The 66,555-nt window shown below is 51.7% G+C and overlaps 6 protein-coding genes, 1 long non-coding RNA gene and 1 pseudogene across 24 annotated transcripts; 3 read left to right on the top strand and 5 right to left on the bottom strand.

Moving 5' to 3' along the window:
• Positions 1-13,751: 13,751 nt before the first annotated feature.
• Rbbp7-ps1 (RB binding protein 7, chromatin remodeling factor, pseudogene 1) lies at positions 13,752-15,131 on the bottom strand (annotated as a pseudogene).
• A 24-nt stretch (positions 15,132-15,155) lies between these two features.
• Ankle1 (ankyrin repeat and LEM domain containing 1) lies at positions 15,156-22,290 on the bottom strand. Of its 10 annotated transcripts, none has more exons than XR_360389.5 (11): positions 21,596-21,737; positions 21,354-21,506; positions 20,870-20,975; positions 20,678-20,792; positions 19,921-20,397; positions 19,663-19,825; positions 18,912-19,071; positions 18,682-18,811; positions 18,289-18,496; positions 16,591-16,694; positions 15,156-16,470 (listed from the first exon to the last, which is right to left on the bottom strand). XR_360389.5 is itself a non-coding variant. In XM_063275923.1 (9 exons), exons 1-9 carry the CDS (start codon positions 21,655-21,657, stop codon positions 18,324-18,326), a joined length of 1,539 nt encoding a protein of 512 aa, XP_063131993.1. In that variant the 5' UTR covers positions 21,658-21,737; the 3' UTR covers positions 17,865-18,323. The 10 variants fall into 10 exon arrangements, 4 of the variants coding, with proteins under 4 accessions (XP_063131993.1, XP_063131994.1, XP_038950947.1 ...); XR_360388.5 differs by having other exon boundaries at positions 15,156-16,430; XR_360390.5 differs by having other exon boundaries at positions 15,156-16,329.
• Positions 22,291-23,238: 948 nt separating this feature from the next.
• Babam1 (BRISC and BRCA1 A complex member 1) lies at positions 23,239-29,270 on the bottom strand. Of its 2 annotated transcripts, NM_001006964.1 has the most exons (9): positions 29,139-29,270; positions 28,399-28,748; positions 27,982-28,040; positions 27,212-27,332; positions 27,056-27,134; positions 25,694-25,718; positions 25,061-25,190; positions 24,860-24,946; positions 23,239-23,576 (listed from the first exon to the last, which is right to left on the bottom strand). In NM_001006964.1, the coding sequence occupies exons 2-9, from the start codon at positions 28,696-28,698 to the stop codon at positions 23,373-23,375; spliced, it is 1,005 nt and encodes a 334-aa protein (NP_001006965.1). In that variant the 5' UTR covers positions 28,699-28,748; positions 29,139-29,270; the 3' UTR covers positions 23,239-23,372. The 2 variants fall into 2 exon arrangements, with proteins under 2 accessions (NP_001006965.1, XP_038950224.1); XM_039094296.2 differs by lacking the exons at positions 23,239-23,576; positions 24,860-24,946; positions 29,139-29,270 and having other exon boundaries at positions 25,154-25,278; positions 28,399-28,698.
• On the top strand, positions 28,738-30,024 carry LOC134482465 (uncharacterized). Its single transcript, XR_010058639.1, has 2 exons — positions 28,738-28,874; positions 29,622-30,024. It is a non-coding gene; the product is annotated as an uncharacterized LOC134482465 (long non-coding RNA).
• Positions 30,025-30,227: 203 nt separating this feature from the next.
• On the top strand, positions 30,228-40,844 carry Ushbp1 (USH1 protein network component harmonin binding protein 1). Of its 3 annotated transcripts, NM_001033687.1 has the most exons (13): positions 30,288-30,378; positions 30,624-30,749; positions 30,962-31,083; positions 31,279-31,714; positions 33,611-33,736; positions 35,108-35,241; positions 35,381-35,521; positions 35,838-36,002; positions 37,084-37,333; positions 38,532-38,759; positions 39,892-39,977; positions 40,136-40,258; positions 40,402-40,844. In NM_001033687.1, the coding sequence occupies exons 2-13, from the start codon at positions 30,696-30,698 to the stop codon at positions 40,577-40,579; spliced, it is 2,043 nt and encodes a 680-aa protein (NP_001028859.1). In that variant the 5' UTR covers positions 30,288-30,378; positions 30,624-30,695; the 3' UTR covers positions 40,580-40,844. The 3 variants fall into 3 exon arrangements, with proteins under 3 accessions (XP_038950222.1, XP_038950223.1, NP_001028859.1); XM_039094294.2 differs by lacking the exon at positions 35,381-35,521 and having other exon boundaries at positions 30,228-30,378; XM_039094295.2 differs by lacking the exons at positions 37,084-37,333; positions 39,892-39,977; positions 40,136-40,258; positions 40,402-40,844 and having other exon boundaries at positions 30,228-30,378; positions 38,532-38,708.
• Positions 40,845-44,705: 3,861 nt separating this feature from the next.
• Nr2f6 (nuclear receptor subfamily 2, group F, member 6) lies at positions 44,706-52,152 on the top strand. Its single transcript, NM_139113.2, has 4 exons — positions 44,706-45,198; positions 47,696-47,790; positions 49,902-50,426; positions 51,514-52,152. The coding sequence occupies exons 1-4, from the start codon at positions 44,918-44,920 to the stop codon at positions 51,783-51,785; spliced, it is 1,173 nt and encodes a 390-aa protein (NP_620813.2). The 5' UTR covers positions 44,706-44,917; the 3' UTR covers positions 51,786-52,152.
• Positions 52,153-53,086: 934 nt separating this feature from the next.
• Ocel1 (occludin/ELL domain containing 1) lies at positions 53,087-55,727 on the bottom strand. 5 transcript variants are annotated; one of them, NM_001106065.1, is made up of 4 exons: positions 54,164-54,856; positions 53,666-53,831; positions 53,495-53,548; positions 53,087-53,327 (listed from the first exon to the last, which is right to left on the bottom strand). In NM_001106065.1, exons 1-4 carry the CDS (start codon positions 54,493-54,495, stop codon positions 53,199-53,201), a joined length of 681 nt encoding a protein of 226 aa, NP_001099535.1. In that variant the 5' UTR covers positions 54,496-54,856; the 3' UTR covers positions 53,087-53,198. The 5 variants fall into 5 exon arrangements, with proteins under 5 accessions (NP_001099535.1, XP_038950220.1, XP_008769301.1 ...); XM_039094292.2 differs by having other exon boundaries at positions 53,091-53,327; positions 53,463-53,548; positions 54,164-55,727; XM_008771079.4 differs by having other exon boundaries at positions 53,091-53,327; positions 53,463-53,831; positions 54,164-55,727.
• Positions 55,728-56,338: 611 nt separating this feature from the next.
• Positions 56,339-63,037, bottom strand: Use1 (unconventional SNARE in the ER 1). Of its 2 annotated transcripts, none has more exons than XM_006252855.5 (8): positions 58,849-63,037; positions 58,505-58,554; positions 58,351-58,429; positions 58,078-58,230; positions 57,547-57,559; positions 57,191-57,218; positions 56,763-56,937; positions 56,339-56,540 (listed from the first exon to the last, which is right to left on the bottom strand). In XM_006252855.5, the coding sequence occupies exons 1-8, from the start codon at positions 58,981-58,983 to the stop codon at positions 56,358-56,360; spliced, it is 816 nt and encodes a 271-aa protein (XP_006252917.1). In that variant the 5' UTR covers positions 58,984-63,037; the 3' UTR covers positions 56,339-56,357. The 2 variants fall into 2 exon arrangements, with proteins under 2 accessions (XP_006252917.1, NP_001162571.1); NM_001169100.1 differs by having other exon boundaries at positions 56,763-56,934; positions 58,849-58,991.
• Between the last annotated feature and the right edge of the window lie 3,518 nt (positions 63,038-66,555).

Below are 66,555 nucleotides of genomic sequence, written 5' to 3'. Positions count from 1 at the left end.
TGCAACAGGCCTGCCAGTCACTGACACAGAGAAGTGACTTGGCTCAAGGACATGCTGGCCACACGCCCGCTTTTGTTGTGCATGTTCTGCACGAGGTTTGATAGTCTTAAGAAATTCCACAAAGCTTTACATAGGACCCATCACATCAAAGGTTGATGTGAACGGTTATATCCGAAACCCCTTGAGTCAGAGCTGACCACTGGGCAGCCCTTCCCTCACCTCTGAATGAGCTCATTGGTTTTTGTGGCTGACACCGAAGCATGCTCCTAATAAGCAAAACCGTCATGATTATAACACTCATCTCTGCTATCTCAATGTTCTGAAATCCCCTGTTCCTCCCTTCCCCCCTTACCTTACTTCAGGACCAATCAGCTGAAAGATTGGCTGATAATACTTTGCCTCGTAAGACAAAGTATTACCCTTTGAACTTTGGAGCCTGGTTTCATATAGAAAAAGCCTGCCCCGAGTGCTAGCCACAATTTGATTTTTTTTTTTTTTTTGGTTCTTTTTTTCAGAGCTGGGGACCGAACTCAGGGCCTTGCGCTTCCTAGGCAAGCGCTCTACCACTGATCTAAATCCCCAACCCCTTGATTTTTCTTTCTTATAGTCCTGGACATCCAGTACTACGGTGTGCATTCAATAAACTATTCTTGCTTAACTGAAATTGTGGACATATAGTTTATGCGGCGATTCCCAGACCCCAATTACTGGGTATGTAATATTGAGTGCAGTCCCCAAAAGGAGAGTCTGCATGTAGACTCAAGTGACCTTGCCCTAAGTTATTTCCTTTTTAAAAAGATTTATTTGTTTATTATCTATAAGTACACTGTACTGTCTTCAGACACACCAGAAGAGGGCATCAGATCCTACTACAGATGGTTGTGAGCCACCATGTGGTTGCTGGGGACTGAACTCAGGACCTCTGGAAGAGCAGTCAGTGTTTTGTTTTGGTTTGGTTTGTTTTTTTTGGAGCTGGGGACCGAACCCAGGGCCTTGTGCTTGCTAGGCAAGAGCTCTACCACTGAGCTAAATCCCCAACCCCGCAGTCAGTGCTCTTAACCACTGAGTTATCTCTCCAGGGCCCCCCCCCCCCCGCCCCAGCCCCAAGTTATTTCTGATTGGTGAGTAAAGATGCTGACAGCCGATAGCTGGGAAGAAAAGACATAGGTGGGGGTTAGGGCTCTGGGCTTGCAGTTGGGAGGAAACTCCCATAAGGAGAAGATGGAAGAGGAAAGAGAATCTGCCGTGGGTTAGGTGAATCATAAAAATGTGACCCTGAGGGCTGGCCAACTGGAGTTAAGATCAGCCCAGATGAAACATAGTGTCTTAGGGTTCCTATTCCTGCACAAACATCGTGACCGAGAAGCAAGGTGGGGAGGGAAGGGTTTACACTTCCACACTGCTGTTCATCACCAAAGGAAGTCAGGACTGGAACTCAAGCAGGTCAGGAAGCAGGAGCTGATGCAGAGGCCATGGAGGGATGTTACTTACTGCCTTGCTTCCCCTGGCTTGCTCAGCTTGCTCTCTTGTAGAACCCAAGACCACCAGCCCAGGGACGGCTCCACCCACAATGGGCTGGGCCCTCCCCCCCTTGACCACTAATTGAGAAAATGCCTTACAGCTGGGTCTCATGGAGGCATTTCCACATCTGAGGCTCCTTTCTCTGTGCTAATTCCGCTTGTGTCAAGTTGACACACAACACCAGCCAGCACAGTAAGTAATAACTCGAGATTATTGATGGGAAACTAGATTCTAACAGGAGAGAAGTAGATATCTGCTCAGCTCTTGTGCCTTTTAATTAGGGTGACTGTAGATATAAAGGGCATGTGTGTGTTTTATCCAGGAACTAAGTGGTCAAAGGCAGGGTAGACATCCCAGGTCAGGATTAGAATTTTCTACAACACAAACATTTGTTGCATTGGCCCGGAATGCCCTTACCTTCTAACACCCCTCAGTTACTGCTAATGAATGCCACTAAGCTATCTCTGCCCTTGAGGAATTAAGTTTCTTTTACCTGCACAGCTCTTTACCTAGTGTTTGGATTTGTTTCTGGATTGGTCTGGACTTTTGGAGACCCAAAGGAAGAGAGCTAGATACAGGAAATTTTCATAGAGTCAGGAAGTCAGGAGCCGTCCCACTTCCTCTCTGGTTCCCACTAGGGGAATGCCTGATTCTGGTTCTGGTTCTGGATCCCTTTGCTGAGGCCTCTGGCGCTATTCCTTTCTGGGATTCCCCCAACTCTATTGGTTGTCGTTGGCATGGCAGTCTGTCCACGTCTGTCAGTGTATGTCTAGTTTCTTTGCTTCCTTGTTGCTGTGTTTCATTGTCGAAGAAAAATGGTTAAAGCGCCATCTGCTGGCTGTTCTCTCCTTGATTTAGTTTTAACTCAATTCAAGGGTGATTTTTAGAAGGAAAAACAGTAGCCTGAATTGGCACGACGAAAACTCATAAACTGTGCTTGGAGCCCTGCCCGCAGCTAGAAGACCTGCACTGCTGGAGAAGCCCTGCCCGGGACGGCTTGTCTGTACAAGCCGCTCTTGACAGGGAGCTTCTTAGCTTCTGGCTAAGGGCTAATTCTCCTACGAAAATCTGTGACCGCGAGAATCGGATTCAGCGGTAAGGTGTCCTCCCTTGAAATTACAAAAAAAAGTCTGTCTAGTCTAAGTATATAAATGTGTGTGGCTATTCCATGTTTGTTCCTGACTGATCTTAAATGTACAAATGTGTTCTGTATGTCTTGGTTATAGATTATCGGCTTATAAATTATTGGGTATGGTTAAACAGCTGTAACATCGGTAACAGAAAGGGATTGGAGTCATTCCGGACAACAACACATGGCCTGGGCCAGCCTACGGAATCAGGTCTCTGCAGATACCTCTAAATTGGGATAATATTTTATGTAATTCCTGTCCTAGAAATCAGACTTACAAAAGATAGGACTTAAAAAATGTTTCTTTAATGGGGTATTAAAACCTCACCTTCATGCGTTCATATACAAGAACTTTTCTGGCAGCCAAACTCTGTAACATGAAAAGGAGGTGTTGTGGTTTGCCCTGAAGTTATCTGTATTTTGATGCTAATTCCACTGCCCCAAGGACAGCTGCCTAGTCAAGGACTCAGAACTCAGGTAACTTCACCAGAATAACCTCCCCATTGAATTTGTAAAGTACAGGTGAGGGTCAGATACAGGATAGAAGGAGACCTGTCATTGGAGGAGAAGGAAGGATGGGTGGGAGAGAAGTTTAAAGGAAGAGGAGGAGACGAGAGAGAAAGGAGGAGACAGAAGGGAGAGAGAGGGGAGAAGCCATAGCAGGTGATGTTAAGATTCTGCTCTGTGTATTTACAGATTGTTATCAATGTTCCTAAGGGATGGATGGTACCTGGCTTTGTATGTTTAAGTGGGCAATTATATCTTATCAATTGGATCTAAGATTATTGTGTTGTGTGTTCTTTTTCGTGAGGGTTTGAGTGAAGGAAAGTGTGTGGCTGGGATGTGTTTCCGCCAAGATATCTAGCAGATATCTTGGGGCACTGAGGTGCAGGACCCAGTGGGGTAAAAAGACAACTATACTTTTTTATTTTTATATATTTTTACAACAACAGGAGGAATATGATATTGATTTTAGAAACACTGGATTGTTTAAACTGTTTACAAAAATTGAAAATTGGTTTGTCTTCTAAAAATTATGGCTACACTGTTAGAAATAGGTTTTGCCTTCCAAAATTACGGTTAAGCACTAAGAGTTTACTCTCAAAGACAGACACTTTGTTTTGATATTGCAAAAGCAGCTTTTTTTTTTTTTTTGGTTCTTTTTTTCGGAGCTGGGGACTGAACCCAGAGCCTTGCGCTTCCTAGGCAAGCAAAAGCAGCTTTTTAAAATTATAGTTAAATATATACAAAGCTATAGGACATTTTAAATTGTATTAAATATTTTATTGGAATTTCTTTGTGGATATATGATGGTTACAATAAAGACCACAATTTTAATGAAAATTACTATAATGACTTTAAATATTATAATGGACAGCAGCAATCAAATTATAGACTCACAACGGGGGCAGGTTTGGTGGTGGAAGCTCAGACAGTCCCTGTGGTGGTGGCTGTGGATCTGGAGGTGAAAATGGTGGATAAGGTAGCAGAAAGTTTTAAAATAGAACAGGAATGGCTACAGTTCTTAGCAGGAGAGAAGCTGCAGGTTACTTTGAGACACTTGTCCTGAATGAATCAGAGGAACTGGAAGAATCTGCCAGAGAAGGAGCGATGACTGTAGTCAGAAAAGTCACTGACGCTTAAACAAGAAGCCATCCTTGTTCCGCACCATCATAGCCACTGTTTGGGAGGAAAAACGCAGCTGTTGATCAATGCAATAAGATGTCAATTAGATACACGTCCCTGAAGTCTTTTTATCTACTGTAGTTTTATCTTTTTCTTCTACCAGGTACACATTACTCTCTAAATTATGGTAATAATACCAGGAATGAAAATTTGTTAATTTAAAAAAATCGGGGTGAGGGGCCTGGAGAGATGGCTCAGTGGCACTGACTGTTCTTCCAGAGGTCATGAGTTCAATTCCCAGCAACCACATGGTGGCTCACAACCATCTGTAATGAGATCTGGTGCCCTCTTCTGGCCTGCAGTCACATATGCAGGCAGAATGCTGTAGATAAAATAAATAAATAAATCTTAAAAAAAAAAAAAAAAAAAAAAAAAAAGCACTGACTGCTCTTCCAGAGGTCCTGAGTTCAAATCCTAGCAACTTAATTCCCACACGGCGGCCCATCTGTGATGGTATCTGATTGTTATAAGAAATAATAATAAGTCCCAGTGTGGGGTTCCTTCCCACCTTTGACCATTTATGTTCCCAGATAAAAAACAACACACACAGCCTCTATATTTAAATATGTTTTATACAGCACAATAGTGGGGCGACTGCCTACCCACAATGCTGTTAGAATCCTCCTCCATCGATAACCTGAGTTATTACTTACTAGGTTTCACCTGGACCAAGCAGCCCTCCGGGCCGCGTTCTCTTGGCCCAGAGGCCATAGCGACTCTTCTTACCTCTCTGTCCCATGGCCGCTCCTGTCTCTCCTTTTATCCTCTTCCTCATGATTCAGTGCTGGGAAACCTAAACTCTGCCTCTGTTTCTTCTTCCCAGCCATTTCCTGTGTATTTTTGTTTACCAGTCGGAATTAACTGGGGCAGGGCCCCTCAGTGACTTACACGTGGACTCTCTCATCCAAACGGTTTTGGGGACCCAAATTAACATTAGAACACAAGCCCATTACATTACATTAGGCCAAACCCCACTACATTTCCCCCTTCTTGTCCAATTAAAAAGTCTCTTTTTTTCTTAGATATAATTGAACACAATTATAACATTATGTAAATGATAAGGTATGATATCCAGTCTATCGTTCTTGTCACTTTAACGTATTCTGTCATCTACCCTAATGCAATGAGTTCATAATCCTACACTTCAAGCATCTTTGATTTTAAGTTGTATTAGCATCTGAAAACCGTCCTCCCAAATCTACAATATCTTTCCTGTTAAACAGCTTAGGTTTAATTGCGAGACTATAACTAGTCTTCAACCACATCAGAGATTTGAGAAGGAGTCAAGCATCATGCGAATGTGTAGGCAGCACAAAGACTTGGCTTCCAAAACTGAAGAACTGGCGGAGACAGCTGACTGCCTGGACAGTCGCCAAGAGCATCTGCCTTCAGCCTTCCGATCCAGAGCATCTGACAGACCTTAAGAGAAGCAGGAATTATGAAGAACTAGCTTGCCCTGTCTTGGCAGAGCTCAACAGTTGACTATCTTGTGTCTGTTTGTCCTCTTAGACAGTATTCTGTCTGTAGATGAAATCAGGGCATTTCTTGCCCGGTGGCTACCTGGCCACAAATGAAGTGACTCGACATGGATGCATGGGTGCTCATCTCCTCTGCAGTGGAACTGCAGCACTGTCCAGAGCAGTCTCACAGTCGAAAGATCTTCTAATAATGAAATAGCATTAAATGCTGTACTCTGGGCACCTCTAATACTTTTGAGAACCATCTATCTCTGTATAGCATAACCGAATTTTTTTTCTTTTTTTTTTTTTCTTTTTTCTTTTTTTCGGAGCTGGGGACCGAACCCAGGGCCTTGCGCTTCCTAGGCAAGCGCTCTACCACTGAGCCAAATCCCCAACCCCCATCCCCATTTTTCTAATTTCTATAATATTACTCTATTCCCCTTTTCCCTTCAATCCCCCTTCCTTTTACCTAAGAAAGATAAAGAAGAGAAAAGAAAAGATAGAAATTCCTGAGTCAGGGTTGGGGATTTAGCAAATGGATGTGTTTAATTTTGTAGAATTTGGAAAGTTAAAGTAAAAGCAGCATACCATAGACACATATTCAAGATTTCACCGGGCAACTGCCTTATGTTCTGAAAAGGCTGGTTCTGTAATTACACATTTTTTTAGAAGTCATGGCATTTATGGGAATACCTGCACAAACTAAGATGGACGGTGTGCCAGCACACATGTGTCTCTAGTAAAATGAAAATAAAGACTGTTTCAGTAACCCACACGAGCCTACAGGACAAGCGGTCGTAGAGAGATCTAATCGCAGTTTAAACAGATGCTTAGCAAACAGAGGGCGTAACAAAGGCCCCCGAGATCCATTAACCACTGCTCTGTTGACTTCACATCTCCTGAATCTAATGAACAAGACACAAAGGCTGCTGAGAGACATCAGACCACAGAGAACACTGCTGAGCTAAATCATCCTGAGTGTATTAAACATATCCTAACGTCAGAATTAAAGGAAGGAAGTGTATTGTGTTGGGGAAGAGGTTTGTCTTCATTTCAATGGGAGAAGAACAGTTATGGATTCCAACCAAATTAAGAAAAATCAGATTTGACCGGGGAAGGAACCCTGGAAAATCTTGCCTGAGATGGGAAGAAATCAAGAAAGTCAACAAAACAGGCAACCCATTGCTGATCCCTCTACATGGGAGCAGCTCTGAGGGGGCTGAGACAGGGAGATGTCTCCACCCAGGACTTCAACCAAACACAGACAATAAACCTTGCTGGCTACAAAATCACGCTGTCCTTTCAAATGGCATGCATGAACAGTTTGATTATGCAGTTCCAACTAACTTATAAAGAAAGGCCTTACCTGCTCGAACAGAGAGCAGAGAGTCATCTTTAACTCAATTGTGCACACTGCACGTTTTCATACAGTGCTATTGCAGAAATGTATATTATGAGAGTTCGTATGTTCACAGAGATGTTGCAGGATATATGATTACATCGTGAACCCCCGGGCTGTGTTATTTACACACACCTTCAATCCCTCTGGCTGGAATGCTGACACACCCTTTCTACACACCTTTAATCCCAAGCAGTGACGGCCAGCTTTGAGTCAGAACAGCTGGGTTGAATCAGCAAGTGAGAGATCAGAAAGGACAAGAAAGGGCGAGCAGAGCAAGTGTCAGAGCCTGAGAGTGTTCTAGATTAGATTAGATTGTGTGGAGGCCAGAAGCTTCCAGGACTAGGCCTAGATTAGCAGACAGAGGCAGTGAGTCTGGGAAATGAAATCACAACAGGCAAATAAAAGTTACTTTTGGGGTTGGGGATTTAGCTCAGTGGTAGAGCGCTTGCCTAGGAAGCGCAAGGCCCTGGGTTCGGTCCCCAGCTCCGGAAAAAAAAAGAACCAAAAAAAAAAAAAAAAAAAAAAAAAGAACGATCAAGTAGAAATGGTTCTTAGAGCAACTCCCATCTGTGTTGTCTGGAAACCAGCAGTTCAGTTCACAGGTCCCCAGTGGCAGTTCCATCCACTCACAAACACGTCAAGCATGCACCAGCACTGTGCTCAGTAGGTCGGGATAGCAAACAGGAATCAGCAGTGGTGGCTCTACCTACCAAAGACAGCCATGCCTCAGCCTCAGAACGAGTCAGCAGAAATGCCAGAAGAAGTTCTCAACCTTGCCTCTCTCAGCAAAGTGAAGATCAGTGAAGACAAGAGACCAACAAGCATTGCACAGCTAGCTCGGTAAGCAAACCTAGCTCAGCCTCTCCTTCCCTGTCTGTTGCGTCCTTTTATACCCTCTCCAAACATCACGTGTCCTCCACTTTTCTTGCCTCACCATTGTGTCTTGCCTCAGTACATGTGTTTGTCTCAGCTGACATCAGTCCACCAATCAGCCAGAGTCCTTAGAAATGGCAAGAAACTGCAGCACACCGCAAAAAGTTTTGTGGGACATTTCTCTCTATGGAGTCCCAACAAGTGCAGCTCAGCTATGCAGTGTAAGGCAGACAGTATATGTGTGTTGTTAGTGAAAGGGCCAGAGTTGGGGCCAATCTGGGGCAAGCCGGAAAATTCTCACCACAAACCTCCAAGGACCCCTCCCTTCCAGGAAGAAAAAAGCTGTTTAATTCCTGGGACAGCTACAAGCCAAACTGTCACACAAAGCTACCTGTGGCTTCCAACTGCCCCCCCCCCATTAAGAAAATCTTAAACAGTACACTGAGTCCAATCTGAAAGTTGTTTCGCTCCACCACATGCACATAGTACCCTGCCTAGTTACTGTTGCACAAATTCTGCCCCAATTGTTTGAATTCTGTCCCAATTGTTTGCAAGGTATAAACTCTCTGTTAGAGTCTGCTCAGGGTCGTCTCCCCTTGAAGTGGGACGACCCTGACATGTTGGAATTAAATTCCTCTTGCTATTGCATTGATCACTGCCTCTGTGGGTTTCATTCAAGATGTCCTGGAAAAGGTCCAACTCGGACCTCACATTAGCAAAGAATCCTTCATCACATGTCCTTTCACGTGCTTGCTTTAGCAGAATATCCTTTCTTTGTTTGCTTCAGCAAAACATCCCTTCACAAGTCTGCTTTAGTCTTTTACCTGTGTCCACTTCAGGAAAACACTTCTTCATGTGTTTGCCCCACAAAACACCATCCAACACAACTCACTTTCCAAAGAACCCTCAAGTTTCCACTTCAGGTATAGACTTTGTATATTCATACTAATTTAAGATTATATTTTGTTACAACATTATATATATATATATATAAAATGTTTCAACTCTTGTTTAAGGTATGGTACCTATGTAATTCCTAGAAATGCAATGTTAAGTTCTAATCCTTATGAAAGCTGCTATTACAAACTCTTTAGGATAATGCAAGATAGTAGTTAGTTAATAAAATTCATGCTTGTGTTCGATACTAGTTAGTCGATTATATAAATGTGTTTCCTAGGTTGAACAGATAGTAAATAGTCAGAAACAAGCACTATTTGCCTATTCAAATACACTATAGATAGGTGGCCTTCAAAAACCTCAGAGATCTACAGAATATGGCATTTAAAGATGCTTTATTGATAAAAGGCCTTTTGACAGAGAAGGTGTCAGTTCCCACTGTACTTAAAACTGATGAACATTGAAGAACCTCTGTATGGAGTTTGCTTCTCTGTGCCCAGCTGCCCTTGCTTCAACTGCAGACAAAAATTATGTCTACACTCGACAAATAAGACTCAGAGAAGTTGACTACCAAGCTTTGACAAAGCGAGGTAAACAGTCCTTCATAATTCCTGCTTCACAAAAAAATGTCTGTCAGCTATTCTGGGCCAGAAAGCCAAAGCCAATGCTGTAATGACTCAGAGAGATTCTGGGGAACTGTCGGGGCAGCCAGCTTTCTCTGTCATTTTTATAATTTTAGAAGCTGCTTCTTCCGTGCTTCCTGCATATTCATGGAATATTTATTCTCTCTCAGATCTTTGATGGGGTTGAAGACTGGATAGTTACAGTGTTACAATTAAGCTTAGGTCGTTTAGGATTTAAGAAAATGTCTATCCTACACCTCTTCTGTTGTTTTGACCTGTGCTACATTTCTGACTCACTCCAAGCTCTTGGCTGTGAGTCTAAACTTTGTTCTTACTGCTGATCCTTAGAACTTGAGGGTAACACTTGTTTCCCCCTGAATACCTCATCTCAGCCTTTCCTGATAGACTTTTTCTGCTCTACCTTGGAAATATGAGCCAACCCTGGCTGGCTCAGGCTGCCATCCAAACAGTCCCATCACACCCACCTTGACGGACCATTCCATCACATAACCTTTGAAGCGACACAGAGAAGACAGATTCTTCCCATGCTCCCCAAGAATTGCCAGTGGACAGCAAAGGTTGACCACCAATTAACAAGCAGAAAACTATGGCTCCCTACAGCCACCCTCCTCTACCTCATCGCAGCCTGGGTTATACTTCTGTCATGTTTCCACGACGTGGAGGAGCTCTTTTCATGTCTGTCCCAAACCAGTTGTTACTACTCTTCCCTCCAGGAGTCGAGTCTGAAATATGCCACCAGTCACGAGAATGCAGGCCGAGGGAAAGGCAGCTGGCCAAAGAAAACAGAACTATCACAGGAGAGACTTACAGGCAGAGAGCTGGCGGGCCATGCAAAGCAGAGAAAAGAAGCCATTCGCCATAATGAGTAACCCGCGGCACAGCAATACAGTTGATAAATACTCGGTGCTTAAAGTGAACTTCAAACAAATGCAGAAGCAGAGATTGAGTGCTGTGTGAAAAGAGTAGCACATTAAGGCCTTGTTACAAAAAAACTTTGTCCCTGCCTAGACTGAAGTGGGATACAAACAGAACTGGCTACTCTGAGAGATGACTCAATGGTTAAGAACACATACTCCTCTTGCAGAGGAACCAGAATTCAGTTCTTAGCATCCACAGAAGGCAGCGTACAGCCGCCTGTAACTCCAGCTTTGGGGTGGGGGGTCTAACACCCTCTTCTGGCCTTCATGTATACCTGAACTCATATGTGTCTATGTGTGCACACATACAAACATAACTAAAAATGATACAAAATGTAAAAATATAATTGGAGACTCAGTGGAAGTTCCTTAGCAGAACCCAGGCAGCAAAGCACTTTTCCTAAGATGCCATGATTGAGGTGGAGGGAAACCTTCCAGTGGTACTCATTCAGCTGGGGGTTGCGGCAGTTTTAGGGTGAGGTGGAATTGGAAGCTCCTATTGAGATCTCGCTGTGGGTTGTTTGTAGTTGGTGGAACCCGCCAAGCTTAAACTGTCTGCCTAATACGTTCTTTATCATCTTAATTCCAGAGGGCAGCTCACCGTTTTTAATTAATTCTTTGGTTGTTGCTGTGAATCACCGAGCTAAGGAATCACGTTAAGCTCTTTTATAGAAACATATATGGGCAGAGAGTTTGGGTGTCCAGCTCGGTGGCAGACAGGGGAGTGACTCTTACTATGATATCGGTGCCTCAGCAGCATTCAAATTCCTCTCTGGGATGCTACACCAAGTGCTAACACTGCCCAGTCTTAGGTAGAGAACATAAATGGTGAGGCCCAAGGAACTGAAAGGCTGTGGGAATCGTGCATTTGGGAGGTCCTGTAATGAGACAGGGCCCAGAAAGATGTGGAGAGCTCTCTAGCTGTCAAGCTGCAAAGGTTGGAGGATTAAGTGGGGCGTTTCAAAACAGTCATCCCCGCTTTTCATTAAGATGAGAACCCAGATACACTCATTCCTCACACAGTCAAACGGATCTCAACAAGACAGCCAAGGGCTGAGAACTTGACCTGCACTCAAACCCAAGCTGCCCCTAAGTTCCAGGATCCAGTAAAGAACCTTGCAACTCTCTGCCCATACTCCAGAGTTACTTCCTAGCTACGCCCTAGCAACAGCCAATCAGGATTGGCTGGTAGTTTCAGACCATTTGTGATTGGTCACGGTCTTGCTTCACATCCACCTGTGGGCTTAACAATAGTCGTTCAGTTAGATCCTGCCAGACTGGAAACCCTGTCGCTTGCTCACCATTTCCTATAAAACCTTGTCTGCCGAGGGCTCTGGGCTTTGCCCTGCCATCCTGCAACATCAGGGTCAGTGGTGAGTCTGAACTCAAGCTTGAGATAAAGACCTTAGTGCACAATACTGCAGGCCAGAAGAGGGCATCGGATCCTATTACAGATGGCTGTGAGCCACCATGTGTTTGCTGGGAATTGAACTCAGGACCTCTGGTAGAGCAGTCAGTGCTCTTAATCACTGAGCCATCTCTCCAGCCATTTTGTTTTGTTTTCTAATACAGGCTTTCTCTGTTTAGCTTTGGCTGTCCTGAATCTCACTCTGTAGACCACGCTGGCCTCAAACTCAGAGAGATCCACCTGCCTCTGCTTCCCCAAATGCTGGGATCAAAGGCATACACCACCATGACTGGCCAGAACTGACTTAATGAGAAATTATCTAGATCAGGGTGAAGATGGGCATGCCCATGGGGCATTGTTTTGATTGTTGGTTGCCCCAGCCCACTGTGGGTAGCACATTCCCTAGGCAGGACTTGGAATTGTGTAAGCACAGAGAAAGCTAGCCTAGGCTGAGCTCCATGGGCCCTGCCTTCTCTATTTTTGAGTATGATGTGGCAGCAGAGGTTCCTGCTTTGATTTTCCTGAAACCATAGACTGTAGCCTATCATTGTGAGCCAACATAACCCTTCCTTCCCCCTCACATCTGCCTTAGCTAGGGGATCTCTTCACAGCAACGGGCAAGACTAGAATACTTCCTACATGACCAGGGTGTGGTGCCTTCTGCTCTCCACCACCACTCCCACAGGAAGCTCACTACCTGTCCAGCAAACGTATCCACAAGTTCACCCACACCAGGAGAGGGAGACACAGGATCATGGGCATGTGTGTGCACCATACACACATGACAACACAGCCAGCCCCCCTCCCAAGTGAGAGCTGAGGCTGCCAAACACCCTGCTGCAGGTCACGTCCTCAGTCCTGAACCCCTGGCCAGGACTTACAGGAGGCTCCACTGACCCCAAATGCAGGTAAAGCAGAAGGGAAGCCTGACACCGAAGGCTTCATGGGATGTGAATGTGACTGGCTGGTACTTAGCACGGAGTTAGTCCAACAGCCTTCTGGCTTTATTTACTGAATCATACATATCTGAAGGTGACACACCACATCCTCCTGAACATGGCCTTGAACTCCTGACTCACCTGCAGGACCACAGGCCTGCTCCTCCAGCAACAGCTACCCAAAATATTTTCCAAAAAAAACCCTAATAACTGGAGGGCAGCCCCTAAGGACACTCACCACACACCCAATGTTTTTGTAGCTCAGGCTGGCCTGGAAGCTCAGGCTAGCCCGGCATTCTCAGCGATCACAACTTTCCTCCTCTCCTTTCCCCTTTTATATCCCCATTCTCCCAAAGCCTCCTGCATGCTAGGCCAGCAATGAGAGACACCCTGGGTCCCTGTGGCTACTGTGGACTCTTGCTAGTTCCTGTGACATTAAGAATTTGGAGTTGGAAGGAATAGAGAGCTGGCTCAGTGGTTAAGAGGACCCAGTTCAATTCCCAGCACCCACATGGTGTGTCACAACCATCTGTAACTGTAGTCCCATAGGATACAATGCCCTCCTCTGTGTGCAGATACACATGAAGACAATATATATATATATATATATATATATATATATAAACTTTATTTCTGCAAAGCCAACCAAGAAGTGTTGGAAGGAAAAGGTGTAAAAGTCATCCTCACATATTTGGGAGCTTGAGCAAGCACTTAAAAGTTTGAGAAAGGGGTTGGGGATTTAGCTCAGTGGTAGAGCGCTTGCCTAGCAAGCGCAAGGCCCTGGGTTCAGTCCCCAGCTCTGAAAAAAAGAAAGAAAAAAAAAGTTTGAGAAAATGACAGTTGAATCCAAGGCAATTCCCAGCTCGTGCACTCATATAAATAAAATAAAAAAAATCTTTAATAGAAACAACTCATACTTTGGGTTTAAGATCCTTGCCCCTCCAGTTCCGCTGTCATGACATCTGACTCTTCATCATTGTAAATATTTTCAGCCATTCGCCATGTCTGCACGGTGTTATCTTCAGACACAGGGAAAATGACCCAAGGTTCACTGGGGTTCCAACTGAAGTCAGAAATCTCGGCAGTGTGTCCTCCGTGAATAGACAGGAGCTCTGGAGACCCATCTTTTGCTGATTGTTCTTCTCCAATTTTACTTAAATTCCACACATCCAGGCGGCGATCAGCACCACTTGAAGCCAGAATAGTTTGATTATGTGGAGACCAATGGACCTGAAAAGTCTCATCCTTGTGGGATTCCAAGGTATGGAGCTTTAGTTTCAGATCGCGCAGGTCCCATGAAGCTACAGTCTTCTCTGCAGAGCCATTTGCTAGAATGCACTCCCTATCGGGCTTGGATGAGAGGCAGTTGACCTCTGCAGTGTGCTCGTTCACCAAATGGCTCCACTTAGAAGTAGTATTGGATCTGGTGTCCCGTGTCATAAGTTTCTGATCATCAGCAACAGATCCAGACGAGGACTCATGCAGCAGATGCCAGGCCACATCCTCTACAACAGCTGATCGGCCAGCAAAGATTGCTTCAGCATCCACAATCTGGCCTTCCTTTGATCCTGCATTTATATCCCAGGGGCAGACAGTATGGTCATCAGATGCACTCAGGAGATGTCCACTCAAAATAGAATTCCAGGAAAGACCATAGCCTTCCTTTTGGTGACCCACCAATCTAACATCAGGATTACCTTCTCCACTTGGATCTGGTTTTGCAGGGTGTTTTGTATAGTCAAAAACCAAAAGCGTCAGAAGATGGAGTTTTTGTGGCAATGATGTGAGGATTCTGTGGCATATAACGAGCTCAATTTACTTCTCCTTTGTGATTAATTTTAATTTCACATTCAATTTTTCCTGTTACAGAACCAAAGCCACCAAATTCTCCCTTGTCACTGTCACAATGGGAAGCATCAAACTGCGCATCATCATTGGGAATATGAACTTGATATCATACACCAGATAATTCTGTTCATCAGATGTATGAGTGCCCAGCACTGGCCAATGAAGAGCATGGGTCATAACCAGGTCTTACAGAAACGGTGTATTCTTTTTTTTTTTTTTTTTTTTTTTTCGGGGCTGGGGATCGAACCCAGGACCTTGCGCTTCCTCAGCAAGTGCTCTACCACTGAGCCAAATCCCCAACCCCAGAAACGGTGTATTCTTCTTCCAGATTTTATATTCTTCGTTGATGACACGCTCCTCCACAGTATCTTCAAACATCTCTTTACTCGCCGTCTTACAGGTCGTCCCCCACCCCCACCCCGCCCTTTGCCGCCTCCGACTTCCCTCGCTAGTCAAGAGCAGCCCGGTCGCAGTCGCTCCTACCTTTCCCAGGCACATCATACAATCCTAGTTCAGAAAGCCTGAGCTCTGTCTGGCTGTCTGGGTTCTCCCCTGACGCTGCGATCTCTTCTCCCTCCTCCCGGCTAGCGGCTTGAGGGTAGCAAGGTCTGAGACCTCTCCTCTCTCCAAACTTGGAACGAGACTACTCAACCCACGCCTCTCAGCCCGCCCAGGCCGCTAAGCGCAGGGGCATCCGCCCTGGGAAACTCATAAATACATCTTTTTAAAAAAATTTGAGGAGTTGGGGATTTAGCTCAGTGGGGTTGGGGATTTAGCTCAGTGGTAGAGCGCTTGCCTAGCAAGCGCAAGGCCCTGGGTTCAGTCCCCAGCTCTGAGAAAAAAAAAAAAAAAATTGAGCTGGCGCTGCAGAGATGGCTCAATGGGCTGGAGAGATGGCTCAGTGGTTAAGAGCACTGACTGCTTTTCCAGAGGACCCAGTTCAATTCCCAGCACCCACATTGTGGGTCGCAACCATCTGTAATGGGATCTGATGCCCTCTTCTGGATTTGTCTGTAGACAGCTACAGTGTATTCATTCATAGAAAATAAATAAATAAATCTTTAAAACCACAATTGAGCTGGAGCCAGGAGTGCATGCCTTTAATCCCAGCACTCAGGAGGCAGACTGAGTTCCAGGACAGCCAGGGTTACACAGAGAAAGCTTGGGTTTTTTAGAGGGTGTGTGTGTGGTGGGGGTTAGGGGGAGAGATGGCCTAGGATCACAATTAGCCTTCACTAGCACTTGCGACGGTTTTGCTGGTTTTTTGAAGCCACCCCTGATGAAGCAGCAGCCAGGAGAGCCCGAGACATAGCAGCCAGAAGTCATGGCCTGAAGTGTGTGAAGAATCCAGGGGACAAGGTCTCCTCCACTCTTCATTTATGGATGAGCATGGTTTCTGGGCAGCGAGCTTCATTGGGCTCAATTTATGCAGGTACAGTTTATGAATGGGCATAGTCAATGGGTGAATGGCCTTTGCCAGGACAGGGCAGTCACCTGGGCACTCTGAAGAGGGACTGACTGTTCTCAGTGGGACTTCCAGCTGGATAGTGTGGCCTTGGATGGTTGTGCTTCCTGTGGGCATGTTATCTGGCCTTTGTCTGAGCACCTGGAGAGGGACTGTTCTTTCTCAGTGGGGCTTCCAGGGAGATGTGGCCCAAGACAGGTGGGCAGCCTTCTGGGCGAGGAGGGCAGAGTTTCCCTGGCATCCTGCGGAGGATGTGGGGACCCAAGGATGGTGTCCAGCACCCTACAACACAGATGATGCCCCCATACCAATGACCCAACCCCAAATGACATAAGAGCCAAGGTCAAGAAGTTCTGAGCATATTGTAGGTTCTTAATAGGTGTTGAGTGAGTGAGTGAATACCTTGGGACGTGACAGGCCATCTTGGGCATCCTCCTGGGTGGGACTGAAGAGTAGATAGCAAATAGGACTTCCTGGTGTGCTCACAGATCCTGCTGAGCGCTTTCCTAAAAGTCACGGGAGAGGATAGGGCTCTATATAGGGACTGTGTACTTATTCAAATGACCTATCGTTTCTCAATCCTGATACATTGCTGTAATGCTTAGGTCATGAATCTCCTGTGTTGGGGCTGGAGATGTCTCTGGATGCACTTCCAGAGGTCCTGAGTTCAATTCCCAGCAACCACATGGTGGCTCACAACCATCTATAATGGGATCCGATGCCCTCTTCTGGTGTGCAGGTGTACATGCAGACAGAACATTATATATACATAATAAATCTTTTATGAAACAAAACAAGGGGTTGGGGATTTAGCTCAGTGGTAGAGCACTTGCCTAGGAAGCGCAAGGCCCTGGGTTTGGTCCCCAGCTCCGAAAAAAAGAACCAAGAAAAAGAAAAACAAAACAAAACAAAACAAAACAAAAAAACACCGGAAGCTCAAAGAGCCAGATCAATAATAATACACAAGTATCACGAGATCCATGATTGGGTGATAATCAATTAGTATAGGGATATTAGAGATCACTTATCCGCCCCGTAGTGAAATATGGCTTGAAATAACTCTTGGCTTCTTCATGTGGTTTTTGGGGACTACCAAAGGTGAAGAAATACAGCTGCCAGATGAATGTGCTAATCACCCTTATATTAAATGATTCATTTTACAAGAGATAGTGCAGGGACACTCCTGACATGTGAGTGTGCATGCCCCCAGTGTGCAGGGGCACTCCTGACATGTGAGTGTGCACACTCCCCCAGTGTGCAGGAGCACTGGTGACATGTGAGTGCACACTCCCCGAGTGTGCAGGGGTTGTGAGTGTACACACTCCCCCAGTGTGCAGGAGCACTAGTGACATGTGAGTGTGTACACACCCCCAGTGTGCAGGGGCACTCCTGACATGTGAGTGCACACTCCCCCAGTCAGTTTGGAACTGTTTCATCTAAGATGTGCTCCTGAGAACATAGCGGGGACCCCGGTCTCCACCTGGTGTGTGGACAGCCACGGGAAAAGGACTGTACCACCAAAGAGAAATGTCAATTCCCATTCTCAGATGCCCAGGCTGCCCTCCAACTAGCAATCCTCCTGCCTCATCTTCCCAAAGGCAAGGGTGATGGACCACCACTACCAGTCTCTCTCTAGCTCTTCCTTGCATCAGAAGATGAGACATGGACACAACATAGTAATTCAGAGTACTGTCTTGCTTTTGGGTTTTGTTTTTGTTTTTTGGTTTGGTTTTGGAGACAGAGTTTCTCTGTGTGCTCCCTGGCTGCATTGGAACTCAACTCTGTAGACCAGGCTGGCCTTGAACTCAGAGCTCCACCTGTCTCTGCCTCCTTAGTGCTGGGATTAAAGGTGTGTGCGTCTGGTGCTCCAGAATACCTTCTGCTCCTCTGCTTGTTTGCCTCTCGTGATGAGGAGCTCAGTACTCTTCCAGAAACAACATGAATCCCACTGTCACCATGGATCCCAAATAAGACACACTGTCACATATTTAAACACACACACACACACACACACACACACACACACACACGAAAACACAGTCCTCTGAAGCTAAAACTAGGCACGGCAGTCAGGGATCCGTCACTGGGACGCTCAGACACCTTGATGGCTCAGGATTCAGTCACATCCTCAGCACTCAGCCTCGAGCCTGAATGTCCTGTGGCCTCAGCTCTCTCTCCCCCTCAGCCAGGAAGACCAGCAGAGCACGCTGTAGCAGGTATACGCCCAATCGCCGACGCCGAGGAAGTGGCCAATGGGCAACTACTCCATAGTAGTGCCCCTGTTTCTGATTGGTCAGTGTCTGGAGACCTGGTCAAATAAGCAGTAACAGGAGTGATCTCTGCCCCAGCCCCTCCACCATCCTTGGTGCTCAGTAACTGCATGAGTGAATGAATACATGAATGGACAGTGAGGAAGAGGAAGAGGAAGAGGAAGAGGAATTCATAGCGCAGACACCTTTCGTATTATCTCAGCTCTGCAAGCCAGACCCCTACCTAGGGCATCCAACAGGCAAGCCTCCCGCGTGTATGCCTCCACGGCCACCACATGCTGGAAGCAGTGTAGAGAGATGATGCCCCGGCCACTATCCCAGATGTCTAAGATCCGGCGGATCTTGGGACAGACCTGCGGGGTATGGGCGGATTACAGCTGGGATCCTAAGCCATCTTCCCTCCCAGGCCTGAAGGCTGGCCGACATGCCCCGACCCTGTCTCTCATGCCCCACCTGTTTCCTTGGCTGGTCATGGTAGCCACGGGCTTCCCAGAGGTGGGCATCTGGCCGGGCACGGGTCCCCTTGCCCACATAGAAGATGGCTCGCACAAAACATTGCAGACACTGGGCCAGTGTGAGGGAAGAGGCTCGGGCAGGCAGGTCCTTCGTCAGCCTGGGGTACAGAGGGGCTCAGAGGATGTAGGCATTTGCTGCCACCCTGATCACCTGAGTTCTGTCTCTGGGACCCACATGACAGAAGAGAACCGACTTCCACAAGTGGTCCTCTAACCTCCACATGAACCCCGCAGTGTGTGTGTCCATGCACACAGTCCCATGCACAAAGAATACAATGTGAAAAGGAGGCGGGTGGTGATGGCAGGGGGTGCAAACAGCCAGTGTGCCCACATCCAGGACACCCTATTTTATAAGCCATAAAATGAGTACTCACAGCTAGAACTGATCCTCAACACCATTTCTAAAGGAGGCGGTAAACAGAGAGGGCTAACCCCTTCCCTAGGCACACACAGTGAATGGAAAACGAATTCCCACTGTCGGTTGGGGTTTGCTTTGTTGTTTTGAGTTGGATGCTACAACTCTGCCCTAAGATCAGTCTGATCTTTAAACCATGAGACGGAGGCAGAAACCATTAGCAAAGGGTAGCCCTTCCCCCACCCATCCTGGATGGAACTTGCAGAGCTAGGCTTTGCTCTGCAGTCATCCTCTAACCTCAGGCCCGCCGCCCGCGGCTTTTCTCTCACCACACCTGGGGTCGAGAAGTAGATATGTAAAACTAGACTTTGTAATGCCTTCCCGCCACTTCCTCGATGGATCCGGCCGCTGAAAGTGCTGAGCCAGGGCTGCCTCATCCACCTGGCAGTCAGGGACCGTACCAGTCCTTAGTGCCTCTGCCAGTTCTGGGCTATGCCCTGCATCAGTTGGGAAGGGGAAACTGAGTCAGAACCGAGGACAAAGGATTCCAGGAGCGTAGCCAGACTCTGAACGCCACCACCTAAGGACTCACCAGGGCTAGCCTGGGCTTCCTGCAGCCGCCGCAGGTAGTGTCCTCGGGTGAAAGGTGTGACAGGTCCAGGGCTATAGCCCAGAGCCCGAAGGGCCTGAAGGAGCTGCAGGTCGGACATTGGGGGAACGGAGCCATGGGGGTGCAAGGCTCCCAGATCCCCATCACCAAGCAGTAAGGGTTTGTCCGTGGACTTTTCGGTCAACGTCAGGGCCTGTGACTGGCAGTTGGGTGCCCCCTCCCCAGCTGATGCGGCCCCACGGGTTACCCACAGGCTGGCCATGAGCTCGCATATCCCCCCAGGGCGCCTGGGCTGCAGAGAGTCCTCCACTGCGGTGACAAATGAGGCATCGCTGCTGTAGTCCGAGCTCTCAGTAGCCTCAGGGCTCTGGGGCTGCACAGCCACCTCCACGGCCTCCACTTCCAGCTCAGCTCTATGCATGTGCAACTCCGAGTCCTGCGAGGCTCCAGGAGACCCTGCTAAATCAGGTCCTTGGCATGTGTTGGTTTCAAGGCTACCCTGGGCTACATGAAACCTCTCTAATGTATAAATGTATGAATAAGTAATCAGATAAAGCACAGATATAAACAGATAAGATATGGACATGATAAATGATATAGGTGACAGATGATTGACAGGTGATTGACATGATAGCCATGTGACTGATAAGACCACAGGTAGTGATTGACATGATAGATTTACATACAAAACTGGACCCCGCAGTGTGGTAGCCCGGTGCATCCCCTCAGCTCCTCTCACCTGTGGGCTTTGGGGTCTCATTCGGCTTTCGGGTGGGCGTGTCCAGCTCCCGCAGCACGCGTGCGCAGTTGTGATGTTGCTGCTGTAGTGCCCAGTCCAAGGGCCTGAGCCCGTCCTGTGCAGTCACAGTCAGCAGGGGGCGCACATGCCCACCCTCCAACCACCTATGTGTTCCTGCGCGGGGGTACTGACCTGGTCCCGCAGTGTGGGGTCACCCCCTCTGCTCAGCAGCAACTCCAAGGCACTGCAACAGCCCCACGCAGCAGCCACATGCACGGGCGTCAGCGCCTCCGCAGACCTGGGACCCCCACCCCCAAAGAGAAAGGAGAGGTGTGAGGCGTTGATTCCTTTCCCAGGTAGTCTCGTATAGCCCAGGCTAGCCTTGAACTCCGGCTCCTCCTGCCTCAGTCCCTCGTGCTAGGATGACCGGTGCCCACTACCATGTTCAGATTCTTGGGGTAAGGAGAAAGATGAGACTGTAACTCACGGTCATTCTCCTGCCTCAGTCTCAGGAGTGCCGGAATGACAGGTATGCGACACCTTTTCCCCACCGACCTTGGAAGCAGACATCTCCATCTCCTAGATCCGAAAGCCTCGGACCCGGGAGCCTGACGCCGAGCACTGCTGGTTCCCTGAGTCACACCCACCTTACCCAGTGACACGGGCCGCGCCTCACCGAGCATTGGGGTCCGCGCCCCAGCGCAGAAGCATTCTAAGGCAATGCAGGGCGCGTGGGTGGCTCGCTCTGGCCGCCAGGTGCACCGCCGCCGCGCCATCGTCCAGCACTAAGTTGGGGTCCGCCCCGAGGCGCAGCAACTTCTCCACAGCCCTGAAGGAGGACAAGCATGGTAGACCCCAGTCCTCCTGGCCAACCAGGGAGCAGAAGGTCGGGGAAGACCCAGCCCGGGCTGCCCTCACCGCGCCTCCTCCTCGCGTAGTGCTGCTAGCAGTTGCAGGGACAGGGAGGAAGCATCGGCCATGTCCCGCAGGAGTCACCGCCCTCCGCAGTTCAAATTCGCGCGGCAACCGTCTACGCACGCGCAGCCCCGCCTGTCTCTGCTTCTGGCCCCGCCCACGCGGGCTAGGACTGTGAAGTTGCGCCCTGACCCGGGTTCGGGAGAGAGCCGAGGTCGTCCGGAGCAAACCAGAGGGTCTCCAAGATTTGGTGCGCACATCTGGGATGCCAGGAGGATTACATCAGATTCCATGCGAGCTGGGGATAAAGAGCGGAACCTCTCTTTGTCTTTAACAAAACAAAATACACTCCTGGGTATCCCTGACGGAGCTCAAGCTGTTCAAGAACTTAGTGTCGTACTCCTGTCTCAGCCAACCGACCGAGTACTGGGATCTGACTCCCGAAGAACAGCATGGCACATTTTCAGTCCTGCAGAGTTAGCTGTAGCTGTATGGGGAAGAGCTTTGAGAGGGCCAGCGAGATAGCACAGCAGGTCAAGATGCTTGCTGCCAAGTCTAGTGACCTGGGTTCAATACCCAGAACCCACAAGTTGAAAAGAGGAAATAGAATGACATCCACATGTGTGCCTGGACCGCGAACCTGCACGTGCACGAGCACGCGCACACACTCATACACACACTAATTAATTAAATAAAAATTATAAAGAGCTTCACTTTCCTTATTTGCAAATGGGAGGACAGGGCTCAACACTAAGTGTCCAATAAATGCAGAGGCCCGAAAGCACCTAGTCAAGCTGACCTCCTTTTCAAATTAATTAACTAAAGTGTGTGGTTTTGACTGCATGTTTGTGTGCCACGCTTGCCTGCTGCCCATGGAGACCAGAAAGAGGGCACTGGATACCTGGAAAGTGGAATTGTGAGACCAGCTGTGGGAGCTGAATCAGGGTGTTCTGCAAGTACAGCTTATGCTTTTGATGGCTGAGTCGTCATAGGCCCCTGCCCTATTTTTTATGCTCTGTTCGATGCAGTGCTTCTCTATGCAGCCCCTGCTGACCTAGAACTGGCCTCCCCCTGTCCTCACCTCCTATATCAATGTGAGCCCAACTCCCACCCACTGCTGTTTTGTTTCCTATGAATGGAGAAGGTGGAGAGGATGAGCCTCCGGCCTGACCTGAGGTTGAGGGGCTCCGGGGTTTCCCTTCCTTTTCTAGGGTGTAAACCCTATGGCCCTATCCTGGCCTAGGACATCAGGGTTCCAAAACCCCAGGCAGTGACTGCTTATGGTGAGGCCACATGGCTACACACGTTCAATCAGATCAGGGTACTGAGACTGGGGGTGACAGGTGTTACCCAAACACATTTTCCACTTGGAGCTGGGACTGTTGTGTATCCAGGAGGTCCCAAATATGGCAGCCATGCCAATCCACCTACAACAGCTCTTTCCCCTCCCTGGAGGACTTCTGGAGAAAAGGACATCTGGAGTGGGTTCTGTAGGGTGAAGAGGAGTTTGGACAGTGCAGTGAACACCAGCCTGAGGGTCACTCAGATACAGCTGAGCCTGAAGTCACCACTGCCTTGTTCAGTGCCTGTTTTCTGTGACTCGTGAGCAACAAGTCTCAGTGACCCCAGTGACACCAAGGGCAGGCTCTGGGGCCTCAGACTTTTATTCCGATGACAAAAATGGTCCCAGGAAGAATGACTTTACAGTGGACAGTGTGAGATTGAGCATGTGCCAGTGACGAGGGTGTGGGTTCTCTCCTCATGGGACGGTGTGGAGTTGTCACACAGTGGCCTCCCCCTCACCGGCCTCTTCGTCCTCTTCCAGCAGGCTATAGCTCGCGTGGCTCTGGCAGGGCCTCTGCAGCGGGTGGGCCAGCAACTTGGCCACGCAGTTGTGCAGCTCCAGGGCGGGGCCAGCAAGTGCTACTGCATACTTGTAGCTGGTGCCCTTGGTGTCCAGACTGCCCATGAAGGCGAACATGTCCTGCGGAAGGCAGTGCAGGCTGTTTAGAGTGAGCATGGGACCTTACAGGCCCTCCCTGTCTCTGGAGGCCTTCCGAGAGGAAGGGACATCCAGAGTAGGTTCTTCGGGATAAAGAGGAGTTGGCCAGGCCACGAACTGTTGCAGTCAACAACCGTCCTAACCCAACCAAGCAGCAGGACCCAAGAGCTCCTTCCCAGCATTCTACAAGCACAGTGTGAGGCTCAGGAACAGCTCAGACACAAAACTACTGCGGAAAGCTCAATGCAGCAGGGCACATTGAAACCAGAGGAACTCCCAATGCAGTGTGGGAGGATGCTGGCACTCTCCATGCAGGGTCGGGGGTGGGTGGGGGTGGGGGGATCCTGAAGCTAGAGGCCAGCCAGGACAACTGCAGTACAAGAGACCCTGCTTTAAGCCAGAGGGGAAGCCAAGGGCAGCTCCCCACAGGAGGACTCTTCTCTGGTTTGGTGTTTTTGCTTTCCTCAAAAAAGGTTCACTGTGTAGTACAGGCTAGCCTTTTGTTGTATGTAAGTTTCCGCTGAGATTGAAACATTCTATTCTGGAGAAAAGCTCCTGAAGCAGGAAGGTTAACAACTTCAAATAGCTTCAGGAAGTCCCTAAAACTGAGCAGATGCACCAGGTCCCTCCCTGGCAGAGTAAAGAAAATCCCTGAGACTAGTGAACAGCTGCAAAGAAGACTGTGAGACCAGACCTGAAGCCTGGCAGGTTTAGAGCAGAGAGAGTCACTTGGAAGGGACACCCTCACATCACAATCCCTTCCTCAGCCCTTCAGGGACTTCACTCCAGGTAAGGGGCTGGAGTCACAGGTGTGTGGGGCTGCCTGGGCTGAGTAGGTGTGGAGGTCAGAGTACAATCTTGGGGCATCAGTTCGCTCCTCTCATCATGCTGGTCCTGGTTTTAACCAGGTCCTCAGGGTTGTCTGCAAGTGCCTTTATCTGACCTACAAGTTCACAGACTTTAGATCCCACTCAAGGTCACACAGCAAGTTCATAGGTGAAGGAACAACTTGGGAGAGGTTTGGAGGGGAGGATACAGCTGGGTAATGTCAGGGATAGGGCAGGGTGCTAGGGTTGGTGTGGGAGGGCTGACTCTGCTCCCTGGGCTGCCAGAGCAGTGGCTTCCCCAGTCCTCAACAACAGCTCAGAGTGGAAATGTACAGAATGGTTGTTAAATGACTAAATGACTGGCTTCAGTGGCAAGGAGAGGCAGACCCAAGTAAGATGTCTCAAGATGTCTCCTCCATTCTCCATGTGACATCTCACCTTCCAGCTCATATCGTCTTCCTTTTCCTCAGGGCCACTGTGGATGTAAATGATGTCGAAGAAGAAGTAGGGACATTGGAACATCTTCTGCAGTGGATGAGAGGTAGGTGGGTGAGCGCTTACCCCACTCTGTGATCCTGACAGGTCCCCTTTGGTGTCTAACCACTGCCCTCTCTTCCCTCCCTTTCCCTCCAGTCTCACCTTCATGGGCTCAGTCAAGGAGAACTGGGGCTGGCAGGGTGGGCGGCTGTAGACCAGGATGGTGCGCACGACGTAGGGGGGTGGGATGGTTTGCACATTCTCTGTGACTGGCAGCTCAGTCTTCTGCTGGCTACAGAATGGGGAGGGCTCGATACCCAGCTGTCATCCACCCTGGCCCAAACCCCTCTCCCAGCAGCTGGAGCTGCCACCATGGGGCCCTGTATGTGACATTAGCACCCCCATCTCAGCCAAGTTCCTCAGGCCAAGATCCTAGGGGCAGTGCATGTTAAGCGAAAGCCAAGACAGGGAAGTGGGGCTGAAGGCATCTGAGGCCATGCCTGGGGACTGAGCTCAATGCACGAGCCCCACGAGGCAGAAGCAGAGGACTCTCACAAATTGCCCTCCGCCCCTCCACACGTGTACCATGTCATGTATGCCCACACACAAAGTAAAGACATAATGAAAAAACTTAGAAGACGTCTTCAAAAGTATTCTCAAAGGAAAAACCAATGCATGCTTCCCAGCTAGGCACAGGTGTTATCCTGAAGCCCCGCCCACTGGACGGCCTTAAGTGGTCAGCACCTTGGTGGGGAAGAAACCCAAGGCCATGCCCCACTCTGGATGAGCACTTACATGAGGCTGAAGAGGCCTTCCAAATCTGGGAGGATGTTAAGGACAAGGTGCCAGCTTGGAGGCAGGGGATTCCCTGACCTATTACACCTTAGAAGATGATAAGCACCTCTGGGTGCAGGCTGTGTGACCCCTGGGGACAGGCTGTGTGACACCCCCCAGTGCAGGCTGTGTGACACCCGGGTACAGGCTGTGTGACCCCACCTCACTTTGCACCTCTAAGCCTGCTTCCCCTCACACACCACAAAGGGGGACGCTGGTCTCAACCCACTGGAGGCCCTCTAGGGCTCCACTGTCCTGCCACAGCTCTGCTTCCTTGACTCAGGTGGTTGGGGGACAGGGGAAGGCATCCTGCATGTTAGGGCCAACAGAATGAACAACATGGTTGTGATTTCTCAGGCAAATATCAGCATTAAGAGAGCAGCAAGTGTACACTGGTCCCTGAGTGCATCTGCTACATGCTCAGTCCTGTTGCTGACACCTATCCCACCAGCGATGCCAGCGATGGAGCCTGGTCTGCCTGGAGCTGGGGTTCGGCATCCTTGTGTGTAACAGGCAGCTACCTGCTGTTTCCCTTTTCTTGTTGGTGGTGCTGACTTTGTGTTTTTGAAAGTCTAGACACTCCTGTACCCCCAGCACCTCCCTGTGGTGGGTTTTGAATGTGACTCCGCCTAGAATGTCATACATGGAATACTCCATTTGTGATCTCACTGGACAAAAATCCCCCGTTTGCTGGGACGTGGGCTCAGTTGCTAGGGTACTTGTAGCTCAGTCAGTGTGGTGCTAGTAGCTCAGTTACTACAGTGGCTGTTCAGCAAGCACACAGCTATGTTACACTCTCCAGCACACGTCAGTCCAGCATTTTAGGAGGTGGAGGCAGACAAATCAGCTCAGGGCCATCCTTAGCTACACTGTGAACCCAAGACCAGCCTTGGCTACATGAGAAATAGTCTCAAAAATATATTAATTGCATATTTGATGTGGAGTGGTGGCACATGACTTTAACCCCAACACTTGGGAGGCAGAGACAGGTGGATCTCTGTGAGTATGAAGCTAGCCTGGTCCACAGTGAGTTCTAGGACAGCTGCATAATGAAAGACCCTATCTCGATAAATAAATATTGAAAAATAAAGAATTATAGGGCAGGGTGGAGACATGGCTCAGCAGTTAAGAGCACTAGCTAGTCTTCCACAGGTCCTGAGTTCAACCCAGCAACCACATGAAGGTTCACAACCATCTGTACTTGGATCTGATGGCTTCGGATTTTGGATGCACGACTTGGGCTATGTTGTAGGGACCCCATAGGACTACTGAGCCCCCGCCACAGTGCCACTGAAGTAAGGCTAGGGACAGCGACAAGGATACTGAATGTGGAGCAGGATGCCGTCTCTAGGTCGTACAGGCAGCTGCAGAGTTCACGTGGGTCAGAGGTCAGGCCAGACAACTGTGGGGAAGCCAGGACTTCAGTGCCGGGCTCCCGGTCCTGAGGTCCCCTAGGGTCCCTGCCCTTCCTCAGCTCACCCAGGCAGAGTCGTCGTTCACTACGACCAAGGCAAACTCGTGGCTCTTGTCAATCTTGTGCTTCGTGCGCACAAACATCTCAACCATCTTCTGAGACACATTCAGGGCGTTTGTTCTGGACCTGGGAGGGAGGGCAGGGTGACAGAGGTCAGTTCCTAGCGGCAGGGTACAGATAGCCAAGTGTGACAGTTAGTGTTGATTGTTAATGCTAGACAACATCTGGCATTAACTAAAACCCCAGTGGCTGGGCATGCCTATGAGGGGTTTTTCTTCTTTAATTAAATCATTTGAAGTGGGAAGATCTGCTTCTAGTCACAGCTCTAATATGGGAAAACCAACTTTTGATCTGGGCCCTAATACACACCAGGTTAGCCTCAAACTCACTGTGTAGTGTATAGCCTCAAACATGCCATACAGCCCAAGCTGCATTGCCAAGGTCGACCTTGAACTCCCAACTTCTCCATCCCTACCTCCCAGTGCTATGATGCAGGTGTGTGCTACTGGCTCCCGAGCCAAGGCCAGTCCAGATGTAACACCTGATACCCCAGGTGTGCCAGGGGCACACACAAAGCTTCACGAGCTAGACAGTGGCCTACCCCATCACCTTGAGGCCAGCTAGGTTCAGTTTGCTCCTAAGAGTGTCACACATATGGACAGAAGACTAGGACACAACCCTGGAAGTGTCAATGTGATGGACACCTGGATCCTGGTGTGAGGGGATCACCCTATGCATTCTGAGTTGCCTATGTCCAAACTCAATGCCACAGTACCCATTAAAGGACTCCAGCTTTGGCACAGACATCTCCTCTGAAAGATCCAGACAGATGATCTGAAACACAAAGAGAAGACAGAGAATACAGGACCAAACCAGACAGCCATTACAGCTTGAGCGGGACCCAGTAAGCAAAGCTCAAGAGGAGCTGGCAGTGTGGCTCAGGGGTGGAGCCTCGGCCTAGAATGGAGGTGGGGGGGTGGTTAGTAGCGCATGGAAATCCAGATGCCACAAAATAAAAAAATAAATAAAAATAAAAACAAGAATCTAAATTTGGTGACGTTTAAGCTACCAAGTGTGTGATGTTCATGGAACCTGTAGAAAATTGAGGCAGCAACTTAAAGACTCACAAGGCAGGAGTGGCCTGTCTGAGGGCCTCCATCCCCTCCATCTCCAGCCAAGATTCCCCACATACCACTTTCTCTGGACAGTTGACCCTTGGTGTTCGAATCTGGACCTCAGATGCTGGTGCTGGTACCTGCCAGGGCTTGGGCACAGCTCCCGGGACACTGGCCGCCCCATCATCTGCAGTGGCTGCCTCACCTTCGCCCTCGCTGCGGCTACCCACATTGGCCTGAGCCCCGATGGCCCGGTCCTCAGCCCCCTCAGGATTGGAGCGAGTGTGAGGCCTGGGCTCTGAAATCGGCTCCTCTCCTTCTTCCTCCTCTTCCTCTTCCTCCTCCTCAGTGGGGCTGTTGGCCTCGGCTACCTCCATAGTTCCCGAGTGGTTGGATGGAGGGGGGATAGTGGAAGCCAGGATCCTGCCTTAAGTGTTTGTAAAGACACTGGTTACAAGGAAGCCAGAAGTTGGGCATGAGCCCCTTACAGCACAGGAGTTCTGAAGGCTGCAGAATGCTCCCATAAGACACTGTGTCCAGGAACCACCCTCAGGTGAAGTAACAGCTTGTTCGTTTTCCTTTTTGTTTGTGACAGCTTCATGTGGCCCAGGCTGGACTCTAACTCTAGAGCTATATGGTTTATCCACTGTAGAAGCTTCCCAAAGCTCCTTTTCCCCTGAAGCGGCGCCGGTCAGGTTCCCGGGGAAACACAGGAAACCCAAATAGCCGACCAACCTTGCAAAGGATGCGCCTTTCTCGGGGTAGCGTCTCGGGACTTCAAGCTTCCCCCCCCCCCAAGTTCTCAAGCAGAACGAACCTGAAGCTGCAGCAAGCCGAGTCGAAGTTAGACCGCGGCGACACAAAGTTCGCGCGCGTTCACACCGCCGCAGGTTCCACTGCCTGGGTACCGGGGCCAGTCAATCAGGTCTCTAGGAAGCCGCCATCTTCCTTACCGGAAGTGCTACCTTCTGGGAAATGTAGTTCAGTGGCCTTCAGGACGTGGAAGCTGATAGGCTGAGGCGTTCTAGGGGTGTAGCTTGGAGTGTAACGGGCTGGAATGGGGCTGAAGAGGGAGGGGTAGTATTGAGAGTGGGTGTGACCCGTGGTGAACTGAAGCAAAACTGAGAGGAATTTGTAGTTCGGGCTTAATCACACTAAGGTTCTCAAGGCCTCTGCTGTGATAGGACAAGAGATTGAGCTGGGCGGGGCCGTTTGATGATTGACGGGGTAGGAATTGGCTTGGACTTGCCTAGGGCCCTCTCAGTTACTTATGTGACTTGGGCTGGTATTCATTCACTAGTTCCGCGATGCGAGCTGGTGGTGCACACCTGTCATCCCAACACTCCAGAGGCCCGAAGACGAAGATCGGGTGTTTAGACAGCCTGGACTATATGAGACGCTGTGTGAAAACCAAATGGAAAGAAAAAGTAAAGAAGCCACTGTGGACAAGCTCACTGTCGCCGGTGACTCCAACGGCCTGATGCAGTAGTTCAGTCTCGTTGAAGAGAAACCTTGTGGGCTACTGAACAGGTGCAGGCTCTTGCCGCCAATCCTGACGACCTGAGTTCGATCTCGGAGACAAGCAGTACCATCACAGACAAAGATAAATAATGAAAAATAAAAGCTATGCAAGTGCTGGAGCCAACTCTCTTAGTTTTGTTTTTAGAGACACAAAATAAAATTTTAAAAAGACCTTCACATTAGAGCGAGCCCTGATGAACAGGGGGACACAGAAAATCCAAAATAAAAATGGAGGCACTACATGTTTGGGCTGGGATAAGGGGATACTGATATCTTGGAGTGGGACAAAGGTCCTGGTCCTCCATCCTCTTCCTGTTCTGGAGGAAGCTGGCATCCTGGAGAAGGAAACAAAACAATAACTGTCCATGTGATCAGGGTAGGGAGCTTCCTGTTTCTCAGCCTCTCCCAGGCCACCTTTGGCCATTGCAGCCTCAGTAGCCAGTGGCCAGAATGGCCTGAGATATTCTTAGGAGTTCAGACCTTTCCCAAGGTGCCCTGGAGAAGAAGAGAAGAGGGCCGCAGGGCCAATCCCCAGGGTGAGGGAGTTTGGTACTAAGAGAGTCGTGGGAAGAAGGAGAAATCTTAGGATACCACTCAATGCCTCCATAGGGAAGAGAGGGGGCACAGATAAGAGAAATGAATTCAGACAGCGGAGGGAAAAGGAATGCCCGGTAGAGATGGGTGACGGGGAGGAGGAGACAAGTAAACAGTGGGCACTATTGGAGAGGTATTTAAATATTTAAATGTGTCAATCAGTTCAAACGAACCAAAACTCCTACAGGAAAAAACAAAAAACAAGGATACCAAGGTAACAAAAGGCAAGAACTGAGAGCAGGCTGTAGTGACAAGAGTAATGAGTGCCCGGGCCACACGACCCCGAAGCCGGCGAGGGAGGCATCCTCTGCCTGTAAGTGTGCCCCTCTTCCTGCCACACCCAGCCCATGGATCCTGGGAACCCAGGTCTGCTTGGCTCAGAACCTGTTGTGGTACAGGGGAGACCTCCACAGGGAGAGCTGGATGTGATGACCAAGAGCCCGTGTGTGTGTGTGTGTGTGTGTGTGTGTGTGTGTGTGTGTGTGTGTGTACGCACCCGCACATGCACGGGAGTGTCATTCACAGGGGGAGCTGGACCCAGTAGCTGAGAGCTCAGAGGAGGTAGATACCACCAATGGGAGCTTCGAGACTAAACCTGAGCTGCTTCAGGAACATCTTGGTCCTAGCCTGCAGGGCCCTGGGAACCGGTAGGATGCCGGGGCCCATACTCAACTGCCTCCAGCTGCTCACCTGCCATAGCTTCCCCTGCCCGCTTCTCTCCTCTTCCTTTTTACCCTCCAGCCATGAAGCTCAGTCCCTGCTCAGCCTTCCTAGGGACCCTGGGGTCAGCCCTCCGCCTCTGCTGAGTCTCAGGTGGCTAGGGTTCCTGATTATCCTCACAGGATCAAGGAGGATTGTGATGTGGGATCCCATGGGGTCCTACCCTTGAGCCCGGAAGAACGGCGCGAGCCTGAGGTGGAAGCCCACCAGGCCCTGCAAGAAGCCCCTCTGGATACTGGCCCTGCTGAGATAACAGCACCCAATGTGTATGAGACCTTGAAGTGCAGGCTGAGCTCCCTGGAGGCAGTTGTAGCTGCCTGGCGCCGCCACTCGCTAAGCTTTTCAAAGCCAGTGGAGGCAGAAGACAGAGACCCGGGAGCTCCGGGGTCTTTTGGTAATGAGGAAGAAGCCTCTGGACCTGGACAGCAGGAGGCAGCGCACTTCATAGAGAGGAACGCCTGGCTCCGGCTGGCCCTGGGCACCCGGGAGGAGGAACTGGCGCGGACTCAGGCTTCACTGCAGGACGCCCAGGCAGAGAATGAGACTCTGCAGAGACAGGTGAGCTGGTGACTGGGAAAGAGGCAGATCCTGCTTTGAGAGTAGACACTGACGTGGGTGGAGCAGTGGCAGATGTGCCAAGGAAGTGACCAATAAAGACAGCGCGGTGAGAGGGGGAGCAAGGGAGACCGGCAGTCTGCACCCCACGATCTTAACACGCAGGAAGCTCAAGAGGGACAATCTCTACTCTGGCGAGCCCTGGCTAAGACCAACGTTCTTCTCAGCTGTAGACTGAGTCCAAGGTTAGCCTGGGTTACAGACCCTGTCTGTGTCAGTTGCACCGCAGACAGACAGACAGACAGACAGACAGACAGACACAAATCTTATCTTGGGGGTGGTGTTTTTTTCCAATTCAAGGTTTCTCTGTGTAACAGAGCCCTGGCTGTCCTGAACTTACTTTGTAGACCAGAATGGCCTCGAAATCACAGAGATCCCCCTGCCTCTGCTTCCCTAGTGCTGGGATTAAAGGTGTGAGCTATGCCAGATTTGTTTTAAGGTTTCTATTGCTGTAATAAAACACCACAATCAAAAGCAATTGGGGAGGAAGAGATTTATTTCATCTTAAAATTCTCAGGCCTCACTCTGTCACTGAGGGAAGCTCAGGCAGGAACTTGAAGGCAGAGGTTATGGAGGTGTGCTGCTTACTGGCTTGCTCTCCATGCCTTGCTCAACCTGCTTTCTTATCTCAGCCTGCCCAGGGATGGCACTACACACAATGGGCTGGCCCCTCCCTCCCCATCAATCGTCAGTCAGGAAAATGTCCACAGGTCCAATTGGGGGAGCATTTTCTCAATTGTGGTCCCTCTTCCAGAATGACTCTAGCTGAAGTCAAGTTCACACGAACCAGCACAACTCCTGAGATCACTGTAGCTGGAACTGAGTGGGAGAGGTGAAGGCACGTGGGGGAAGGTCACAGTACGCAGGGTGCTGAAGGCTGGGCAGGATTTACAACTGTGTTCTTGTGTGTGGTGGGTTCTGAGGGGAACCCTGCTGCAGGTGTTCACTTGCGCCATCTGATGCCTGTGAGAGGAACAGTCTGGCGGTGGACCATAATCCTGAAGGTGGAGGAGGGGCGACAGCAGTGGCTCGGGGCGTTTAGTAGAGGTGACCAAAAAACCTACAGATTATGGGTGACGTTAAACCCAGATGTGATAGGACAAGCCTGTAATGATAAGGACTTCAAAGGCTGAGATGAGAAGATCATAATTTAGTACTAGCTTTGAAAAGATAGGCAATCGTCTCAAAACAGAACAGAGCCCTAGCTGGTTCTGCTAAGAATCCTCGTCAGCCTGTGGGCGTGGCTCAGGGTAGAGTGACAGCGTAGAATACTCCAATGAGGGGCTAGGGGCGTGGCTCAGCGCTTAGCTTTCAGAGGCTTCTCACAATAACAAAAATGAGTTCTCCTGAGTGTGGTGGTGCACACTTGAAATCCCAGCTGCTTGCGAGGCTGAGGTGGGAGACGGCTTGAGTTGGGGCAGTATAAATGACTCCGGGAAACAGTCTCCTAAAAAGTTAGAAAGGAATAAAGTGGAGGGCTAGAGAGTTGGCTCTTCGGTCTAGAGCACTGGCTGCTCTTCCAGAAGATCCAGGTTTGATTCCAAGCATCCATGTGGCAACTCTCTGTAACTCCAGTTCCCAAGGGACCTGACACCTCATACAGACATACAGGGAAAACGCCGATGCAAGTAAAATAATAAAAATAAATCCTAAAAAAATAAAATAAACTCTGCCTCCCCCATCACCCTGCCAGTAGGTGCACTCCCCTGGTTAGGCCTTGAGTGTTGAGAGCTCTGTGGCAGCTGGGAACCGTCCCAGGCCACATTGACGGGGGTTCCGGTTGCTGTAGAGAATTGGTTGAATATGTGAAGTCAAGGCCTGATCCCCTGTCACCGACAGGTACAGGAGCTGGAGGATTCCCTGATGCAGCTGGAGGCCTCCCCGCCTCCCTCCATGCTCAGAGCAGGCCGTAGAAACAGCAACTCCAGCAGTTCTGGGGCAGAAAGGAGACCCTGGGCACCTCAGGTAAGAATAAAGCCTTCTGAGTGAATGTCATGATGATCCCTGCTTTCCCAGTGTGAGGGGCAAATATCAATTTGTGCTTTATGGGATCCCATAATAAAAGACAAAACTTTTCCTGGGGAGACACTACACACATCAACTGACCACAGATAGGGAGCCCATGACACATCAAATACGGACACCACTAAAGTTCAACTTAGTGAACCAATGAGTTTTATTGGAGTTACAAATAGGATTATGGGTACACATTATGGGTATGAATATGGGTACATATAGGATTGTAGTTATGTACATGTTGATGGACAGAAATGATTCAAAGACAGCTGCATCACCAGAGTCTGAGTGACAGCATGAGTGACAACTCACTAAAACTGGGAACCTGGAGCTCACTGCAGGTTGGAAGTTGTCCCTTCTTAGTGACTCTGGTCTAAACCTCCTTCACACAGCTGGTCTTATCTCAGGGTCTTCTTTGCTTGCTTCTTTGTTCACTAATCTCAAAGGGACTTTCCTTATTTTGGCAGGGAGGGGCCTAGTCCAGTTTCTGCTCAGTTTCAGGGACTTCCTGAAACTATTTGGAGTTGTTTACCGTCCTGCTTCAGGAGCTTCTCTGTCAATACAACCTATAATATATGAAAAGAACTAAATAGGACTTGGAGCCATGGCTCAATGGTTAGGGTCCTAGCTGCTTTTATCGAATACGCAGGTTCAATTCTCTGTAGCCACATGGCAGCTCACAATCATCTGTAACTCTTGTTCTAGGAGATCTGATGCCTTCTTCAGGGCTCCACAGGCACTAGGCATGCATGTGCACAGACAGACGTGAAGGCAAACACCCATATACATAAAATTAAAAGAAAAAATAAAAAGCTTAAATTACCAGCTTGGTAGCTCAAAGCAGTCACCCCACAGTCACCCCAATTGCTTAAGAGCCTGACCAGAAGGATCATGACCAGTAAATGTGGTGACACCCTGTCTCCATATTAAAGAAAAAATAAAATCATTGATGAGATGCCTCAGCTTCTTGGGGCAACTGTTGCCAAGTCTGCTGATACAGGTTCAACCCCTGGGTCCCACAAAGTGAAAGGAGAGAACTGACTCCCATATGTTGTCCTCTGACATCCATTCACATGCCATGGTACACACACACACACACACACACACACACACAGGCATGCACGCATGCATAATACATTCCACATGTGTATGCAAATACCCTCCCCAAAACAAACCAAAGATGTTGTTGTACCTCAGTGGTGAAACAGATTGGTAATATGATCCAAGGCCCTGATTCCACCCCCAGCCCTGCAAAAAAGGGGAGAAAAACACTTCTGGGGCTTTTGATGTTAGATAAATCAAGTCATGTCTTCCTGGCAGGACTCCCCCATGGCTCACCCCTTTCTCCAACGCCTTCGGAGTGACTCCAGCACCCAGAGCTTTGGGTGCCTTTCCACACAGCGTCCATCCCCAGAGATGTACCTCATGGAAGACCAGATGGGACAGCTCCAGGGGTGAGCAGCTGAATTATAGCTGCTGAGCTTTTAAGGACACAATTTCTCCTGCCACTGGGTTGTGATTGGGAAGGGGAGAAAACAGCTCTGGGTGATTGGAGTGTCACTCACCTTCCCTGTTGCCCACCTTTGGAGGCAGGAACATTGAGAAGTTGAAGTGCTTCAACCGCCTCCTGCTGGCTGTGCTCCAGGGCTACAAGGGCCGCTGTGAGAGCCTCAGCATTAAGCTGGGCAAGAGAGAGGCTGAGGCCACAGCCCTGCACCTGGCTCTACAATATAGGTCTGTGCCTGTTTCCAGTGATGGTGGTTGCTGGGGCTGGGGTGGTGCTGCATGCCAGGATGCCTTATGTACAGAGGGACACAGGACCTTCAGACATTGCCTCACAATGACATGTTACTCTGACCCATAAAGAATGAGGGGTGGGAGGTGTCTTTTGTAGTTTGTTATATATTTATTTGAGACAGGGTTTCACTGTGTAGCCCAGGCTGGCCTGGAACTCTCTATGTACAGCAGGCTGGCCTGGAACTCACAGAGATCTGCCTATCTCTGCCTGGGTTGGGGTTGAATGTTGAAACATTTAGATCCTATCCCACAGCAAGGACTGTGAGGAGGTGTATGAGGTGCTGCTTGCTCTGAAGACAGCTGGTCTAGGAGCTGGAGTTGGAGCTACCAATGGCGACCTGCAGGCTGCTGAGAAGGAGGCCTCTAGGCTGCTGGTGAAGAAGGAAGTAGCCATGGATGTAAAGACACCCCAGCCCAGGTACCCACAGGAAGCACAAGAGTTGCTGGTCCATGAGAGTGATGGGGGGCATGTCCCAAAGCCTGCTGTACATGGGGCATTGGGGTTAGGATCATCATTCACTGCTCAGGGTTGGCTCTGCACTCATCATGTTTGGCTGATACAACGCCTGACTGGAGTCGGTTACTCAGTGGCACCAGGTGTGGTGACAGTCTTTGATCTCAGCACTCAGGAGACAGAGTTAGAGTAGTTCCAGGCTAGCCCACACAGAGTGATCCTGTCTGAAATGAATACAAAAGCAAACACACACATACACAAAGCATCAAGTAATGTAGACCCTAGCTTCAGCCTCTAAAACTGGGTAAAAAAAAATACAGGGGTTGGGGATTTAGCTCAGTGGTAGAGAGCTCGCCTAGCAAGTGCAAGGCCCTGGGTTCGGTCCCCAGCTCCGAAAAAAAGAAGAGAAAAAAATACAGTGAAGAGAAATTTATTAGGTTTATTAGCTCATGATTTCAGAGGTGTCAATCCATCATTGCAGCCAGGAAGTAAAGAGGAGGGGTACAGGAAGTAGACAGGATTTCACATAGCCCCAGAGAAAGATGGCACTCTTGACAAGTTGTGTGAACCTGGGAAGGTTATCAGTATACTTGTAAGGAACGTCTATACTAATGGCTGTGAGCTCCTGACTTAGTCTCTGTGCAGAGAGTCCTCAGTGCCAGTGCAGCCTTGGTGCCCAGTTTGAGCTGCGCACACCTCACAAGTAAATTCAAATTCCTCTAGTGGCATTATTACCATCAAGGCTCACCACCTTGCTACGTATCTGAATGTGGCCTTGAACTCCTCCTGCCTCCATCTCCTAAGAGCTGGGCTATTAATATGGTGCCAGGCATGGACCTTCACGCATGCTAGGCAAGTTCTGAGGACTGAGCTGCAAGCACTCTACTGGCTGAGCCCCAGCATCTACCATACTAGAATGCTGGAAGATTATCGGCTGGGTGTAGGTCGTGCTGTGGATGCTGTTGGTAGGCCTCAGGTAGCATAAAAGTGTGGTTCCTTAGGGCTGTGTGTTGGGAACAGCTGGCCTGCCCCCTGTCTCTTATAGTCCAGAGGGCAGTAGTGTGGACAAGCCTACACCAGAGGAACTGGCTGCTCAGCTCCACGGCTATGTCCAGCATCTCCGAGAACGCTGGGCTCTGCTGAAGATCCCCCCAGTACTTGATCCTGCCACTGCACCCAAGCCCACTATGCCCCATGCAGAAGCAACAGTGCAGACCATTCTGGAGATACAGCCCGGGCCCACCTTGCCTCAGCTGGAGAAGTCTCAGATCCAGCAGGACCTAGCGGCTACTCGGGTAGGAATGTGCTGAGATAGTCACAACACATCCTCGATGATGTCATTGGAGCCCAGGGGCAAGCAGGGTCTCCCTTAGGTGGGGAGCTGATCTCTTGTATGAAGGGGAGTTGAAGGTGAGGTTTTAAGGAGTGCATAGGAGTCTGTCCCCCTGGTTAGGTTTTCCATAAGACTCTGTAAGTTCCCTTGGCTTGCTATGATGAAATCCCTGACAGGAACAATTTCAGGAAGGAAGGTTTGTTCCTGCTTGGCTGACCGTTCCAGGGTGTGGTCTGCCATGAGTGCCAGAGCCTGAGGCAACTGTCACATTGCCTCTGCGGTTAGAAAGCACAGAGAGACATATGCTGCAGCTCACCTCTTACTCAGTCCAGGCTCCCAACCCAGGCCCCCAGCCCAGGGAATATGGGTGTCTTCACCTCTGTTACCCTAATTTAGATACCCCCTCATAGACATATCCACAGGGTTGGAGATTTTAGATCCTGTCAGGTTGAAAGTCGAGATTAACTGCTTTCCCAACATTCTCTTCCTGTGGGAGGTGTTGGGCTGCGGCCAGGGCGAGTTCCTGGGGCTAGTGGCAAGGTGGCTCAGTAGTGCAGCTCTTGCCTACCACATATGTGCACTCCCTTCCTCTCCCATACCCCAGCACAAGAGGATCATGACTCCTAGACTGAGCTCCACAGTGAGACCAGGTCCCAAAAATGTATAATAATCAATGTTGAAAAAAAATACAAGAATTGGGCTGGAGAGTAGGCTCGGTGCTTAGGAGGGCAGGCTGCTCTTGCAGAGGATCGGGTTCAGATGCAGCACCCACATGGTGGCAGGTCCAGAGGTTCTGTCGCCCTCTTTTGGCCTCTTCCAGAACTGCACTCATGTTTCAAACTCACATATATGGGATTTCTGTAACCCTGGCTGGCTAAACAGCTCTATGTAGATCAAAGCTGGTCTTGAATTCACAGAGATTCACCTGTCTTTGCATCCAGTGCTGGGAGTATGATCTGCACTATTATCCGTATCGTAAATTAAATTAAAAAAAAAGTGAGGTCTGAGAAATTCTAGAAGCTTCCGCAAATGTTTTTCTCCTCTGTAGCTTTTACAAGAGGAAGGCCATGACGTTGGTAAGAGATTTTGCCAGACTTCTGGGGTACTCGCGAAGGCCTCAGTTTCCCCAGCAGCTAACTCTAGACCCCTCTGCTCTGTAGGACGGTCTGGCTGACCTGGTGCTGCGGCTGCAGCTAGCACAGCGAGAGAAGCGCGGGCTGGAGCTTCGGGAGGCGGCTCTGCGGGCCCAGGGCCCTGCTCTCCGACTGCTCCTGCAGCAGCTTCGCTGGGAGCAGGCTCATCTCATGGGCGATGGCAGCAGCGGAGGCAGCAGCGAGGACCCGAGCAGCGAGGAGGAGGCTGGGGAGGACAGACAGCAGCACTACCAGGTACAGCTCCTGCCATCACGGTACCTGCGAATATCTGCTATCCAGCCCAAAGAACGCATTGTCAAGGCGCTTCTGGCCGAACCTGCCTGGTTCAATCCCAGGAGTATAGACGGTGCTGGAGCCGTGGCTCAGCGGGTAAAAGCCCTGGTTGCTTTTGCTGAGGACAAAGGTTCGAGCCCCAGCCTCTCTCAGTGTTTCAACACCATCACTCCAGCTCTAGAGGCTCTGATTCCCTGTTCTGACTTCTGTGGGCTCTGCACGCACACGCTTGCAAACACCTATACACGGAAAATAAAAATAAATTAATCTTTTTTTTTTTTTTGGTTTTTTTTTTCGGAGCTGGGGACCGAACCCAGGGCCTTGCGCTTCCTAGGCAAGCGCTCTACCACTGAGCTAAATCCCCAACCCAATAAATTAATCTTTAAAGGTAACAAAAAATATTTAGAAGTCAGGAGAGAAGGGTTACTGGAATTCTTGGGGCGCCTCAACAGAGCTGGAGAATTAGGGTCCCTTTGAGGGTTCTTAGCTTCATTAGTAAAATGTAGCCAACAGAAGCTCAATTTATTAGAACTTGAAAAGAGAACCCCAGGCCGGGCAAGCTAAAGGAAAAGGGTGATGGGGTGGGGGTCGTGGAGGTCAACCCGAGCTGGGGGACACTTTCATTAGTGAGGGGCTTAAAGTGTAGTGATGTTCTAACAGCACCCAAAGGAAAAAGAAAACAGCTGGGCCTGTTTGAATCAGGCCTCAGAAAGGTGGAGACCCCAGATTTTATGGAGACAATGGCATGTGTCCTGTTCTTTACACAAAGAGTGAAAAGCAGACCAACGCCAGTAAGTTGTCTTCTGACCTCCTGTGCAACAGCGGCACATGCGCAACGCACACACAATATTAAATAGATGGCCCCCAGCCATGCCACAGCTTTCAATTCCAGCACTCAGGAGGCAGAGGTAGTCAGATCTCAGTTCTAACCCAGCCTGGTCTACAGAGCAAGTTCCACAGGACAGCCAGGACCACACGGAGAGACCCTGCCTCAAATAAAATGAAACTAAACTAAATTCTAGCTGGGATCTGGGCACCTTCCATATCCAACTTGGGGTGAGCACAGCATGTTCTCTCCTGTCCCCTCCCTTAGGGTCCTCCTGCTCTCCTGGGTGGTCAGATGGGCAAAGTGTGGGACTCTGAGACCGTATCCCAGGAACTGTCAGCATCTCTGACCCGGTGAGTACCAGGGCCTGGTGGGGTTGGGGTGGATGCGTAAGGGGGTGTGGTTGGAAGCACTGTATACAGCAGGCACCAAAGTGTATGGGGTCTGCAGGTGTGTGAGGTCAGGGACAGGGTTGAGAGTGGCTGAGATGGCCTCTCTTGCACTGTTTCAGGGCAGTGGACCTGCGGGCGCAGCTGCAGTCCCTGCGGCGGCAGCTGGAACAGATGGCTCAGAAGGGCCGAACCAGAGGAGCTCAGAGTGCTGAGCTGAACAGAGAGCTGTGCAAGGCTCACAGGTGGGACTCAGCGCGGCTCTCCCTGGGCCTTGATTTCTCTGATTCTAAGAGAAGCAACGGACAAGCCCACAGGTCCTAGTTTTTGTCCAGCTAGGTCTTTGTCCTAGCTCAACCAGGGATCTCCCATCTCCTCCTGCTTGCAGCGCTCTGGCTTTGGCCTTCAGAGAAGCCCACCGGAAGCAGGAAGAGCAATGCCGGAAGTTGGAGCAGCAGATGGCTCGGATGCAGGCTCAGCAGGCAGAGGAGTTGGCAGTGCTGACAGCTACCGCCAGGGCCCTGGGGGATCCTGGGGCACCCCAGCCAGTCCAGACCTTCCTGTAGGGCCGGGACCAAGCTTGCATGTGACCCACGGGGTGGTGGAAGTGTCACAATGTTCTGTGGTGGACAGGGAGGCAGAGGGCCCAGCGACTAAGAGCAGGGTCTGCTCTTGCGGGGACATGGGTTTAATTGCTAGCTAGCCTCAGCAGCCATGGCGCCTGTGACTCCAAGTCAAGGAGATCTGTCGCCCCCTTCTGGCCTCTGCAGGCTCTGCATTAATATTCACACACCCTCCTCACAAATGTAATTAAACGAAATAACATACAAACCTGTCTTTTGTCCCTGGCAGCTGGAGCTTCTCTTCAAGAGGAGACTGGCGGGGGGGTGGGGGGAGGTGGGGGTGTGGGGGTGGGGGTGGGGTTAGGCTTAGCTTAAGGGTGTGGATGAGAAGCTTGTTCCCAGGAAGAGGAACCCCAGGCTGCTTTGGAAGTTGCATTTACAGGAAGTAGAGGGCTGGTGGTTGCTCAGCCTTAGGGCACCTGGTGAGCATGCTTGAAGCCCTCAGAGCCGCCTCTGTGTGCCCATCCCACCCGCCTGTGCTAAGGAGGCCTGTGTTGGTCCCGGCCCTTACTGAATATGTGGGAGTCTTCTGCAAAACAGGGGGGAAACAAAGGCCTTGGTGGGTGGAGTGTAGGCCTAGCATGCACAAGGTCCTGAGTTCCAAACCCAGTGCCACATGCAACAGGAAGTCTGTGCCCACTCGTGATGCCAGCATTCAGAGTCTAAGGCTATCCTTGGCTATATAGTGTGTTTAAGGCCAGCCTGGACTACTTGAGACAGTAGCAAAGAACAAAATGAATGTGGGGGTGGAGACCAGGCTCAATGGTAAGGAGCACTGGCTGCTCTTGCAGAGGACCTGGGATTCAGTTCCCAGCACCCACGTGGTGGCTCACAACTGTCTGTAACTGCAGTTACAGGGGTCCAGTGCCCTTTTCTGAGCTCTGTGGACGTCAGGCAGATACATAGTGCACAGACACAAATGTAGACACACACACACACATACACCTGAATATAAAAACAAAAAGTGAATGGATGAATAAATGAGATAAAAAAGTGACAAGAGAGGTGGCTGACTGGGCAAGAGTGCTTGTGACCAAGTGGCAATGTGAGAGGTCTGCCTTCAATTCCCAGGTCCCACGCAAAGGTAGAATGAAGGTAGATGACAAAGTTGTCCTCTTTGTTGTTGATAAATTGAGGGGCAGGACAGATATCTCGGCAGTAAAGAGCACTTACTGCTCTCCAAGAGGACCAGAGTTCAGTTCCCAGCACCCATAATAGCTGCTCACAACCCCCTGAAACTCCAGTTCTAGGGGGTCTAATGCCTCTGGCCTCCCAGGGCTCACACACAGATACACATAATTGAAAATAGTAAGAATAAAATAAAACTTGATGTCCTGCTATGGTAGAGAGCCTCTGAGTGGGGATACCTGGAACAAGCCCCAAGAGGGCTCCCCAGGAGAGAAAGCACTGTGTGACTGTGTGTGTCTGAGTGGCTGTGTGGACTGGCAGCAGTTGACTGAATGGCCACACCCTTTGCTTGGGTGGGGGCTGGGCTGAGGTTCTCTCCCGTCTCCTGACTGAAACTGTAGAGCAGGACTGGCCTGCGGGCCACACCAGTAGAGCTGTCTGTCCAGGGGAGTGGGGGTGGGGAGGGCTGCCACAGTACCTCAGGCAGTAGAGGCTGGAGCACCCCTGGGGTTGAGGACCTGTTTGTCCCACACTCTCTGGGGGGCTTTGAGGGACCAGGCCAAGTGAGGCAGGCTACCTTGCTGGTGTGTGTGGGGCTGGGGATGAAGGAGGATCGCTTTCTTCTTTCACACCCTACAAATCTTCAGGATCCTGTCACACAGTGCCCAGAGCCGAAGGCAGGCAAGCACCTTAGCCCGTCTGGCTGGCCCAGGCCTTTTTAAGATTTAACCACCAGATCGTTAGTGGTCAGCCAAGGTCACCTGCTGGGGGTGGGGGGTGTGCAGGACTGGTTCCCAGGCAGCTCCGACAGTATCTGGCTTTTCCCACGGGCATCCCAGCGGCAGATGGGCCCAGTGTCTTTGTCCCTAGGTCCTCCGCAACCACGGGTCAAATGTCACCTCGGGGCCACGGGCAGGGGTTATGGGGGCGGGGCAAGGCCCGGTCCATCCGGTTGGGCCCCAAGGGTGAGGGGGGCTAAGAGTTGGGGGCCTACTGGGACAGGGCTGGACCTCTCTGGAACTCACTTTCTCCCATCCCAAACTCTTCCCTTTGGGTCTGTCACTTAGAAGTCTCCCAAAATCCTTGTTTATTTGAACTTCTGTGATGCAGCCCCCTCTTCCAGAGCCTTCTTTCCTCCTAAGCCCTCCTTCCCTCCCTCCACCCTTTCAATCCTTTCCTGAGATACTGGCACCAAGGATTTGAGAATAGTTCAATCTAGGACTGTCCTCATCCCAAATTATCAACTCTGACCCCTAAACTGATTTATCTTCTGGGCCACCCAGGCTTTGTCACTAAAGCAGAGTACATTCTGGGAAGTCCCTGCTCCAATCTGATCCTAGTCTTTCCTGCTTTCTGTATTTGGATTTTCACATGGTGTCCAGGCAGATTGTTTTGCTTAGGTCCAAAGGCACAGGGCTGGGTGTACCTGGCTAGCAGAAACCTGACCTTCAGTTCCTTTACGTGCCCTCATGTGAGGGCTCATCTAGGGTCATTTTCACAAGACCCTTGATAGGGCACAGAAGAGAGGGCACCCTGTCCAGGTTGGCTAAGTGCCCTGGTGTCTATACTGGACCCAGGCCTGCACAGGAGACAGAACAGGCCTAGCGGCCAGAACTGTGACTCAGGGGTGAAAGGTCACCCCAAGAGGGACTTTTCCGGCCGGTTAACTGGTTAAACGTTAACAGACCAGAGTCAGGCCTCAACTTCCAACTAGGCCTCAAATGTGAAAGGAGCTTAATAAATGCGTGCCCTGGAGGGCCCTGCATACAAAGGGTGCTTAATAAATGCTTGCTTCAGTAGAATTGGAGGGGGGTAGGGGCGTGGCGGCAGCTGGGAGACTCTGAGCGTGGGAGGGGGGCACATCTGTGGCCCAGCCGGTCACGAGGCCAAGCCCTTTCTGTGAAGGGAAAAAAAAAGAAAGAAAAGGAAATGAAGGGGGACCCGGGACAACAGCCCCGGGCTAGCACGCCTTCCGGCCGGCCGGAGGGTCGACCGACGCGCTGCCTCTCCCACCCTTGAAGCCTGAAAGAAGAGAGGGGGACCCCCTGACCTCACAGCGCGGGCCCCCCCAGCCCCAGACTCCGGACACCAGGTGTTCACCGGAGCGGAGCGCGAGGCGGGGGCGGGGCGGGCCGCGGAGACTTTGAGGAAGGGGGGGCCGCTCCAGCTGGCAGCCGAGCAGAGCAATGCGGGGCGCGCGCGTGTGCGGCGGGGGCGTGCCCGGGTGCAGATGTCCCCGGGGGGCGCGGCTGCCGGGAGCCGCGCGGAGCTCCCCGATGCCCCAGACAGGGCGCGCAGGGGTTAAGGCTGCGCGGCCGCGTGGGGGAGGGTCAGCTGCGCGCCCCGCCCCGCCCTCTCGCCGGCCCACGGCTCCGGGCGGCGCGCGGCTACCCCATGCCCTTATAAGGGCGGCCGTCGCCGGGGCAACGAGCGCCCGCCCCCGGCCGCGCCGCGCGCCCCCGCCCCGCCCCCGCCGGCGCCGATGGAACGCGGGTGTCAGACCGGCCGCAGCGCGGGGCCGGCGGCGAGCGCCAGGGCGAGGCCGAGGCTCGGGCCCAGGCGCAGGCCCAGGCCGGCCGCGAGCGCGCTCGGCCGGGAGAGGATCCGGAGAAGGCCGCGGGCCGCACTCTCCACTCAGCTCTATCGGCCGGACCTCTGCGATTGCGGCCGGGAGCGCGCGGCGTGCGGGACTCCTGGTCTCCGGCGCGCGCTCCCGCCGCCCCTCCCCCCTCGCCGCGCAACTTGCGGCCAAAGTTTCCCCCCGGGTTCGGGGGCGCCCGCGCGCGCTTGGATGGCGAGTCACTAAGTTGGCCTGGGCGGCGGGGCCGGGCCATGGCCCGCGCGACGCCACCGGGTCCCCAGGACTCCGGACCACGGGACCCGGGCGCCCCAGACTCGCGCCTCTAGCGCGCCCCCGTCGGCTGCGGGCACGCGTGGGAAAGTTGGCCTGGAACCGGCCCGACCAGTTCCTGCCTGGCGCGCGGACCGGCCGCAGGAAGTTGCCGCAAAACTTTTTTTGGGGGGGTGCGACCGGAGCCCCCGAGCGCGCGGGCTGCATGCGCCCGGGATAGCCGGGTTCCCCTCGGGTCGCCAGGCGTGCCCAGAGGGGACGGACTCGTCCCGGGGCGCCCCGGCCCCGCTGTCCCCGGGGCTATGGCCATGGTGACCGGTGGCTGGGGCGGCCCCGGAGGCGACACGAACGGCGTGGACAAGGCAGGTGGGAGCTACCCACGCGCGACCGAGGACGACTCGGCCTCGCCTCCCGGGGCGACTAGCGACGCGGAGCCGGGTGACGAGGAGCGTCCGGGGCTGCAGGTGGACTGCGTGGTGTGCGGGGACAAGTCCAGCGGCAAGCACTACGGCGTGTTCACCTGCGAGGGCTGCAAGAGTTTCTTCAAGCGCAGCATCCGCCGCAATCTCAGCTACACCTGCCGGTGAGCTCCACGCGCGGCCACCGTGCCGGCCCGGACCTACTCGGTCACCTTGGGCCTGGCGCTGACCTTCCCCGCACCCGCATTCCCGCTCCAGGCCACAAGCTCGGCCTCAGTCCTGATCCGGTATACAGTTGGCGATGCATGAGTGCAGGTGCCCCCACCCCCGCAGGTGGTCTTGCTCTTGTCCTCCTGCTCAGGAGAGAGCTGGTTCTGTTAGGCGGGGAGGGCTCGGGGGTGCTGTCAGGAATGGGGACCCTCCTTCCAGCCTCCAGAGCCCCCTTTCTCGTGGGAGCCCGTCACGCGTGGTGCCCCGCGGGAATCAGACGTGCAAGTCGCACCGCGGGGCTGGCGGCGTCCAGGGGCCATTGTCTGCGGCCGCGCGGATCGATCCGGCGCGCCCTTGGGTCAAATATCACTTCCAAAGTCGCCCTGGCATGGGCAGCTGGAGGGACTCCCGGTGGGTGGCTCGGGATAGCTGCCTTCGCCGGAAGCGGGGGGCTGCATGCACGAGGGTCTGTGCCTGTCCATCAGAGGGGTACCCCTTAGGCTCTGGGTCACCGGAAGCTGCCGCCGGAGGGCCAGCAAGGCCACCGGAATTGACCGCACCCCCCACTCCTCGGTTGGTTCAGCCTTGGGGCTCCGGGATGAGTCCTTAAACTTTTCGGGGCTATTCTAATGAGTGAAGGGCCGTCTGCTGGGGACCCCTCTGCAGGGCTGTGCAGGGCGTGGTCTTGCCTACTGGCTGCCTCCGGGGACCGAAAGCCCCTTGAAAAACAGGTTAACTGTCCAGGTTAGGGGTTGTAGAGCACTTTCTATCTACGCATGCAAATGCTGGGCTCTGCATCCCCCCTACCCCCGAGCGTGCAGGGCCTCAGAACAACGCAGGCAGCCCGGTTTCCCAGTTACTCAGAGCTCCAGAGAAGTTGTAGGGTCATGAGAAGGGTCCTGTCCCACTGGACTTATCAGGTGGGGCTGTGGGTGCTGGTGAGGGGCTGGGTGTGGAGTTGGATCCCCTCCCAGAGGTAGATGCTAGTGGCAGGTCAGGTGGGGTCCACCATGTTAGAGTTTGGACTTGGTGGGACCTGCCTTGCTCCCCTCCTCCAGCTGTAACTGGGCCACCAGACTTTGGCCTCATTCTTGCGTCTGGAATGAGTTGCTGGGTCTGGCTGGGTCTTTGGGGAGAGTGAAGGGGACTGGGGCAGGCTCAGGGTCCTACCTGCTCTCTGGGTTCCTCAGGACCTATGCTGTGAGATCTCTTGTGGTTGGTCTCCCTCTCTGAACCTTAGTGGACCAGCAGCTATCTGGGGTTGGGGGGCACTTCAGGAAGTGGCCTCAAAGCCCTGGGGTAGGGGAGGCAGAGGAGGAACCCTCCCCCCACGCTGTCAGGTGAGCCCACCCAGGCACAGCAGAGGCACACGGCATGAAGTGCTGGGTTGAGGGTAGCAGGAGCCGTGGGCAGTGTGTGAGCATGGTATGGTCACATTGGATTGGGAAGCTAGCCACTGTGAGTTACACACAGTCCCAGCTACTCAGAAGGCTGAGGGTAGCCTGGGCAGCCTAGTGAGGGGACAGTGCCCACTACCCCCATCCCCAAACACAGAAATGGGAACAGCCATTGTAAGGAGCATAGCACAGAAGAACTTAGAGTTTTATAGGTTTTAGTCTGTCCTAACCACACAGTGGAGATGGCAAAACCTTCCCTGAGCAGAGCCCGCCCGCCCGCCTAGGGTCTGGCCAGTTCCGCCTGGCCGCCCTGATCCCCATCACCGCTTGGCTGCTGGCTTTGTTCTGGCTTAGCTTGAGTTCTCTCTGCCCTAGCTGGGCCCCTTCCTGGGGGCCTCTAAAAGTCACAGGGGCTGGAGCTGTCCTGGAGCCCCCAGGACCTCTCAGCTCAGTGGCTCTTTATGGGGCAGCAGCCCAAGGGTGATACGGGAGCAGGCTGGGAGGAGAGGCCAGCACCTAGAGCTTGATTTCCACCTCTCATCTCCGTGTCTGGGTGCTTTTTGGCACCCAGATTGGACACTCTTCGAGGGCTGTCCAGAGGAAGAGTCTTGGGCTTATGGAGACATGGGTGTCAGGCTGGTGTTCTCAGGAGAAAGGTGCTGTCTGTTCCTTCTCACCGTAGGCTGTACGGTTGAACCAGCGCAGTACTGTAACTCCATTCATGGTTGGCACTTGGCATGATGGTGACCGAGTAAAAGGAATAGGATTCGGTTTCCATCCTTTTGTGTTTCAAACTGGTTCCATTGTATCCTCTGCCAGAAAATGCTTTTCCATCTGCCCCCTCGGGGAACTTCTGCGCATCCTTTAAAACCCATTCTAAAGGGCTCCCCTTGTGTGCTGTCCTTCACCCATTATGATCAGATTGCCCCTTCCGAGTTGGGGAACTGAGTTCCTATAGTGCTTTTGGGGTTACCATCCCAGGCCAGGGAGCCCCCACTGGTGTTTCACAGGGGTTTGCAGGCACATCACTGGGAACCCTGGCCTGTGTCTCCAGGTCCAACCGTGACTGTCAGATTGATCAGCATCACCGGAACCAGTGTCAGTACTGTCGCCTCAAGAAGTGCTTCCGGGTGGGCATGCGCAAGGAGGGTGAGTAGCCATGAGGACATGGCCATATCGAGGCCCGAGTTGGGGATCTGAGGGGGGGCAACTAGGATCCCAGATGCCTGGTGTGGGGTTCAGCCACTCAGCTCTTTCCCTAGGCCTTGCCTGACCTCTGACCTCAAAGGGCAGCTCCTTACCCTTTCTCCCTGACCACCTCCCCCTTTTTGAACTGGGAATATTATTTTTTACTTTTAAAATTTGTTTACTCTCTGCTCTGTGTGTTTGCTAAAGGCGGGGTTCAGCCAGTTTATAGCCAAAGGCTGCCAAAGTGAGGCTCAGTTGGCTGTCCCTGCCCGTGAGACCTGGGTGGACAGACACACTATACAGCTAGGTCTCAGATCCTGTTAGGTGCTCTCAGAATTCAAGTGCAATCTAGAGGCAGCCACTCAGAGCCCTAAGGGTTGGGAGCCTGGGATGGTGCAGAAGGGGAGGCTGCTTGAGCTTCCCAGTCCAGCCCGGGGCATGGGCCAGCCTGGGACATCATGTAACATGCTTCTGAGAACCTGACAGTGGCCGTTGTGAATTGTTGGCTTCACACCTGACAGTCAGGCATAATGGTGCAGGCTTGTCGTCCCAGCATCTGTGAGGCTGAGGCAGGAGGATTTCCAATCTGAAGTCAGCTTGGGCTGCATAGCAAAACCTGGTTAGAAAAAACATGCATTGGGCACATACAAAACAAACAAGCGTCAGCCTTCTCTAATGATTCTTTAGTCCCTTTAAGTTGGAGGTGACTCCTGCTCTGTCCTTGCCCAGAATGAATTTGCCTCGACCTGTCTGTCAGATGGAAAGTCCTGATAGGTCTCTCTCTAGTCAGAGCCTGTGATCGCTGGGACTCTTGCTTCTAGTGCCGTCCTGCCTCAGGGCCTTTGCATAGCTGTTCCTCCTTCCAAACGTGGCCTGGCACCTCCCTCACCTTGATTGTTAGTTCCTCCAGGTCCCCTGCTTGTTGAACCCCCAGTCCTTGTTGCTCTGAAACTAACAGGGATCGTGTGTCCATCTCCAGGGCCTGCTGCAGGGTGTGGTACTTAGCAGGAGTGAGCAAATGGTTTTCAGCTGGAGTCACCCACCCAGCCAGCCTTTCACACCTGACAGGCATATTGAAAGCAGAATCACTCAGGTAGCTTAGTGGCCTTCCACCTTTGACACAGGAGGAAACAGGCAGAGAGCACATAGGTGAGAAGTGTGCTGAGCTGAATTCCAGCCGTCTAGACTGGATAGAAGAGGAGGAGGAGGGGAGAGGGGAGGAGCAAGATTTGGAGATGTGGAACATTCTGGGCAAAGGCCCTGGAGTAGGACCAGGGCTGGATGAGGCAGCAATAGTGAGGGTGGGGTTCCCGACCTGTGAGCAAAGAGAGCATCTTGGGAGCATTTGGGGTCCAATCCGGCTCCAGCTGACAGGTGGTCCCCAGCTTCTCTGTTTGGCCTGGGTTCCTCCTGTGCCCCCTGCATCCCTGGTTCTGGCTCTTCCTGGGCTGACCTAGAGTTCACCCACCAGTGAGACAGGTGTCGCTCATTAAAGCTCGTTCATTAGACGCCTCCTGGCTCCCTGCCCAGGCTGCCTTCCCCATGCTAAAATGCCTCGGGGAGCCAACCTGTGCTCCGTGCCTCAGTGCCTCAGTTTACTTTCACTCCATTTGTGACAGAGGACTCAGATAAGCATTTGGACTTTTTTTTTTTTTCCAGTTAGTTTTTGAAACAGTTGGAGCCCATTCTGGCCTCAAACTTAGTTTATGCTGAGTTGGCCTTGAGCTCCTGACCTTCCTGCCTCCACTCCCCAGGGCTGGGATGGCAGGTACGCACCACTTGCTAACAATGGCAGCTCCTGCTCTTGGGGACCACTACCATACCGCATTAACGATGTGGTCCCTCTGGGAAGAATTGCAAGTAGCAGGAGAGGTCAGGGACAGAACTGGAGTTCTCGGTGATTGACAGATGTGGCCTTAACGTTGCAAGAGGAGGAGGTGCAGCTGGTGGGGATGCTGAGGTGGCCGCCAGACACTGCTAGTGCCCAGTGCGTGCAGGGTCACTTGTGCGGCCACGCGGGGTGGAGGTGGCCCTCCCGCGCTGTCGTCTGACGCGCCCGTTTCCTTCTGCAGCGGTGCAGCGCGGCCGCATCCCGCACGCTCTCCCGGGTCCCGCGGCCTGCAGCCCTCCGGGCGCGGCGGGAGTCGAGCCGTTCGCGGGGCCGCCGGTGTCCGAGCTGATCGCGCAGCTGCTGCGCGCTGAGCCCTACCCCGCGGCTGGGCGCTTTGGTGGCGGCGGCGCCGTGCTGGGCATCGACAACGTGTGCGAGCTGGCGGCGCGCCTACTGTTCAGCACGGTCGAGTGGGCCCGCCACGCGCCCTTCTTCCCGGAGCTGCCGGCCGCCGACCAGGTGGCGCTGCTGCGGCTCAGCTGGAGCGAGCTGTTCGTGCTGAACGCGGCGCAGGCGGCGCTACCGCTGCACACGGCACCGCTGCTGGCTGCCGCGGGGCTGCACGCCGCGCCCATGGCTGCGGAGCGCGCGGTGGCCTTCATGGACCAGGTGCGTGCCTTCCAGGAGCAGGTGGACAAGCTGGGCCGCCTGCAGGTGGATGCTGCCGAGTACGGCTGCCTCAAGGCCATCGCGCTCTTCACGCCTGGTGAGCCGCCCCGCCCTATCAGAGCCCCCATCTATACATAGGCCACGCCCTAAGCAGCCCTTTCCTGGGGACAAACCATGCCTCTAAGTAGACTCCACTCTGCCACATACCCCGCTCCCAACTGGACTCAAGGCCACGCCTCAGCATTGATGCCAGGCAACCGGGCCATACCCTCCCCTCTCTAGCCAACTTGGGCTACTCCCCAGCCAGACTGAGAGGACATTGCCTCAGGCCACACCCTTTTGATCCCTGATGACGCCACCGCTGCACCTGGCCTGGCTTGCTGCGCTCTGGCCTAACACTACCCCCAGGCCCCTACTCAGACAAGGCCATACACCTCATCCCCAGTTCCTGACACTGCTCCAGGCCACATACCAAAGCTGCAGGAGACCATACTCTGCATCCTACTCATGATATTGCCCCATCATGCTCTCAGGCTGATCTAGACAGTACCCTACTGGACTGTGAAACACTCTGGAAGATACAACTCAGGCAAACTCTAGGCCATGCTATTAATGCTACTCTCTACTCATAGGGCAGACCTCTGAGCTCCTGCCTCTGTTCTGGGGCCATATCCCACAGGGCCACTCTGCCTCTTGTGCCATGCCACTTGGGTGAGGACACAGATAATGACCCTAAGTTTTATCCCTGGCCATACCTCAGGTACCTTTGGTGTGGTAGGGGAGGACAGTGCAACATTTTAGAAACCCTGAGGTGTGAGCTGAAGCAAGGGACCAGCGAGTTCTAGGATTGTATGGAATACAGATCCAGACCTTGTCTAATTCCCTTCTGAGAGAGCAAAAGGGGTATCTGGGCACTGCTACAGAGCGAGGCCTTTTGGTGGCCAAGGGAGAACCTGGCCTGGAGGCTATTCCCACAAAGTGGTGCATAGCGGTAATGCCCCTCCTACAGGGAGCCTGAGCCTGTTCCATGGTTTACATGGCTAGTCTGTGGTGGACACTCACTTACATACTCCCATACATGCCCTGGGGTCATCCCTCTGCTACGCCTGCCTCTGGTGGCATCCTTACCCCTCTCACCCTACTTCCCCAACCGTGACTGCCTTTGTCATCCCTATTTCCTGCAGATGCCTGTGGCCTTTCTGACCCAGCCCATGTTGAGAGCCTGCAGGAGAAGGCACAGGTGGCCCTCACCGAGTATGTCCGTGCCCAGTACCCATCACAGCCCCAGCGCTTTGGACGCCTGCTGCTGCGGCTGCCGGCCCTGCGTGCTGTGCCTGCATCCCTCATCTCCCAGCTTTTCTTCATGCGCCTGGTGGGCAAGACACCCATCGAGACGCTCATCCGGGACATGCTTCTGTCAGGGAGCACCTTTAACTGGCCCTATGGCTCGGGCTAGTGATGGTCCTTTCCAGGACACATGGAAGCTGGGGCCTTGTAGGGACCATGGGGACCAGGGCCCCAGCTTCTCTTCTGAGACTGACTTCTTTTTTTAAAGACTGTGAAATGTTTGGTTTGGTTTGTTTTTTAAATAATCATGAAACCAAAAAGATTCGGATCTCCCAGGCTCCAGCTTTGTCCTGGCAGCCCTTCGGCAGGGTGGGGCTGAGGGTCTGGAGCCAGCATGCTAGTGCCTCTGGTCCTGGGTATCTGGAAGGGCCACTGCAGCTGGGCAGGGGTGCTATGGGCCAGGAGGGTCCCCTGGACACATGGCCCATGGAGGGAACCATGAAATCATGGCCAACAATAAAGATATTCCCATCCTTGGTCAGCCTCTGCTTTCTTCTGCAGTGCTGGGGAACTAACCCCAGGGTCTAGCCTGTGCTCTGTAGGTCCCAGTGGGGTGGGAGTCTCAACTACTGTGGAGGAATAAGACTCCAAAACAGCTTTGCAGTGGCTAGATCAAGCCACACTTGAAAGCTTGATGCATTTCTATGTTCATGAGACCATACAGTGGGATCCGTTTGAATTCAGTTTCTTCCTCCAAGTAACATAACAGAGTAAGATGTGAATTTAATTGTGCTGATGTGTGGTGATGAAAGGAACCATGGGAGTAGCCCAGCAGTGGTGTCGGGCACATGCCCTTGATCCCAGCACATGGGAGACAGAGGCAGACCAATCTCAGTTCAAGGCCAGCCTGGTTCATATAGTGAGTTTAAGGATAGTGCTACACAGAGAAATCCTGCCTTGGAAAAAGAAAAATGCCAGGGAGTTAAGGGCTCAACTTTGGGGGTGGGACCGAGGTCTGCATTCAGGCACTAGCTGATCTACTTTTCCTACAAACCCCACACATGTGGGCCTCTGTTGGAAGACATCTTCCTAGCACTAGGTGGTAACTGTACTCCTGGCCTGCGTCTTATCCTCAGTGGCTCAGGGGTTAGAGACGCATCAGACAACACACACAGCCTATGCAGCACTGACCCTAGGCTGGGGAAATTGAGGATCTATGTGGAGTGGACAGGACCAGGTGTCCTGAGGGTACGCCCCCTCACAGGTCCCAAGCATCACCCAGCCCTTACCCCTGCTGTGTCCCATCACAACACTTAAACCAGGCTGCCCCCAACTCATGCCTTCTGCTTATGCCCACCAGGAGACTGAGATCTACACAGTCGCTGCCCCCATACCAGACCTTGGACAGGTCTCTGAACCTCATTTCTCCCTCTGTAAAATGGAGGGATGCTTCTAGGCAGCTGCACACAGTAGGTGTCTATTCCATGTTTATTCTCTGGGATTCTCAACAGGACTTGCTTTCCCGGGAAGAACTGGTGTGGTTCCCCGTGGGAAGAGGAGCCGACCACCATGTCTAAGACACTCAGAAGTACACGGAGTTCTCACTGTTGCTGTCCCTTTGGTCATCAAATTTGCGGATCTGGGCCTTGAGGTGCCTCAGTTTACCCTTCAGGTAGTCACAGCGAGCTTGCTTATCCAGGAAACCAGGATCCTAGGGGAACAAGAGTTGAGGAAGTCCTACTGGCACTCTGGCCAGAGGCCCTCAAGCTGTTCAGCTCCTTTCATTATAAACCTCAGCTTTGATTATATGGTCCCAGATTTGGGACAGCACCACTCACACACACACCCAAATCTGTGGCCTCAGGGGTCTCCACTCACCACCCGCTTCTTCTCAAACTCTCTTCTGACATGAGCTGCCATGCGAACCTCCTTCTGAAAGGGCAAGGTGGGGAAGGGGCTCAGAAGGGCCACCATGGCTGTGACAGCATTCCACCCGGTAGACGCAGCACAGCCGCAGGGAGGCTGGGGCACAGGAGGTCCTGGGCTGACCTGGCTTCGCGGCGGGGGCAGTGACAGCAGCAGAGCCTCCAGTTGCTGGAGCTTAGCCTGCATGGCCCCCACCTGCCGCTGGAGCTCCAAGAACTCTTCGTACTGGTCCTGAAACACTGCGGCATAGCGGCTTCGGTCCCTTCTGCTGGTCACTGGTGGGTACTTACTACCAGATTGGAAGGGATCAGTGTGTGAGTACAGGGAAATCTGTCTTTCCACTCCATTATGGCAATTGGCTTTTCTGTGCCGGTGCTGGGACCCCCAAATCAAAATGCCTTCTACCACCCATCCCATTTCCTAATTTCTTAAACTCCTATTCTCTCATAAAAACCCCACCCTCACTGCCCCTTTCTGGTTCCCAGTCATTAAGAAGCACGGAGGGACGTGGGCATGATGAATTCAGGAGGCTGGGCAAGAGGATCCTTACTCTTTAGAGGCTATCTTGGACTACACGACCAGACCCGGTCTTACAACAATAAGCCAAGAGAGGGCACTCACAGCTCGTAGTCAGGCACTGGGTTGGGGCGGGGTCCCAGATCCCTGGGATGCTTCTCTGGGTGCAGTGGGGCCCGGGGTTGCAGCTCATCCGCAAACACGATCTTCCGGGGCCTCGTGCGGAGCTCACTGGGCCTGGGCTGGCAGTGCGGCCGTCCGGCGCGGGGCTGCGGACGCTCCCGGGCAGGCATGCATGGTGCCGTAGCGCTCTGGCGACCCCCGGCGGCAGGGCGCGAATTGCAAGTGGCATCAGGGCCTGAGCGCCTGGACTGGGATCCGCAGGCCAGAGGACCGCGTGAGCGGCGCCTGGAGGAGGGGCCTGCGGGTATTTGCATACGCGAGCGCGGTTGGCTGGCCGCGCAACCCAGATTCTGTCCCACGGTGCGGACCCCGGAAAGGGGCGTGGAAGAGGCGCCGTGGCGTCACCGTGCCGTCACGCACCAGAGTGGCTGACGGTGCACCGCAGGCCCCGCCCCATCCTTGAAACCGGAAAAGCGCAAAGCCGCGGAGGTCGACCCTGGGCCGAGTCGAAACCGCCTCCCTGCCTCCTGCCTCGCGGGGTTTCGGCCCGCGGAGCTCCCGGCCCCTGCCCGCCTGTGGTTATCCGATGGTTCCGCTCGGTGTCACCTGTCCCGGAGCTGCCCCTGGCTCTGCCGCCGGGAGCGCAGCTGTGCAGGAACTGCGGGCGGAGCCGCTGGCGCGGGCGCTCGACCACTAGGGCGGGGCTCTGCGGGCGGGCGGAGCCTGTGGCGAGAGCTCCTCGCAGGGTTGGAAACAGCCCTTCACAGCGCTCTTTGGCCTCTTCATTTTCCCCAGTCTATTGGGAAAACCAGGTAGTTTTGTTTTTACCAACTTTCTTTAGCAATTGTATTTAAAAAGATCTCTGTGGTTTTGTACACACGCAAGGACCAGTACAGGTAGTTGGGTGTCGTCCAGCCCTACTTTTTTTTTTGACAGTTTCCCTAAACCTTTTGGCTACTCTGGTTGGCCAGTGAGCTCCAGGTAGTTCTGCCTGTATCTCATAGCACTGGGATGATAGGCTCCTGCTCCTCACCTCTGCCATTTTAGAAGGGTACTGGGGATTCGAACCTATATCTGCATACTCTTTTTTTTTTTTAAAGATTTTATTTATTAGCTATACAGTGTTCCATCTGCATGTGTGCCTACATGCCAGAAGAGGGCACCAGATCTCATTGTAGATGATTGTGAGCCATCATGTGGTTGCTGGGAATTGAACTCAGGACCTCTGGAAGAGCAGTCAGTGCTCTTAATCGCTGAGCCATTTCTCTAGCCCTCTGCATACTCTTACAGTCATCTCCCCAACCCCTAAGAATGGACGTTTCTTATATTAACTATGTATGTGTGTGTACATGTATGTGAGTGTCAGATTCCCTGGAGTTACAGTAAATATATTAAATATAGTTTCTGATTGGCTTTTTGTCCCTTATTCTTACTGTTTATTTTGCTCATGCTCTGGGGTGGAACTCAGGCTGTCATGCTTTGTGGCAGTTGTCTTTATCAGCTGAGCCACTTGACGAGCCTTCTGGTATTTTTGGAAGATGGAGTCAGGGTCCCACAATGTCGCCCTGTCTGGCCTATAATTTTCTCTGTAGACCAGGCTGGCTCTGAACAGAGACCGCCTGAGTCTGCCTCCCTAGGACTGCTAACTGTGTGGCCACTGCAATGACTTCCACTGCTTTCCAGGGCAGGTTTAACTTTTCTTCCTGTTTTTGAGACTTGGTCTCGCTGTGTTTTGGGCTGCCCTAGGCCTTTGGAGCAGAGTGGCCAGGTGAGGAGCTGTGGGCTAACTTCAGGGTACAGGGTCCTGGCTGGCACCACCCTGCAGTCCAGGCACACACATACCCACACTCACTCTCACACACTCGTACACACTCAGTCACTCTCACTCTCACACACTTGAACACTCAGGCACACTCACACATACTCATAGTCACTCTCACACACACGCACACACACATACACTCTCAGAGTCACCCTCACATACTCATACACATAGTCGCACTCACACACAGTCACTCTCACACTCACTCACACACACACTCGTACACTCACACACACTCACACATTCACACACACATATACAGTCGCACTCGCACACACTCACTTGCACACTCTCTCTCTCACACACACCCCGCGCTGGCACTGAAGGCGTGCGGGTTGGCGGGCGGGTGTTGTTTTATTTCAGTCTGGGCATGATGCGTATGAACAGGATCATGCTGATGAACACGAAGCACACGACGATGAGCATGGCCCACAGCAGCCAGTTCACCGACTTCTGTGCGTGCTGCTCCAGCCGCTCTGACTCCAGCTTCAGCTTCTCCAGGTTCTGGTCTGCCATCTTGAGCGAATGTGACAGGGTCTGTGGGAAAAGGGACTGTGTCAACAGGACTGAGACCAAGTGTGACTTCTGAGTAGCCTGTGCTTCTGGCCCATGTTGTGCCCTCGGCCAAGTATACTCAGCCAACCCCCTCCCTCTGGGCTTTATCAAACTCCTATTCAACCAGCAAAACACCAGTCACAATGCCCCTTTTTTGCAGAGTTTTCTTAGTGCCCTGAGGCAGAGGCTGCAATGTCACCACACCTGGTTGTCCTTCTTGATGACACTCTGGGCAGCCAGTGTGTTGGTCTTCAGGCTGCGGGCCAAGCCTAGCATCTCCTCAGCCAGCTTTTCCTGGAGGCCCTGGTGCCTCTGGAGGACGAGGTCTAGCTCGGACGCTGACTGCTTCTCATCTGCAGGTCTAGGCCCCTTCACACTGCTGACCCCACATTTGTGGATCCCCAGTAGTGACAGGGAGATATAGACATCCACATGGCACTTCCCAAGGATCCCAGGGCCATGGCACCACCCTCAGTTCTACTGGGGACTCAGTTTCCCCTGCTCTTTCACAGTCTGGGAACCGCAGCCCCAGAAAGGACTCCCAGCAGGCAGCTGGTCCTTAGAGCAACTCAGGGGCCCCAGCTTCAGCCACTCACTTCCCTTCCCTGTCACGCCAGGGGCCGAATACTCACACTCGCTTCCTCATGTCTGCCTCCAGCTCTGGAAGCAAAAGAGGCCAAGAACAAAGAAGATGGCTGCTTTCTTGTTTCCAAACTCCCGGCCTTGAGCTGTGCCACCCGGCTAAGCAGAAGGCTGCTCTGCGTGCAAGCTGCTAGCTGCCCACGCTCCAGAACTGTGTACCCTGGCCCCAGGTCCCTCTCAGTGGCCTAGCACTGTGCTGGGGACCACCCTCTCTTTCTCAGCTTCCCCTTAGGCATAACTCAGACATGACCCTGGGGGACTCTTCCTGGGCTGGGAAAGAACAAGGGAACCAGGCAGGCATGAGGGCTGCGGGGTGGCAGGGACAGTCGTGTCCTGCATGTCTCACCTCCAGAGGACTCCTAAAGGAAGAAGAGGAATGAGGCCATGCATATTTTGATGTCTTTTCTAAATCAATCTCTCTCTCTCTCTCTCTCTCTCTCTCTCTCTCTCCCTCCCTCCCTCCCTCCCTCCCTCCCTCCCTCCTTCCCTCCCTCCCTCCCTCTCTCCCTTTCTCTCTGTGCTTTGGGCAGACTCTTGTAAGCTGTGGGGCCTACTCTGCTACTCTGGGGTTTAACCAGACATGGCCCATTCTTTTTTTTTTTGTAAGATAAGGTCTCTCTGTGTAGCCCTGATTACTGGAACTCATTCTGTAGAGCAGGCTGGCTTCAAACTCACAAACTCACTGCCTGCCTCTGCCTCTTGAGTGCTGGGTTCAAAGCATGCACTATCACCACCCAGCCAACCACTCTTCTTGAGCACAGTGGTTTCCTAGGGGAGCCTCATCGTTTGTGGCCCTCTAGGGTTTGTGGTACTATTCCAGTCTAACCCTCTGAAAACTACTCTCTTAGCTATCCAGGGACGAGGGAGGGAATCGTACCGTGCCCAACAGCTCACTCCGCATCTCACTGGTGTAACGTGCTCTAGACTGCAAATGTACAGTCTTGGTGGCAGGCACCCGCTCCTTGGCTGTGGTGGGCACGCGGCCAGGAGCCAGGAACTGGTTAGCTAGAGCCTTTTCAGAGGAGGAGGTCTGAGGAGACACGGGAAGGGGAAAATAAGTTACTGGGGGAGTATGGGTGTGTGTGTCCTGGTCCTAGGAGATGTGGGAAACTGAGTGAGGCCCGCCTGAGGGATGGGAGGGCAGGCTCACCAACTTCTCAGCCTGCAGCATGCCCTTCAGAAAGTCCACTTTGCGGGAGTACTCACTGATCACTTCCGAGGCCGGTTTACTGAAAAGCAGCAGGACAAAGTCAACCTGCTGCTGTGGCAGCGTGGGAGGAGGCGTCTCGGTCCCCCACACTCACCTTGCTTGGACTTTCAGGGCCTGCAGCATGTCTTCCAGGGCACCCACATACTGGGAAGGAAGGTACAACGTCAGCCAGGCCAGTACCCCAAGGCAGGAGCAAACTAGGGAGAGGGGTGGGACCGGGAGAGGAGGAGCCAGAGAGGGGAGGGGGCAAAGGCGAAGACGTAGAATCGAGAGGGCGTGGCCTGTGCGTGAGGCCGTAGGGAGAGAAACCGGGACGTCAGGGGTCTACGCACGAGGGGCGTGTCGCCGCCGACCAGAAGGGGCGGAGACAGTAGCCTGTGGATTAGATCACCCGCCCTTAGGGCTCCAGGACTCTGCGGCGGCGTGGGATTCCCTCACCTTCTCCAGACGCCACTCGTCCGGTTCTCGTTTTTCGGCCGCCATCGACTCACAGCGACAAAGCAGCCGCACCAGGTTCAACTCCAGCCGCGACGTCGCCAGCGGACGGTGACAGGCCCCTTCCGCCTGCGCCATCTTAGAAAGGGGCGGAAGTGCCTGCGTGGGTTTTTTTTTTTCCCCCTCCGAGGTCCGCCCTGCTACGCATGGGGCGGAGTTTTATTTCAAGCCGCAGTTTATTCAAAGATAAGTCGTTTTCGTCCCTAGAGAGCCTCTTTTTAAAATTGTGGCTTGATATCTGGCCTTCTTTCATTTTTTGAAGCAGAGTTTCTGTAGCCTATCCAGACCCTGAACAACCAATCATGTCCCGCAAGAACTGGACGGCAGGACCGGAAAAGCCATTCCTCATCTTTGCTCGCCGACCATTACATTCCGCTTGTTCACCTCGCCTCCGCGCTCAGTGCGCATGTTTTCTACCTCTGAGGCGGGAGCCCTGACATGGGGCCTCCCCCGACCCTGCTTGATGAGGTGCCAGTCGGACGTTTTCATCTGGCCAACTTGCTAGTTTCCAGTCCTGGCTGCCAGCATCCCGAACTCTGACCTGGCTGTTTCCACTCTTCTGTCATAAATTATGGTCCATGGCCCCCGTCTTCCTTAGCTACCAGCAACTCTGCTTCATCTTAGGTTAAATGTACTCTGTTACAGGGTTGAGGCCCGGAAGATGGAGAATATTGTACTTCCTGAAGAATGTAGCCCTTGAGAAATTCAGGGAATGCCATGTGAATTAGTAAACAAGCTAGGATTCCCTGGAGCTGAATTTACTGTGGTTGTGAGCTAATAACTAGGTTCTCTGCAAGAGCAGTATGTGCTTTCAGCCACTGAGCACCTCTTTCTTCACTCTCATGTGACTTCTGAGCATTAGAAATGTAAAACAAGCTTGTCTCAGTCCTGAGCAGTTTTACAAAAGATGCTAACCTCCCGTGATTCCAGGGATTTGACACCTCTGACTTTTCCCATGCTTTCGTATGCACACACCAACACACAGACACACAAACATATACATTTTAACTGGGCAGGGTCGGGGTGGGGCTTTAGTCCTAGCACTCGGGCGGATGCAGGTGTATCTTTGAGTTCAAGGCCAGTTTGGTCTACAGAGTTCTAAGACAGCCAGGGCTACACAGAAATCATGTCTCTAAAGAACTATTTAAACCTTAAAAAACAAAAGTGATACTGGACCCCAAGTACTGGAGTTATGGTGACTCTAAGGTTTGTGGTGCTGGTCGTTGAACCTTGTTGCTAGTGGTTTGAATCAGAATGAGCCCCATAGGCAGTGGTTTACAGAGGAAGTGCACCATGGGGCGGGGTGTGCTCTGAGATCTCAAAAGCTTAAACTAGGCTTACTGGCATACAGTCCTTTTTCTGCTGCCTGCTGATTCAGATGTGGAATCCTCAGCTACTTCTGCCTGAGTGCCACCATCCTTCCCGTCATGGACGATGATGGACTAAACTCCTGTGAACCAGCTCCTGTGAACGGTGTACCAGCCCCAAGTAAAATGTTTTCCTTCATAAAGGTCACCATGGTCATGATGTCTTTTCACAGCAGTAGAAACCTTGTGTCCTCTGAGAGAACAGTAAGAACTCTTCTGAGCCAGCTCTCAGTCTACTGCCCTGACTGGCCTCTGCCGGGATTAAAGGCCGGGCCACACTAGCACCTGCTCGCCTTCCTGACTACCACATCCACAGAATGTTCTCCTTTCTGAAGAGGGATGATGCTGTGTCCTGTGTGTGTACCACTTTTTGCTCTTCCACTCACCTGTTGCTGCAACCTGCATGACTTTGGGGTTGACCCAGATGTAGTGACATGGGATGAAGAAACAGCAGACACACAAAGGAGCTGGCACCGGGTGGGATGTTTTACATTTTAATGATTACTTGTGTGTGCATGTGCTCCTGTGCCGTACATCACAGTGCACAGATGGAGACTGAGCCTATCTGCCACTGCTCACGACTGGCCTTCCTAAGGACCAGAGCATAGTACAAAGGCCATCTCTCAGGTTGCCTGGGGTCCCATTCACTTCAGAAAATGTGCTGCGGAATACTGAGTTTAGGGTCCACAAAGGAGCACCTCTGTGGAGTGACTGATGTGTTTATAAAAAGATAGAGAGGGGATATATTTTGATGGTTGTAGTCAGGTGTGGGTGAAATGTACCTCCGTCGGTCCATGCTGAGGCATCCCTTCCTCCTGAGGAACCAGCCACACGATGGCATAGTAAAGAATAGAGTTTATTCAGGGCATGGGGAGGGGAATTAAAGGGTAGTAGAGGCAGAGAGAGGGGGGAGGGAAGGGAAGGGGAGAAGAGGAGAGGAAAGAGAGAGAAGAGAAGTAGAGGAGTAGAAGCTGGCCATGAGCATGTAGAGAGGTGGGGAGGTAATGGGGAGAAAGGGGGGAAGGGGCAAGAGGACAGAGAGGGAGCAAGAAGGCAAGAGCAAGGGAGAGAGGAGGGGGCCAGCAGCCCCTTTTATAGTGAGTGGGCACACCTGGCTGTTGCCAGGTAACTGTGGGGCGGAGCTTAGATGATATGCTACCAATGACCGCCTTCTCTCCCCAGCTGTAGTCAGTATTGTTAAGTCATGTTGAACTTTCCTTGGACCTTAAACACAAAAATCCTGTACATGCCTTGATGGCCACATTTGGCCAAGGGACTGGCGAACTGTTCAGAGAGTTCTCTGAAAAGTACTGAAAAGAAAATTATACAGATTTAAGGTTTAAAAATATGAAGTTAAAAGAGTAAGTTTCAAAATTCACAGACTCAGAACTGAAACAGGCTTGGGCAGGTCCAGGCATGCCCAGGTCCTGTGGGGCCTGCCCCGCCGTTAAAACTGACAGACCATGGGCTGGAGAGATGGCTCAGTGGTTAAGAGCACTGACTGCTCTTCCAGAGGTCCTGAGTTCAAATCCCAGCAACCACATGGTGGCTCACAACCATCTGTAATGGGGTCTGATGCCCTCTTCTGGTGTGTCTGAGGACAGCTACAGTGTATATAATAAATAAATAAATCTTTAAAAACGGACAGACCACAAAGATAAGGAAGAAGGAATGCAGAACCAGCCGGAGGTATCGGAACTGACTCACAGGCCATCTGGCAGGAAGGGATAAGCCCCTGACATTCCGGACTCTTTTGCTGCGTGACCCTGCATCCGCGCCTCATTTGAATCCACCAATCAAGTCCCTGTAACCATGCATCTGCTTCTGTACGCCCGCTTCTGCTTCCCCAAACCCTATAAAAGCCCCATGCTGGAGCTGCTGGGCGTGCAAGTCCTCCGAAGAGACTGTGTGCCCGCAGGTACCTGTGTTTTCCAATAAACCCTCTTGCTGATTGCATCCGAGTGGACTCGGCCTGGTCATTGGGCTTGGGGATCTCCTTCCCGAAGGAAGATTCTCTCTGAGGGTCTTTCAGTACGAGGGCCTGTGCTCAAATCTCTAGCATGCTAATAAAAAACCAAATGTAGGCTGGGGTCAACATAAGCCAGACTCTAGGCTGCCCTGCTGGAGGTTCTGTCCAGTTCAGGCCAAAACATCAAAAGGTGACTGATGGTGGCACTGGAGTGTTAATGCAACTTTTATTCATTTGATGGAATTGTCTTGGAGGCTTATTGCCTCTGTCTGCTAACCTGCGAAGCTTCTAGCCTCTGTACAATCTAATCTAGGCCTAGAATGTTTTAAGACTCTGAGACTTGCTACTGAATAAGCTCACCCTTTCTATTGTTTTCTGAGCTCTTGCTGGCTGGTTCAACTCACCTTTTCTGGCTCTAAGTCCTGATTCAAACTGGCCTCTGTTTCAACCTCTCCTGAATTGCTTTGCCTCAAATGAACTCTAGTAATCTGTTCTACCTTGCTGGTTCCTTCTCATTCTCTGGTTTGTTCGTTCTGTCTTCACCTGTGTCTAACTTGTTCTCTCTTCAGTCTGTTCAAGTAAAGCTGCCTCCTTCTCTCTACATTGCCCAAATAGCTTCTCTTTCCTCTTTTCTCATGAGAGTCAAATCTTTCTCTCATTCATCACTTTGTCACTCAATTAAACATCACTTTCAAAATGGGTACTTCTTTCTACAAACTAACTTTATCTTCATTGTTTGGGACTAAAGGGTTGTACCAAGGGGATGACTGTATTCAAGCCAGCAGGATCAGAGGAGTCATTCTCAGGGTTCTGGAGAATGACTTGAAGGTTAAGAGTTCAATTTTCAGCACTACAAGTCAGTTCACAACCATCCATAATTATACTTTCAGGGGGCCAAAGCCCTTTTTTCTGACTTTCTTTTTTCAAGGCACACACATGGTACACAGACATTCAGTTAAAACACCCACTAACATGAAATGAAAATAATCTTAAAAAACAAAATTAAAAAGCCAACAACCTTCAGGAGGTCTGGAGAGGGGAGATCTTTGGGTGACACTTCCCCAGGAATTTTCTTGTGGGTGAACCCCCAGAAGGAGGTGAGGCAGACAGCTCCCAGAGGGTTCTTGTGGTTGGTGAGGTCAGACGAGGCATAGGTCCTAGAGGGACATGGTGCTGACCCTTCACCCCAGTTAGATTTCAGTGAGACATATGAACAGAACAAACTCCCTCACAGGGTTACCTGTGAAAGGACGCTGAGGAACTCACAACCCAGCTACCCAGTGGTACAAGCAGGACCCCAAGAAGATATAGCAGAGAAAATTCAACCCCTTAACTGGGCCACGACCTGGGGGCACGCCCCAGGCAGTTGTGATGAATCCCAAAAGCTGACCAGAACAAACCTGCTCCAGAATTGCTGCGGGCTGAGGCTCTGTCCAGAAGCCAGCCAGGGTGACCCAGGACTTCCAGAGCCTCCTTGACAAGTGCTTAAATGACCTGACTTCAGAAGCCTATGTGGTCACCTAAGAGGGCCCCTTTTTAGGAGAGTGTGGTGGGGAAGGACAAGATTTTGCTATGTAGCCTTGACTGGCTGGGAACTCACGCAGATCAGATTGGCCTTAAACTCACCGAGATGTCGGGGACCGGACGGCTGGACTAAGCAAAGCTAGTGCCCTGCCCTGAGGAGATTCCTGAGAAGGGCTTGACCTTTTCAAAGAAAGAACATGACCCCAGAAGACTGTTGCCTCTTTGTCTAAGGAGAATATCTTGCAGTTTAATGATTCACCTTATGTCCTTGGGCACTTCCCAGTACTCCCCCTGTCCTAAGCTTCAATTCCTGCTTTAGAGCTTTAAATGCTGTACATTCCTCTCAATAAACAGACCTTGACAAGGACACTGCTTGGTCTCGCTCTTCTTTCTTGCCCGTTCTCCCGCAGGTATGGGTCCCCCTCGACCCCCACAAATAACTGGGTCCCCGATGGCAGGGCAACCGAGATCCATCTGTCTTTACCCCTTGTGTGCTGGGATTACAAGTGTGCACCACCTTGTGTAGCCCTTTGATTTTAATAAAGACTATTTTTGGGGAAAAAAGAAAGGCCAGATGTAGTGAGTGGTCCTGTCCTATCATCTCAACGTAGAATGGAGCCAGCCAGTCCAGTCAATCATGGCGCTCAGGTTCAGAGCAGTCTCAAAAGATGAGGTGAAGAGCCACAGGGGTGGGGGTGGGGACATCATTAACATCAACTTCTGGCTTCCACATGTGCATACAGGGATAAATCAAAACACTCAAGATAAATCAAAATTATCAAGAGCAGGCTAATGTTATCCTGACAACATAAACCCAGAAGCCACACCCCTTGTGAGCTGCTGCACCCCTAGGGCAGACATCCTAATTCCCCACTCACAAATCATGCAGGGCAGACATCCTAATTCCCCACTCACAAATCATGCAGGACTGGGAATCAAAACAACTCCAGCAGCCAACCCTCCCCCTTTCCCCTCCCACCCCCGCAGTGGGCACAGCTGGCCCAACCAGGGCAAACAACCCTTCATTTGCACGAAGGGCTGACTGGCATGGAAACGCTCCCCTCTCCCAGCTATCTTAGCTACTTCCTCCTCTCCCAATGACATGGTAGCATTTGGTCTCCTTAAAAGGCCGAAATCTTTGTGTATAATAGAGTGTCACTATGGTCCTGGAACTTACTGCAAAGACCAGGCTGATTTGCCTAGTTTGGGATTACCCTATTTCTTTCTTGAGACTTGTAGTTGGTCCTTGCTACTTTGAGGGTTCTTCTTTTCCCAGAGGGTTATCCTCTGCACCTCCTGCCCCATCCCATCCCTGCCATTTCACCCCACCCCCACCCCTTGATAGGAACCAGGGATAAGGGTGAGAGGAATTAGGAAAATCCATGACTCACTCACTATATAAGGGGCTGCTTGCCCTTCCTCACCCTCTTGCTTTCTTCCCTTCCCTTCCCATCCCTCCCCGCCACACGCCCCCTCTCCCAGCCGTGTTCATGGTCAGCCTCTACTCCTCTCCTCTCCCCTCAACTCCACTCCCCATGCCCTGAATAAACTCTATACTATATTGTCCTGTGCCTGGTCCTTCAGGGGTAAGGGATGCCTCAGCATGAGCCCGCAGAGGCACTGCCCTCCACCACATCATACCACAGGCCTCCACCAAACATACCTCTGGTCTCTTGTCTTTTTATAAAACACAACAATATTACTCCTTGGCTGAACTGGCTCCTAGAATTTGCTAAGGAGCCTCAAGTTAGGTCCCTGTAGTGGTTTGAATATACTTGGCCCAGGGACTGGTATGGATGTGTGGTCTTGTTAGAAGAAGGGTGTCCTTGTGGGCAAGGGCCCTCGTCCTAGCTACTTGGAAGCCAGTCATCTCTTAGCAACCTTTGGATGAAGATGTAGAGCTCTCAGCTCCTGCACCATGCCTGCCTGGATGCTGCCATGCTGCTGCCTTGATAATAGACTGAACCTCTGAACCTGTAAGCCAGCCCCAATTAAATGTTGTCCTTTATAAAACTTGCATTGGTCATGGTGTCTGTTCACAGCAGTAAAAACCTTAGAAAGTTTCCAATGGTAAGAAAATACTTGGGGTTGGGGATTTAGCTCAGTGGTAGAGTGCTTGCCTAGCAAGCGCAAGGCCCTGGGTTTGGTCCCCAGCTCCGAAAAAAAAGAAAAAAAAAGAAAAAAGAAAAAAAGAAAGAAAATACTTGCGTATCTCTTTTGGATCTGTACTTCTGAACCCAAAAGTGGCCTTTGCCACATCGCATACACACCCAGGAAAGTCTAGGCGTTTTTTTCTGTTTGAGATTTAGGAAAACCCTTACCCCTAGAAACGGCTCATTCACTCACTTCTCTGGCACAAAGTACTGTGTTTTTCAGTTAATGTACCGGACATTTTGAGACCTGTAGCGGTTTGGTCAGTGTCTTTGCAAATGACTGCATTTCTCATACTCAAAGAACCAGGCATTTTGATATCAGAAATCTCTAGCTATAGATTGACCTATTAGCACTGTACACATTAGAAGCAATATTGGTCATGACCCTTGTCCGTCTGTCCACAGTCGCTGCCCATGCCTTTAATGGTCTCTACTTTTACATTTTGTATTTGCATTTTTAAATGCCAAGGGATCTATCAACCCCTGTCTTGCTTCAGGTCTGATGAAGCTTTGCTCACGGCTGACATTAACCTTTGTTAAAAATCAGTGAAGGTTTCTCCAGAGCCTTGTATAATCTTTGTAAATGAGGAGGACCTTTTCTCAGGCTCAACTTTGTCCCAAGCTCTTAAAGTCACCG

This window comes from Rattus norvegicus, chromosome 16 (assembly GCF_036323735.1).
Source record: "Rattus norvegicus strain BN/NHsdMcwi chromosome 16, GRCr8, whole genome shotgun sequence".
Classification (NCBI taxonomy): Eukaryota; Metazoa; Chordata; class Mammalia; order Rodentia; family Muridae; genus Rattus; species Rattus norvegicus.
The sequence above is the reverse complement of the archived record's forward strand: the minus strand, read 5'-3'. Positions and strand labels throughout refer to the sequence as shown.

Coding starts and splice junctions, on each gene's coding strand:
- Use1 (XM_006252855.5), bottom strand. CDS start 58,983: ATGGCGCAGGCGGAAGGGGCCTGTCACCGTCCGCTGGCGACGTCGCGG. Junction 58,231..58,350: donor TGCTGCAGGCTGAGAAGTTG/GTGAGCCTGCCC, acceptor GTGTCTCCTCAG/ACCTCCTCCTCTGAAAAGGC. Junction 56,541..56,762: donor TCATCAAGAAGGACAACCAG/GTGTGGTGACAT, acceptor CTTTTCCCACAG/ACCCTGTCACATTCGCTCAA.
- Nr2f6 (NM_139113.2), top strand. CDS start 44,918: ATGGCCATGGTGACCGGTGGCTGGGGCGGCCCCGGAGGCGACACGAAC. Junction 45,199..47,695: donor AATCTCAGCTACACCTGCCG/GTGAGCTCCACG, acceptor CTGTGTCTCCAG/GTCCAACCGTGACTGTCAGA. Junction 47,791..49,901: donor GGTGGGCATGCGCAAGGAGG/GTGAGTAGCCAT, acceptor TTCCTTCTGCAG/CGGTGCAGCGCGGCCGCATC.
- Babam1 (NM_001006964.1), bottom strand. CDS start 28,698: ATGGAGGTAGCCGAGGCCAACAGCCCCACTGAGGAGGAGGAAGAGGAA. Junction 28,041..28,398: donor TCAACTGTCCAGAGAAAGTG/GTATGTGGGGAA, acceptor TTTGTGTTTCAG/ATCATCTGTCTGGATCTTTC. Junction 25,719..27,055: donor GGCATCCTGCTCCACATTCA/GTATCCTTGTCG, acceptor ACATCCTCCCAG/ATTTGGAAGGCCTCTTCAGC.
- Ocel1 (XM_006252856.5), bottom strand. CDS start 54,495: ATGCAAATACCCGCAGGCCCCTCCTCCAGGCGCCGCTCACGCGGTCCT. Junction 53,832..54,163: donor CCAGTGCCTGACTACGAGCT/GTGAGTGCCCTC, acceptor CCAATCTGGTAG/TAAGTACCCACCAGTGACCA. Junction 53,328..53,494: donor AGTTTGAGAAGAAGCGGGTG/GTGAGTGGAGAC, acceptor TTGTTCCCCTAG/GATCCTGGTTTCCTGGATAA.
- Ushbp1 (NM_001033687.1), top strand. CDS start 30,696: ATGAGTGCCCGGGCCACACGACCCCGAAGCCGGCGAGGGAGGCATCCT. Junction 31,084..31,278: donor CTGCAGGGCCCTGGGAACCG/GTAGGATGCCGG, acceptor TTATCCTCACAG/GATCAAGGAGGATTGTGATG. Junction 39,978..40,135: donor CTGTCAGCATCTCTGACCCG/GTGAGTACCAGG, acceptor GCACTGTTTCAG/GGCAGTGGACCTGCGGGCGC.
- Ankle1 (XM_063275923.1), bottom strand. CDS start 21,657: ATGGCCGATGCTTCCTCCCTGTCCCTGCAACTGCTAGCAGCACTACGC. Junction 20,976..21,353: donor GGCGCGGACCCCAATGCTCG/GTGAGGCGCGGC, acceptor TGGGGGTCCCAG/GTCTGCGGAGGCGCTGACGC. Junction 19,072..19,662: donor TATCTACTTCTCGACCCCAG/GTGTGGTGAGAG, acceptor TCTGTACCCCAG/GCTGACGAAGGACCTGCCTG.